Source organism: Carcharhinus amblyrhynchos, unplaced genomic scaffold (assembly GCF_965287045.1).
Source record: "Carcharhinus amblyrhynchos unplaced genomic scaffold, sCarAmb.v2.hapA chromosome_332, whole genome shotgun sequence".
In the NCBI taxonomy this organism is placed as follows: Eukaryota; Metazoa; Chordata; class Chondrichthyes; order Carcharhiniformes; family Carcharhinidae; genus Carcharhinus; species Carcharhinus amblyrhynchos.
In genome coordinates, this window is record NW_027650072.1 from 117,359 (window position 1) to 182,980 (window position 65,622).

At 42.9% G+C, this 65,622-nt stretch overlaps 1 protein-coding gene across 1 annotated transcript; it reads right to left on the reverse strand.

The window, feature by feature from the left end:
• Positions 1-3,019: 3,019 nt before the first annotated feature.
• rbl1 (retinoblastoma-like 1 (p107)) lies at positions 3,020-58,998 on the reverse strand. Its single transcript, XM_080183562.1, has 21 exons — positions 58,869-58,998; positions 58,300-58,500; positions 56,880-56,944; positions 49,920-50,048; positions 45,842-46,002; positions 44,689-44,753; positions 40,161-40,347; positions 39,567-39,733; positions 37,830-37,942; positions 36,216-36,319; positions 35,976-36,113; positions 32,528-32,692; positions 29,839-29,974; positions 27,411-27,677; positions 27,042-27,253; positions 24,350-24,526; positions 18,681-18,752; positions 18,179-18,272; positions 16,820-17,028; positions 10,255-10,419; positions 3,020-7,621 (listed from the first exon to the last, which is right to left on the reverse strand). The coding sequence occupies exons 1-21, from the start codon at positions 58,922-58,924 to the stop codon at positions 7,451-7,453; spliced, it is 3,054 nt and encodes a 1,017-aa protein (XP_080039688.1). The 5' UTR covers positions 58,925-58,998; the 3' UTR covers positions 3,020-7,450.
• Between the last annotated feature and the right edge of the window lie 6,624 nt (positions 58,999-65,622).

Here is a 65,622-nt window from a genome sequence, read left to right on the forward strand (position 1 = left end):
TTGCCCAGATAACTGAAGGATTATTGTTCTCCAACACCACCACCACCCCCCCCTCCCAAACAATATGTGACTGATCCCTCTTGTGGCACATCAACAACACCCCAATACTGCCCCTCCCCAGTCTTTCTCATTGGGAGTCTACATGCATCTCCTCCCACATGCTGGTTTCAGAACACTCAGGCCTGTCTGCATACCGCTGCTGTGGCCGGGTGGCCAATGGCAACTGCAACAATAACAATGAGGATGATTATGAGCCACAATCAAGCACCCTGGGAATTTTGGTCAATTTGAGTTAAACACTGATGCAGGTCAGAGAAAGTTGAAGCAAATTGTGGCCTGTCCTGTGAGACGTGATCTGACACTCTGTTGACCAAATAAGTATGGTTGTTTGGATGGGTATCAAGATTCCCACCTTATTCCATATATGTTGAGGCTATGTGATTTACATGCAACTTGGTATAAACATCTGAGTTGTTTAGGAGCAACTCCATTGGCTATAATTGAACATTGCAATTGGTTTCTGGTGGTATCATTGGTTGAGTGTCAGAGAACTTTCTGGAAGGATGTGCAAAGTTGAAGATAAAAAGAGAGAAACTGAATCATTTTATTTGTGGAAACTTGAGAATCACATTCGCAATGTGTTCCCTGAAGATCAGCTTCAGAGAAGAACAAAGAACCATAAGGAAGACCCATACTGCAGGCAGACCTGAACAGTTCACTCAAGTGGGTAGTATTTGTTTTCAGTCAAACTTAAAATTAAACTAGAGTCAGAGCTGAAGTTAAATGAATTAAATCCATTAAGTTAAACTAACAGTTGCAAATAATATATATTTATGTTAAATATTGGGACGTGAAACATTCAACAGAATTTTGTTCAAGTGAAATCTAAGTTGATTCTTTATCTTTTATTAGTTACACAAAGGGAAAATATCCAGAGAAAAATGCTTTAGATAGTCCAGTTGAATAACACTGCACAATGGTGTCCTTCTGAACAAGTGTCATCCACAAGTAGTGGACCAACCATAATCCCCTGCCCCAGTCACAGTATTGGTTAGTGTCTGGAAGTGGAACACTGCCTGAGGACTGCTGCACAATGGTTCCATTGTGACAGCCCCTACAGCGCAGTGTTCTGCAGCATCTGAGACAGATGCACAGCACTATTGGAAGCACACTATTTGTGCTACATTCATCTTAAAAGTTTTCAACAAGTGAAATCCAAGGTGTGCACACCACTCTGAGCATGTTCAGTTATTACTTATTGGTGCTGTGAGTTGGGGGTTTGATATTATCCAGAGTAACCTACTCTTCTTTGAATAGTATCAGGGACTCCATTACCTCTCATTGTTTGTGGGACCTTGTTGCGTGCAAAATGTCTGCCACTTTTCATAGAATCATAGAACCCTCCAGTGCAGAAAGAGGCCCTTCGGCCCATTGAGTCTGCACCGACCACAATCCCACCCAGGCCCTAACCCCATATCCCCTTTGCCTGCAAACAAATGGCTACAATTCTTAGGAAAGGATATGTCATTGTTGTAAAGCACAACAAATGCAAGGTGTCACTTTTGCATTCTTGAATAGTTTTTGAAAAAATCTTTATGGTTATGATCACTTTCCTTGGGGATTATTTGTAATTGTGTTTTAATGTGTGTTAATTTGGAGACCAGATATTTTGTATTCTAACAGCAGTTGTACATTTGTGCTTAATTATTAAAAAAATGTCCTTCAGAGGACGCTGCCTCTGATAGGCTTCTTAAATTTAACTGAAATTTCATTAGACATTTTGTATTCCTGACAAGTATCATTCTCAGTTCAGTCGGTGCCACTTTCTCCAGTGTTAGAAGAATCTTCATTCGAGGGTACATTGTTTTAATGATGTTGTTTGAGGGACACAAATTGGCCAGAGACACTTTCCCTGCTCTTCTAAAAATCATTGTGGGATATTTTACACCCACTTGTGGGGGATTAGAAAGGACCACAGTGCATCATAAAGGCTTAACTTTACAAGAGGCTAATGTTTTAAAATGTCTTATTTAACGCAAGATGAAACGCCACATTCTGAAAGGAGACGGTGGAGTTATAATAAACACCCCAGTTTGGACACTTTCATGTGTACGGGGAGAGAAACTCGAGCCAGAATTACTGAAACGCAAGTGACAATCTTAACATATTTCAACAAGCTTGCACAGAAAAGGGACAGCTGCTTTTTGAGAAATAGAGACACAAAGAAACTTTAACTGCGGGGACGCAAGTGGACTGTTTTATGTTACTGACCAAACAAGGTGCCTTTATGAGTTTGTTTTCTGTTCAAAAGGAAGGCAATAGACAGAGTTTAGAGAGATTTAGGGACTAGGGAGTTGCCAAAGTGATCTTGTTGGTGAAAATTGGGTCCAGAGTGTGTGGTCTGAGTGGAATGGTTTTTAAAGGACACAAAGTTTCAAACTGGTGTGGCAGGGAGAAGCAAAGCTGCTGGAGAGCTGGGAGATACACCTGGAACTGCATACCTGCCAAAGCTGTTGTGTATAGAGAAAAGAAAAGCCATATTTCAATTACATCAGTTAGTCAGTCCAGAAGTTCAACATATTAGTTGCTTGGTAAGTAATATTTGATCCAAGTTGATTTTGTGTTTGTTACAGTAAGAAGTCTTAAAATGTGAAAGTGTGTTCACCAGGCTGTTGGTCTGAGAAATTCATTTTTTTTTAAAGAAATTATTTGTCTATAAAGGGATCATAGAAAATGTAATACCTCTTCCAAAAAATGCCAGTTCTGAGAGTACAGCCCTCTTCAAAACTGTTATGACGGTCTGACATTGGCAGGAACGTTACCCACTGAACCACCACTGAAATCATCAGTGGAATAGTACATTTCACACAAATATTTAAAAAAACGTTAACTATGTAGAACATCAGTAAAACGATTCAACAGAAATCTAACAGAACATAAGAAATTTGTCTGCAAATAAAGATCCTGAGCAGTCTATCTTTAAAGAAACTGTCAGAAATTCATTTGATTGGTGGTAAATATTTTCTGTTTTATTAAAACCAAGTCCCAAAAATAGAAGATATATTTAAACTGGCAGAGTCACTTCTGCCACATATGGGTAAAAAGTGCACTTTACACAAATGGAAATCTTGGAAAGCTTTAGGACTCAACAAGAAACAGACTGCCCACTTCTGCTCATTGTCTGACCATTTTTCTCATCAGAAGCCTACTACACCACTACAATTGCTGGTGGGCAGAGGAGGAGGAACTGGGCAAATTCCCAAGCTCACCGTTTGTTACAGAAAGAGAACAGTTCTTCTGGCAACTATATATTGGCAACAGCGTAAGCATAATAGCAAGAATTTGTCTGATAGCTCTCTGGAAATCAGGAGGTAGAATTTCAATGGGAATTTCTCCTAGTTGCCTGCAAATGTTGACAGAAATCTTGGTGAAACAGTGCAAATGGCAATTCATGCTGTTCTCTGGGATTTCTGCCCCATTCATAACAATTGGGAAAACTGGGAGAAATTCCATCCCTAGATATTTAGGACCTTGGAAACATATGATCACCCTCAAAAATATTTCTCCATTGCCAATCTCTCGAATCCAGAAATAAAACTGATATAAGGAACTTCACTGCCAAACAAAGTGCTGCCTCATGAGAACTGAGTGTTTGAAGTGGAGTTGTGAGCAGTGGAGATTATCCTCTCAATAGAAGGGAGAAAGGACAGGAGTTCTTTACCTGTTTGTGCTCTCTTCCACATTCCCCTCTGACCTAGGGACATAGCTGGGAGTGATAAGCTAGCTGCTAATGTTCAGTGAGGATTTAAAAAAAACCTAAAATACTGGGCAATAAAAAAAGAAATTAGACTTGATAACATTCTTAACTTTTTTTTTCACAAAAGCTTAAATTGTCTCAGTTCCACACACAAAGCATTAGAAGTACAAATATTAATGCATAGGATAATCTAAAAGACCTATACAAATATACATGATAATTAATAACTCCCACCCTCTTTTTCACAACAGAAAATGTATGTAGAAAGGACAGAAAGGTGCGTGTAGATGCTACACAATATATATTAAAACACTGCAGCTTATCGCAATAGTGACAACAGACAGACCTTGCAGGAAGCACTCAAAAATACTGGGGGAATCTGCTGAATTGGAGCACTCAATGCCGCTGGTCAGAAAGCCAATGGAAAGCTCTAACACCTACAAATAAGAAGAAAATCAAGTATCTGCGGAAATACTGGGATAACACTGGTGTCTTGCCAAGGCTCAGGGAGCAAACAAAGCACCACTGATATATGAAGATCTACAATTGAACTGTTAATCTTTCACTTTCAGAAACTGACTGGCCTGCTGTGTATTTTTAGTACTATTGTCTTTAAATTATGAGTGGATTTCTTAAACTCTGCTAATAATCTGCTGTGGTCCAAAAGGTTACCCACTGTTTGAAAATAACACCAGCAAGGATCCTTATTGTTTCACACAGATTTAACATTTCTTATGAGTTTGTCTGTTCGTTAACATCAAGACCAGGTGGGTGTTCCAGGTCTGATAAAACTTTGGTTTGATACATAATAAAGCTCTCTCTATTCTGTCCAATATTATACCTCTGTACAACAAGTGTGACATCTATTATTTCCTAAACTTTGAGGTATGGGAGAAATAGCAATCTTAAAGAATCTGATCCAGCTGTGATGGATGTGCTGCATGGTGGCACAGTGGTTAGCACTGCTGCCTCACAGCATCACAGGCCTGGGTTTGATTCCCAGCTTGAGTCACTGTCTGCATTCTCCCCATGTCTGTGTGGGTTTCCTCCCACAGTCCAGAAGACATGATGGGTAGGTGCATTGGCCGTGCTAAATTCTCCCTCAGTGTACCCCAACGGGTGCCGGAGTATGGCGATTAGGGGATTTTCACAGTAACTTCATTGCAGTGTTAATGTAAGCCTATTTGTAACACTAATAAATAAACTTAAACTGAAGTTACTCCCAGGTGTCTGAGATTTCCAAAGGGCCTGAATATCTCTCAGGATGGCTGCTTGGGGATAAGGGACACCAACTGAAACACTGGTCTGTCGCCCTCAAAATCATCCTAATGAGAGTGACTAAATAAATAAACTTTTCTTTAGTAATAGGGCACTTCAGTACAGCAAAAAACCAGTAGAAATTCTATCCTATCGTGTATAACATTGGATGCCAGCCTGGCTCACTAATTGAATGTCAAGGATGAGACCCAAATAAATGCCTTAACAGTGTGACAGTGGATGCTGGAAGTCATTCAGCCTATCGAGCCTACACTCACTCTTTTGAAGAACAACCCAGTTAGTCCCATTTCTTGGCATTTTTTCTATATCCCTCCAGTTTCTTTTTTGATCCTTCAAGTATTCAACCAATTTCCCTTTAAAACTACAATTTTTCCACTACCCTATCGTTAATAGTTAATGACTGCCACATTTTTTGAACCTGGGTAAGTGGGGTGTCTCTCTACAAGGAGAGTTTGCATTCCGTATCGGACAAACATCCATGTTACTTATGGGCTTCCATGTTTAAAAAGAACTGTTTCATGGGACGTTGGCTTGATCAGCTTTTATTGCCCATTCCCAATTGCCCTTGAGAAGATGGGTAGAGCACCACTTTCTTGAATCACTGCAATCCATAAGATGGACACCTGGCTGGGCAAAGAGAAAGGTTATCTGTGAACTTTATGATCTGATCAAAACTATCAATTTGGAGCTGTGGTCTCACAGAATTGAAATTTCCCAAATTTGTGCAAAGCAGAAAACGGAATTTCCTTTCATCTATCTGATTTACATTCAAATACAAGTACTAGGCGTCAGAACAATGTTTAACCCCACTGCATCACTTAGATTTCCCAAGATATCACCTGATGCTCAATTAGCACAAAATCATCATCCATTGGGAGAAAGTGAGGCCACACCTATGAAATGACAAACATTAATGCTTTCTGCAAAATACACTTAGTACTCACAGGGCATGTGATGGTTTTGGCATCTATGGCGACAAAATTTTAAATTACTGAGGAGTGCAAACGCCAAAGGCCATATTAACAGAGCTGTGCATTTAAAATTGTTAAAGCAGATAGGAAAATGCACTGTTCTCATCAAGACAGAAGAAAAAGTGCAACAGCCTGACGTGAAAGCCCAGCAAAGCATGATGTTTATGGGAAAACTGTCCCTCATGATCCCTCTTCAGGTGAAACCCCTGAAAATTCTAAATACCACCTCCTAACTTCTCTATGAACTGTCAATGGTCTCACGTCAAGGTAAACTGGAACAAGTGCTTCGCTCATGCCCATCCACCTCAGCTAAAACTTAAAGGAATCGGGGAGTTCAGAGATGGCAATAAGGTAGTTGATATTTGATGTCACTGACTGGCACTAATACTGACCTTCACAGAGGCCACAGAATGGAGATTTTGTGAAATGAGAAACCTACACTGATGCAGTAAAGTGCTCTTAAGATTGGTGCTGTAGTAGATGGGACAAACAGGACAGACAGCAACTCTGTAATGGTGCTTTGCCTGATTCTGAAGATCGTTAATGCTGGAACAAGGTGTTCAAAATGGAAACTGCTCTGTTTCTCCATTAATAAGATCCCTCCATTAAACAAGCATAAGCTCACACAACAGATTCCAGATTCCATTAATCCACTGCTCTAAGGCACCTTATGGGCTACACATGGGAGATTACTGCAACTGTATTCATTGTAGGTGAACAGATGTCAGAATGGAGAGTGATTCAATTCCATAATAAGTGAATTGGAATACCGCAGCTATTCTAGGGGATAGGGATTAAAAAGTGCGTTCCATGCTATAAGAATTCCATAGCATCAGATGCTGGCAAATTATAGCGGTTTGCCAAGAAGCTGCTAAACTGTCTCAGTTTGGTTGAGTTTTTATTTACTTGATTCCCCCCCATATCCTCACAAAAAAATCATAAAATTTTAGCTTTCTGAAAGTTCTTTGTACCTATAACAACTGCTGGCAACCTAACTCCAAGCCAATCATTGAAAGCACACTTGCCAACCTAAGCTGCAGATGTCCCAAAGGCTGTCTCTGACGTCTGAATCTATTATTTAACTGCATACAAGGTCAAAACATACCTCAGGCAACCGTGAAACTGGCACTGGTATGAAATGCTGTTTCCTTGCTCTTCATTAACAGTTGCACGCACAGCATGCCCAGAGAGATTTCTGATTAGGAGATGGTTCAGGAGACATTTTAGTAGCTTATGACCCTTGTAGTCAAATGAATAGGTAATTAGTTTAAAGGAAAAGGAATACATAAGGGTCTGGTGGCAATACCACAACCTTATGGCTGAATGTGGGAGAATTCTAGCATTTCCACACATAATATTCTATACTCTGATACAAGTCTGATTCTAGGAACTCTACATAATAAACCCTAAAACAGAACAAGTGTTATGTTGCATGGCATTGCTTTCAGCGGTTTGCTCGCTCACTGACGACATCCTGCAGCCGCTTCAACAAAATGTCGTCGTTATCTTGGCAGAGACATTTTGCTGGAGACTCGCCATCACTTTCCATGGTGAACGCCCTCTTCCTGCTCAGCCGCTCCCCCTGTTTGATCATGCAGTTGATATCCCTGAGATTCTGTGAAAATTTCAGAACATGAAAAGTGCACAACTAATCAGGAATTAAATTATAACTAGCATGTTTATAATGCAGACTTCTAACAGGTAGATATTTTATCCCCCACACTCCCCTGCTCTCTCGAATTTTGTTGCCTTATTCCTCCTCCTAAGTACTGAGCTACAGATCCACAGGGGAACTGAGTGCTCTAATAAATGACCTGAATAGTCATTCTCCACGTGTGATCCAGAGGTGGGTAAACCATCACAGCTGACTTTAACTGCAGCCAATATCTGCATCCTAAGATATGCACTCAGAGACACATAGGGAGACCCATACATAAAACAGCAATCAGAATGGGAACTGCATTTGAATTTTCCTTTCTCTGCCTAAAACATTCTGAAGCCAACTATAGTGCCGCCACAGCCTCCTCACCAGAGATGAAATGATGCAGCAGAGGCCTTGGATCACAAAATAATTATAGACAATGAAAGCCATTGGCTCATCTTCATTCATCCAAAAAATTCCCACAGTTCCCCGACTGCAGCATTTAGTTGTCTCTTAAATGATTCAACACAACAACTTGTATTTATATAGCAACTTTAATGTCATAATACATTTCAAAACACTTCACAGAAACATTTTAAACAAAATCTGACTCTAAGCCACATAAAGGTGATATTATGTCAAGTGACCAACAGTTTAGCCAAAGAGCTACGTTTTAAGGAGTGTGCCTGTAGAGATTTGGAGAAGGCCCAGAGCTGAAGGCACGGCCTTTCATGTCCCTGCAATTAAGGTCGGGCACAAGAGGTCATAATCAGAGGGGGGGGGGGCAATTTTCCAGCATTTTCTGCTTTTGTTTCAGATCCCAGCATTCGCAATATTTTGCCTTTATTTTCCTATTTTCTACTTGGTCAAACTTTGTGTCTCCTTGCCTGATTCGGCAATTTACTTTGCACTGAAGTACCACAGCTATCATTTTGTTAACTCTCCAATTGAGGATCATATCTCACATACTTTTCAAGGCAAGGCGCTCAAGTTACTCCTGTATTTTCTTACAATAAGTATTTTCTTACAAAGGGTCTTTATAAGACCCTTGTCAGACCCCACTTGGAGTACTGTGCGCAGTTCTGGTCGCCTCACTACAGGAAGGATGTGGAAGCTATTGAGAGGGTGCGGAGGAGATTTACAAGGATGTTGCCTGGATTGGGAGGCATGCCTTATGAAGATAGGTTGAGGGAGCTAGGTCTCTTCTCCCTGGAGAGACGAAGGTCGAGAGGCGACCTGATAGAGGTTTATAAAATGTTGAGAGGTATAGATAGGGTGGATTCTCGGAAGCTATTTCCCAGGGCTGAAATGGTCACTATGAGAGGACACAGGTTTAAGGTGCTGGGGAGCAGGTACGGAGATGTCAGGGGTAAGTTTTTCATTCAGAGGGTGGTGCGTGAGTGGAATCAGCTGCCGTTGGTGGTGGTAGAGGCGAACTCGCTGAAGTCTTTCAAAAGGCTTCTGGATGAGTACATGGGATTTAATGGGATTGGGAGTTATAGATAGTTCTATGGCCTGGTAGGTATGGATATGATCGGCGCAACTTGTGGGCCGAAGGGCCTGTTTGTGCTGTAGTGTTCTATGTTCTATGTAACACTCCTCACACTGGGGGTGAGGCTTGTAGCGCTTTACAGCACTTTGGGCTTCTGTGTTTTGGTGATCACAACAATTCCCAAAATGTACCAAATGGAATTCTATACAGGCTGATCACCACTTCCTTGGACTTGTATTCTAGCAATTTGGCTACACAGTTCAATATCCTATTAGCTCCGGTGAGCTCTTCTCTGAATCCCTTGCATCTTAAACATTTTTTGTTGTTTGGTAAATTCAGCATAATTTACCAAGCATATCTTTTGTCAATTTTGTAACATAATGTGTTTATTCACATTAAATTTCATCACACATATTTTATCTGTTTTTTAAAAAAAGAAATGTTGACCTGCGACCTTTAATCTTGGGACCTTCCTGGCCTGCAAGGTTCAGTACAATTCGATCCAGGTTTTTACTGATCACTAGTTACTCATGTTTCCAATAAGGCAAGGTTTCCCAAACATTTCTAGCTGTGGAATCCCTAGTGATCTCCCAAGAACATCAGGGAATCCCAAACATTCTCATAATGCTGAGGCCTCTTTCTTTGCCATGAAATAGGTGCGAACACAGAAATCACATGTAAATAAGTCTTTTCTAGCTATAGATAAAAGCAAAATACTGTGGTTGCTGGAATCTGAAACAGCTCTGACAAAGAGTCATTCAGACTCGAAACGTTAGTTCTATTCTCTCTCCACAAAGGCAGTCAGGCGTTCTGAGATCTTCCAGCAGTTTCTGTTTTTGTTTCTTTTCTAGCTATACCTCTGCATACATTAGGAATTAGGAAGATGTCATTGATACATTTGCCAGCTACACGATCTCCGCACATTAGAAAGGTTTCTGAAAATGTTACTTGAAATGCTGTGTTTTAAAGGATAGAGCATTACTGCAAAGTGTAACCTGAAATATTACATAATTAAGATGCCATAGATTTAATTTTGTTAGAAAACTGGTGTTAAATCTGTTAAACAAACCTGGAACAGAAATCACAAATATGACAAATGCAAGCAAGAACTCACCTTTGATGGGCTCCGGTTAAATCTGTACATCATGGCTGTGCGTGGTGTGAGGGAGGTGCCGTTCTTGTGAGGGGAGATATAGACTGCATGTCGCTGTGATATCCGCCGTGGAGATACAGGGTGGGATTTAACATTTGGAAAAGGAGACAGTGGCGGAGCTTCCACCTGTTAAGGTAAAAGTCAAAGCTGTAGTTTGATGCTGATACACCAGAATTACATACCATATAACCTGTATTAAAAAAGTTATTGATCAATCTCAAAACTGATTACAAAATCATGTCTCTGTCTATTCCACACACCATGGTACATACAGGCTTCCCTTTACATTAGGTCTCTTTGTCCCACTAGTAGCCAAACTAGCCTTTCCCAAGCACCACCTCACTGGACACAAGGTGGTATAATTGATTACAGCAGAGCAGAGAGCATTTTCCAACAACTTTTTCACAACCACTGGTAACCCTATTGCACTTCTTCATTGTACTGTTACAAATACAACAGGACACTGCAGATGACTGGGTTTTGCTGGCTTCAATAACCTTGGCAATCATCTACATTCTCACCAGGACCCTACCAAACATCTCATGATGAACATCATGGTAGCAAAATTGCAATGGATGTCCAGCAGTGTGAAAAGACAGCTCTGGGCCATCACATTGCTGGTGCGTCAGTGTACTGCAATGTGATATCACTAGCCACAATTCCGTAAAAATAAATACCTTCGGTTAACTTTCTAGATTTTTTGGATAATTTTTCCAGAGGAAAGATTTAGAAAATGTTATTTTCAATTTTAAATAATACTTTTAAGGAAAAAACAGAATTTGTGATAGTAGACAGTTAAGAATAGGAGTTTGGATAAATTGTAACTTACACATGGACTAGTCAAGGATAGTCAGCATGGCTTTAAGGGAAGGTCATGCCTTTCCAATTTGATTGAATTCTTTGAGGAAGTGATAAGGATGATCATTGAGGGCAATGCAGTAGATGTTATCTACATGGATTTATAAGGTATTTCACGAAGTCCCACATGACAGACTGGTCAAAAAGTAAAAGCCCATGGGATACAGGGTAATGTGGTGAATTGGATCCAAACTTGGCTTAGTAACAGAAAACAAAGGGTAATGGTCAATGGCTGCTCTTGCGAATGGAGAGCTGTTTATTGTGGTGTTCTGCAGGGGTCCGGTTGTTGGGATCCCTGCTGTTTGTTTTACATATTTATCTAACTATACCTTCTGCACTGTAGGGATTCTTTGATTCCAATCAACTCCCCTTGACATTCAGTGGCACGACCATCACTGAATCCCCCCACTATCGACATCCTGGGGGTTACAACTGACCAGAAACTGAACTGGACCAGCCATATAAATACTGTGGCTACCGGAGCAGGTCAAAGATTAGGAATCTTGCAGCACGTAATTCAGCCTACCTCCCCAAAGCCTGCCATCATCTACAAAGCACAAGTCATAAGAACATAAGAAATAGGAGCAGGAGTAGGCCATCTAGCCCTTCGAGCCTGCCCCGCCATTCAATAAGATCACGGCTGATCTGTCGTGTCTCAGTTCCACATTCCCACCCTCTCCCCATAACCCTTAATCCCCTTGCCTATCAAAAACCTATCAACCCCCGTCTTAAATATATTTAGCGAGGCAGCCTCCACCACATCAACAGGCAGAGAATTCCAGAGATTCACCACCCTTTGAGTGAAGAAGTTCCTCCTCAACTCCGTTCTAAACCGACCCCCCTTTATCTTGAGGCTATGCCCTCTAGTCCTACTGTCCCTCCTGAGCGGGAAGAGCCTCTCCACCTCTATCCTATCCATCCCATTCATCATCTTATATGTCTCAATGAGATCTCCCCTCATTCTTCTAAACCCTAACGAGTACAAGCCTAGTTTATTCAGCCTCTCCTCATAGCTCATCCCCCTCAACTCCGGTATCAGCCTAGTGAACCTCCTCTGCACTCCCTCCAAGGCCAAAATATCCTTGTGTAAGTGCGGCGACCAAAACTGCACACAGTACTCCAGCTGTAGCCTCACCAGTGCCCTATACAGCTGCAGCAAGACCTCCCTACTTTTATATTCAATCCCCCTCGCTATGAAGGCCAGCACCCCATTCGCCTTCCTAACCACCTGCTGCACCTGCAGGCTGGGTTTTTGTGACCCCGAGGTCCCTCTGCACCGTCGCATGCTGCAGTTTTTCGCCATGTAAGTAATAGTCCTTCCTACCAAAGTGGACAACTTCACATTTGCCAACATTAAATTCCATTTGCCAGTTCCTGGCCCAGCCTATCTAGATCCTTCTGCAGACTCTCCACACCCTCCGCACAATTTGCCGTTCCACCAATCTTGGTGTCATCAGCAAATTTCGACACCATACACTCGGTTCCCTCCTCCAGATCATCTATATAAATGGTAAATAGCTGAGGCCCCAGCACCGACTCCTGGGGCACTCCCCTAGTCACCAACCGCCAATCCGAATAGCACCCACTGACCCCCACTCTCTGCCTCCTATTTGACAGCCAATTCCCTATCCACGCTAACACCCTACCCCCAACTCCATGCCCCCTGACCTTCTGTAATAACCTCTTGTGCGGCACCTTATCAAACACCTTCTGAAAATCCAGAAACACCATATCTACCGGCTCTCCTCTATCCACTGCCCTAGACACATCCTCGTAGAGCTCCAATAAATTTGTCAGACATGACTTCCCCTTAACGAAACCGTGCTGCATCTGCTCTATCAAACAATTCTCCTCAAGATGCCTCGCTATTTTCTCCTTGATCACGGATTCTAACATTTTACCTACAACAGACGTTAAACTAACCGGCCTATAATTCCCCACCTTTTGCCTGCCACCCTTCTTAAACAACGGCGTAACATTAGTCGTTTTCCAATCTTCTGGCACTTCCCCGGAATCCAGCGAGGTTTGGAAAATAATCACCAAGGGGTCCATTATCACCTCCGCCATTTCTTTCAGAACCCTTGGATGCATTCCATCCGGTCCTGGGGACTTGTCCATAATCAGTCCCTCCAGTCTGTCGAGCACTGCCTCTCTAGTAACAATAATGTCATTCAGGCCCTCCACTCCTACCATCGCTAACACCCGGCAAATTATTCACGTCCTCCTCTGTGAAGACCGAAACAAAAAAGTTATTCAAGGCCTCAGCCATTTCCCCATCCCCCACACTAAGTCCCCCCTCTCATCCTCTAAGGATCCAACGTTCACCCTAGTCAGCCTCTTCTTTTTTATATATTTATAAAAACACTTGCTATCCTTTTTTATATTAAGCACTAGCCTAGCTTCATAGTTTATCCTACCCTTCTTTATCAACTTCTTTGTCAATCTTTGTTGACATTTAAACCTCTCCCAATCCTCTTCTCGCCCACTATTCTTAACTACGCTAAACGCATCCGCTTTTAATTTAACACTTTCCTTTACCTCCTTCTTTATCCACGCCTGATTATCTCTCCTCCTACGATCCTTTTTAACCATCGGAATAAATTTCTGCTGAGCACCAAGAAAGATCTCCTTAAAGATCCTCCACTGTTCCTCAGCAGACCTACCTTCCAATGCGCTCCCCCAATCAACATTCATCAATTCCTCTCTCATCCTACCATACTCCCCTCTGTTCAAACAAAGGACACATGTCCGGGAACCTACTTTCTCCTCCTCCATCTGCATCAGAAACTCCACCATACAATGATCACTCTTCCCAAGAGGATCCTTCACCACAAGGTCCCTAATTCTACCCGCCTCATTACATAACACCAGATCCAAGACAGCTCGCTCCCTCGTCGGCTCCAACACACACCGTTCAAGGAAACTATCCCGGCAGCATTCCAAGAACTCTTCCTCAATCCCACTGTGTCCAACATGGGTCGACCAATCAATATGTAGATTGAAATCCCCCATAATTATCGCCATTCCATTCCTGCACGCCGCATTTATTTGCACGTTAACAGCACGCTCCACCTCCAGATCATTATTTGGGGGCCTATAAACGACACCCACCAGTGTCTTCCTCCCTTTGCTGTTCCTAATCTCCACTCACAACGATTCCACTTTCTGCTCTTTGGCTCCTATATCATCCCTTACTACCACCCTGATGCTATCCTTAATCAGCAGAGCTACACCCCCCCTTTTTCCTCCCGCCTATCCTTCCTAAACACTTGATACCCCTGGCCATTCAGCTCCCAGTCCCTGTCACCTTGCAGCCCCGTCTCTGTAATGGCCACCAGATCATATCCATTTGTGCTGATCTGCGCCACCAGCTCATTCACTTTATTCTGAATGCTTCGTGCATTCAGATAAAGTGCCTTCACCCCAGCCTTCACCTGTACCCTATTTGCCAGAACGCCACCAACCATCCTCACGCCCCCTACTCCTTTTATTATTGGGACATCCTCGGCCTCTTCCCTTACCTGTACCCGCTCCTTTACTTTAGACCCCGTAATTTCACCTACCCTCGCACCCTCCAACCCCCCCCCCCACCCCCAATTAGTTTAAAGCCCTAACTACAGTCCTATCTACATGATTCGCCAGGACTCTGGTCCCAGCACGGTTCAGACCAACCCCATCCCACCTGAACAGGTCCCACCTACCCCAATGCTGGTGCCAATGCCCCATAAATTCAAACCCATTCCTCCCACACCAATCCCTGAGCCACCCATTCACTTCCTTAATCTTATCAACCCTACGCCCATCTGGACACGGTTCAGGCAGTAGTCTGGAGATAACCACCTTGTTGGTTCTACTTTTTAATTCCACTCCCAGCTTTTCATACTCCCTCCCCAGATCCTCAGTTCGCATTTTGCCTACGTCGTTGGCACCCACGTGTACTACAACAACCGGATTCTCACCCTCCCACTCCAGGTTCCTCTGCAGCCCAGATGCGACATCCTGGACCCGAGCACCAGGCAGACAACACACCCTTCTGTGCACTTTGTCACTGTGACAGAGGACAGTGTCAATCCCCTTAACCACACTATCCCCAATTATACTATGTTCCTTTTCACCTTCTCTTTGCCTATGCTCTGTGTCTGCATCACTGTACCGTGTGCAGTTTGCTCACCAACCTCACAGCCCTCGTTCTTGTCCACACTGGAAGCAAGAAAGTCAAGCGGGTGATGGAATATTCTCAATTTGCCTGGATGGGTGCAGCTCCAACAACACTCAAGGAGCTCGACACATTCCAGTATAAAGCAGCCCACTTAATTACTATTCCTTCCACAAACATTCACTACCCCCACCACCAATGCAGTGGCAGCAGTGAGAACCATCTACAAGCTACACTGCACTCATCAAGTTTCCTTAGGCAGCACCTTCCAAATGACCACAACCCATCTAGAACGGCAAGGGCAGCCGACACTTGGGAACACCACCAACTGGAGGTCCCCCTCCAAGTCACTTATCATCCTGATTCAGAAATATATCGCAGTTCCTTTACTGGCTCCTTAACAGTACAGCGGGTGTACCTACACCTCAGGGACTACAGCTCACCACCATCTTCTCAAGGGCAACTAGGGATGGACAATAAATGCTGGCCTAATCAGCTATGCCTACATCCTGTAAATGTATTTTTAAAAAATCCTGTATGGGGAACTTTGCCATGTACAAACTAGCTGCTATATTTCCTACATTTCAATTCTACAAAAATAGATCACTAGTGACAAAGCACTTTAAGTGTTATATAAATGCAAGTTTTTTCTTTACTGTATGCGCTAAGATTAGTTACCTCAGCATGAAGAAAGAATTAGACATTCTCAATGGAAAATCTAGTTGAGCTACTGGGGAAGCTTAGCGCGTGTTTGAATCTGTGTTTAAAAGTTCAGCTTCCTAGATGGCCATCTTAGATCTGAAACGGCAGTTTAAGACACCAGATCACTGGGATTGGACACAGTCCTGGTTTTAGAGTGCCCAATTTGTTGTCTACTTAAGTTAATGTTTAAAAATTCCTTCATGGAATTGGGCATCCTTGGTTAGGCCCGCATTTATTGCCCATCTCTAACTGCCCTTGAGGAAGTGGTACTGAAGGATCCTTGGTGAGTTGTGTCCTCAAAGCCACAATTTCCAAAGTATACTATACTAAAGGGAGAGATCTGAACTCTGCTCCACATCCAAAGCCAATAGGATGTTTTTGCAGGATGGAAGACATAATACACTTGTAAAAATCTTAAATAGGGTGCAATAAAATGGAATTTAACTTACTCAGCCACAGAAAACTATGGCTCAGGTAATGAGGAAATTGCAGACTCTTAGGGCAGAATGTGATGGCTATTCACGCTGCCAGGATTTTCCCCTCTTAGTGCAGTGAGACTTGGAGAATGAATGGAGATTTGGCTGGGCATCAAATTTTCCAATTTCACTGCAGTGGGAGCATGGCGTGAATGGTGGGTAAGATTGCACCCATTCTCTTTGACAAAGACAATGATTTCCTGCATGCTTTATAATACAATGCAGGAAATCCATTAATAAGAATGGAATTGGACTTACAAAATCATTGTGCACATGGAGCACTTCTATAACGTAGAAATGTTGGTTAGTAGTTCAAACACTAATGCTTACTTACCCCACACTCCAGTTTTACATTGGAGTACTTCAGTGCAAACTCTTTAATCCTGTTCACATAGATACTGTTATAAAACTTAATTAGGTCACCCCGCTCTTCCTCCGTAGCTACAATGTTGGATAATCTATTGGGAGACATGGAAGGGTTGCTTGCCTCACCAGGACCAAGTGTATTGTTACTTTTTGAATTAGAATCATCATCACTGGACACTAGAAGTGGGACAAAAAATATTTAATGGTTATTCTCAAGTTTTAAGATGGACCTCCTAAAATAATAGATCATGCCATACAGAAAATATCTTTTCTAATTACATTATCAGTAAAATCAAAATAGGAATGTGTTAGGAGTGTAATTATAATTAATTTTAGTTATTGAAGAAACAGGAAATTAGTGCTGTGAAATATAACACTGCCATTTTCAGAGCTCTCAGATCAGAATGGTAAAGAATAAAGCACTCTTGATTCTGCCACAGCAACGCACTTCAATCATAGAACAGCACTCCTTTAAACGGTTCAATTTCTCACACCATCCATCTATTCTCCTTGTAGAATAATATGTAGTACGAGGACATTGAAAGAGGGAGAGAACCAACATTCAGATTGTGTGCAGGTGTTTATTTATAATTAAATCGTGTCACTTAAAGGTGAGAAGAAGCGGTACATGTAGAGCTTATGTTTCTAATCTAGCGCAATAACAACATGCATTAATAAAGCCCCATTAACATAAACATACGAATTAGAAGCAGCGGGAGGCCATTCAGCCCCTTGAGCCTGCTCCACCATTTAATAAGACAATGGCTGATCTAATTGCAACCTCAAATTTGCATGCCACCCACTCCTGATAACCTACCATCCCCTTGTTTAACAAAAGCCTATCCACCGCTGCTTTAAGAATATTCTAAGACACTGCTTCCACTGCCTTTTCAAAAGAATTCCGAAGACTCCTGATTCCTTGAGAACATTTTTTGTCTAATCTTCATTTTAAATAGGTGACCCATTATTTTTAAAACAGCGACCCCTTATTCTAGATTCACCCACAGTGGAAATATCCACTCCACATCCACCCTATCTAGTCCGCTCAGGATCTTCTATGTTCTAAAATAAGGAGAAAAGGGGTTTTCATAAAGTTGTAGAATCACAGGTGGTTACCTTTTGCCCTATATGTTTGTGCTGATCAGAAAGATGGGATTTAAGTAAGATTTTGAGAGAGAAGTGGGGAGATTTAGGGAGAGAATTCAAACATGATGAAAAGAAATCAGTCTTTCGAAACAGAACTTTTCTCTTTTGCAACATATTATCCATGTTAATCTGAATCAGTTGCTAAGCATATTGGAAGTCTCAGTAGTGCAATATGACTCACCCTCTTCTTCCATGTTTACATCTTCTTCCATACGCTCATCAATACCAGTCACCCTCAACTTTCGCCCTCCTTTAAGAAGAACACTTCTGTACACCTGAAGAAAATAATTCAAAATAATTACACAAAGTAAACATTTGTGTGTTCTCCCCATGACTGAATGGCTTTCCTCCAGGTGCTCCAGTTTCCTCCCACGGCCCAAAGACATGCAGGTTAGGTGGATTGCCCATACTAAATTGCCCGTAGTGTCTAAAAGGTGTGTAGGTTACGGGGATTAGCCATGGTAAATACGTGGGACCGCAGGGACTGGGTGCGGAAGCTGTCTTTCAGGGAGTCTGTGCAGACGCGACAGGCCGAATGGCCTCCTTTGCACTGTAGGGATTCTATGGTTTTAAGCTGCTTGCAGGAAATGAGCTAGTGACACTTTTTTATATATTCTTGTCAAAAGGACAAAACAACCAAGCATGAAGAAGGAATAACATTGATTTAAGGAATGGAAACTCACGTGGCTGTTGGCTTGGGGTTGGCTTCTGTAACATTTCATTATATCAGTGAAAGACCTGTCCTCCTTAGTAACCTGTAAAAAAAAGTATTAATGATAACATGAAAACAGCCAACCAATTTCCTGGGGCATTGCGAACAGAGGATGTTTAAAAAAAATGCAATGTGCGTTCTGGAATTCCCTCATCCAACTCTGCAATTCTTTCTTCCCATTCTCTGCTTTCAGTTTGTATTCCAGTGTCACAAGGCCACTTTCTTTGCCTGTCATATTTTGTCAGGTTCCCATATTTTTCTGTTAATCATCTGTTCTTTCACATGTTCAGTACCAGCAGTGGCTTCCAGCACAACTTAACAGTGATGGGGTATACTGGTTATGATGCTGTTGGACCAATAACAGATGTGGACTAATAATCGTAATTGTATTTAGTTTTGAAAAAGCTGGAAATCAAAAGCTGGCATCTGTAAATAACTATAACAGATTGCTATAAAAGCCAATGGATCACTAATGTCCTTTAAGGATAGAAACTTTCTATTCTTTTCAGGTCTGAGTTGTATGTGAATCCAGTTTGGCACCATGTGGCTACTTCTGAGGTCCCAAAAGACAAGCCTTAGAGGGGGTGCAGGGACAGGAAACGGTCCCAGTTCAATTTAAAGGAAAGGAGCAGTGAAACAGGAAAAGGGTGAATAAGAGACAAAAGTTTAAAAGTTTAGGAGAAGCACTGAAGATCCAAGGTTGGTGACTCAGTGCTGCAGGCCTTTGGTAGTGTGGGGTGGGGGATAGTGGTGATTGAGGGCTAAGGTATCCCTATGGATCAGTGGTGTTATTCTCAGCCCAGCTCAGAATCTGAAGTTGTGCTTGTGAGTTTGTACTCGAGTACTTGGGAGTCCAGGGAAATGGAATCTCACCAGAAGAGACTGAAATCCTGCAAAATGTGCTGTTGTTGATGCTGTTTGAGTCAGAGTGACTTTTGGTGAGCATTCCAATTGAAAAAGACGAATTTCAGTGAGATTGGCCAACACAAACATCAGGGTGAGTTTTTGAAAAATGAAATCTATTTTGGTCGCTTTTGGCATTTACAGCACAGCATGGTGTGCTTGACTAGTTTTTCCAATAAATTATATGTAGCACATATTAATGCTGAATGTTAAGAGTGTAAGAAAAGTATTGTAAATCTTTCTGATCTTGTATAGTAAATCTTATTTTCCTGATCACAACCTGTGGATTCTTGTAGTTTTACTCACTGAGCAAGTATCTTTGTATCTCAAACTGTCTTCACAAAACAAAATGGTATCGCCTCCCACCAGATCTTACCAAAATCACAAGTGTTGTATGGCCTATGATCATAAAACATTATTACCTCAGGAATAAGTGTTTTCCTTTAAGCTTTGTATTCCAATGTTTTCAGATTGCTCCAAATTTCAATGAAATTATTCACATTTACATGCTAAAATTTTTTTTGCTTCATTCTCTCCCTCACTGGGGTACAGTTTCTTGAGGCCCCACTAGTACCACTATTGATACCTAAAGTTCGATGCTGGCTGAGGATAGATCATCAGAATAAAGAGAGCAAAGAAAACCTTGTTTCTGTGTGTAACTACTGCCCATACATTGATAATTTAGTGGGAATCATATTCGCTGTGATTGAGGGCTTTAGCCTTGGTTAACAACACCTTTAGTAACCCAGAGATGTTGCATACTTTCCCAAAAGCAATTAAATACCATGGAACCACTGTCAATTGTCAGAAGAAAACACAGTGGGCAGTCATTTTCTATAAGCAGATATATATCAATAAATTTTCCTCATTTGCATCTTTAGTAAAGTGGGACAGAAGGACATTGATGGGTTAGCATAAAAAAGCTTGAAAATTAGAAGACTGATCACATAACCCAACCACCTGTAGAACTATCAATTAGATTGCTAAAACTGCCAAAAAAAGGACAGCCATATTTAAAACATATTTCTGAGAAAGATCTTCAACCCTGCAAGCCCACTAATTTTGTAGACGCTGAGACTCAGGGGTGATCATAGCGGGGGTTTATACAACAACAGTGGGAAAGGTGTGAATACCTGTCAGGGTTTCCACAGGCTGTTCACTCTCTTGCGTGCATGATTGGGGACACCATCCATGCCATGATAGTTTGAGTGAGTGGGCAGGAACCTGGCAGATGGATTATAACGCTGGCAAATGTGAGGTTATCCACTTTGGTAGAAGTGATAGTAGGATGGAATATTATTTAAATGGTGAAAAGTTGCAGCATGCTGCTGTGCAGAGGGACCTGGGGGTCCTTGCGCACGAATCGCAAAAACTCAGTCTGCAGGTGCAGCAGGTGATCAAGAAGGCACATAAGAACATAAGAAATAGCAGGGCATCTAGCCCTTCGAGCCTGCCCCGCCATTCAATAAGATCATGGCTGATCTGTCATGGCTCAGTTCCACATTCCCGCCCTCTCCCCATAACCCTTAATCCCCTCTCTTATCAAAAACCCATCAACCCGCGTCTTAAAAATATTTAGCGAGGCAGCCTCCACCACTTCAATGGGCAGAGAATTCCAGAGATTCACCAGCCTTTGAGTGAAGAAGTTCCTCCTCAACTCCGTTCTAAACCACCCCCCCTTTATCTTGAGGCTGTGCCCCCTAGTCCTACTATCCTTTCTGAGTGCGAAGAGTCTCTCCACCTCTATCCTATCCATCCCATTCATCATCTTATACGCCTCAATGAGATCTCCCCTCATTCTTCTAAACTCTAACGAGTACAAGCCTAATTTATTCAGCCTCTCCTCATAGCTCAACCCCCTCAACTCTGGTATCAGCCTAGTAAACCTCCTCTGCACTCCCTCTAAGGCCAAAATATCCTTGCGTAAGTACGGTGCCCAAAACTGCACACAGTACTCCAGCTGCGGCCTCACCAATGCCCTATACAGCCACAGCAAGACTTCCCCCCCTTTTATATTCAATCCCCCTCGCTATGAAGGCTAGCATCCCATTCGCCTTCCTGACCACCTGCTAGCTGGGTTTTTGCGACTCATGCACAAGTGAATGGAATGTTGGCCTTTATAGCGAGGGGGATAGAATATAAAAGCAGGGAGGTTTTGCTGCAACTGTACAGGGTACAGATAGGGTTGAGGTAGAGAGATTCTTTCCACTTAGAAAGGAAGCCAGATCTAGAGGGCACAGCCTCAAAATAAGGGGGGGACAGTTTAGAACAGAGTTGAGGAGGAACTTCTTCTCTGAGGGTGGTGAATCTCTGGAAGTCTCTGCCCATTGAAGTGGTGGAGGCTACCTCGTTGAATATGTTTAAGTCACGGGTAGATAGATTTCTGATAGATAAGGGAATTAAGGGCTATGGGGAGCAGGCGGGAAAGTGGAACTGATCCACTTCAGATCAGCCATGACCTTGTTGAATGGCGGGGCAGGCTCGAAGGGCTAGATGGCCTACTCCTGCTCCCATTTCTTACGTTCTTATGAACAATCCCATCTTTCTGGATTATGAGCAATGGCCTCCTCCGCTGAGAATAGCGAACTTACATGCAGGAGGCGCACACTGCACTCCAAAGTATCGTGTAAACCTTGAGCAGTGTTGCTTACAATCTTGAGATCATGACTACATTTGAGGACATGGAAATGGAGCCCATGAAAGGGGTGCCAGTGACTGAAGTGCAGGGATGGATGATGAACATGGACTGGGCTCTTCATAAGCTGGTGACAATATGATGGCATGCCACTGCACATCACTAGGGCAAGCACGGGGAGGAGACCGGCTCTAGTCTAGTGGCAGAATGGGAGCTTCAACAGTTCAACTTCTCTTTGCTGTGCTAGGTTGGGCTGTGCTAGGTTGGGCAGAGTACAGCAAACCACCATGAAATGAGGCCCATGAGGGTGGATTTGGAAGGCTTCCCTGAGAGCAATCTAAACAACTAAAGCTCATTTTCAGTAATCCAACTGTCAGCCCTGTACTATGAATCACCTGCCTCAGCACTGAAGTGAGCAGCCAAGTTCTCAGTGGATACTTATGACCCAGGATCCTTCCACAAAGGCTTTCTGGTGCACTGAATGATTAAAATATCTGGGACTAAGAAAGAAACTACCCATGTAGCTAGCGTGACTCTTTCATTCTTAGTCCCAGATGTTTTAAAGAGGAACTTAGCTGGATCCTTTTTGCAGTGGTCGCAATGATCTGCACATTGAGGGAACGGAATTTCTTCTTGTTGATAAAGGGACCCTCTCTACTGTAAAGGTGCCTCGATGGGCATATGTGCAGCACATGACCCCTCCCCGCAAAGACAATGGCCCCTTGGCCTGAATTGTATTATTGGTCTCGAACCTTGTACGGCAAACTTCAGCAGATTGTGAGATCCCACGAATGATCACAACTGATCCTTAGAACGACTCTGTTGTGAAAATGGTCAACTTCACCATCAGAGGCAATGGGTGCCCACCACATCCCAGTGACCGTAACTCCTCCTTTAGCATGTCACATGGGTTAGCAACCACCTATCTTGACAGATGATGTCTTCAGAGGTATTGATGGTCCAAAAGCTCTAAACTGAGCCATTGTTGTAGATCTTGTTTGTTGGGTATTATCATCTTATCATCTAATATCATCATGTTATCATCTTGGAGCATTTGTCTGCCTTAATGCATCCTTCACATGCACATTCCAGCACAGCACCATTTTGCTCACACACCTCTGCCCACTTCAGCTCGTTGCCATGTGGCTGCTGAAGTTCCTCACTCAATCCCTTGATTGGAGGAGCCAACCTCTTGAGTGCAGGTCATCAAATTCCGTCTGTCAACCCCTTTTCCATGCCTTCCCTCACTGGAAGGGTTCTTGCTTTGAGAAGAAAGCTTCTAGTTACTGGCTTTCACAGCAGTTCTTCTTTAAATGGAAGCCATGAGCTTCACATTTCTCTACACTTCTTACTGGTCGTCAATTAGAGGCAATAATCTCTGGTGAGTTGCAAAGTCTTTTACAAAATTGCAGCAACTGTACTAGCATCACCATTAATGGCTCCCTTAACAACTTCAACTGCCAGCCAGCGGGCTACCATTTCTGCTCCCCGGACAGTCTTGGGAAATTTGACCAGTGCCTGGCAACTGACCTGACAATTTCTCTCACTATTTTCCCAGATGCCCCTCACCAATCCAACATCCAAGGAGTTGGAAAAATTCTGCCCTTTGTCTCTGACTCACTGGTTCAGCTTCATGTTGAAAATCTTTCTAAGATAACAAATGAAAAGTCATTCCACCATGTCATCACGAAGTTTTGAAAGAAACCCAAGTATTAAACAACAAGATTCAAAGAAAACAATGTTTTGGTGCACTCCATTTCATTTTTAAATTGACACCCTTTTTAAAAAATGGAATAGGTTGGAAAATGAAATAGTACAGCCAAAGGCAAATATAAGCTTTGTCTGGATAGTGAAAGAAACAATATTTTTCACTGTACACTAATACATGTAACAATAACAAATCAAATCAAAAACATAACAGGATGGATGGCTGAGCAACTGGTCTATGGTGACTGCATGGAACAAATCACTTGAGTACCAACAGCCAAGACAAATATTTTCCAAAGCCTCAGATAAACTCCAACAATATTGGTTCAACTATTGATTAGTTCAGCATTTCAGCAAGAGGACAGCTATACAAGTTGGAAAGGCAAAGACTGTACCTTTGCCATTATGTAGACAGCACAGAGGAGGAGTTGATCAAGGTGTCTGTCTGTCATCAGATCTGTGCAATGCACCAAAGAATACTCAAAGCAAGTCCAGATCTTCCTACGAAGTTCTGCAGACACATCCAGTTTTAGGCACAAGTCACGCAGACGGACACTGGCCAGATGGTATACCTAAAAGGAAAACATGCTTATACTTCTATACATTAGAAAAATGAGAAATGAAAGAAGAGAAACAGAAAAATCCGTCCCTGCAAAAACAATACTGATATGAAGGCTGTCAGTCAGGAAGACCGTAAAACACTTTAGAAAGCAATTTTCAGTATTCCAGCAACCATTGCACTCTGGGGTAGAGAATTCCATGGATTCCTGACCTTTCGAGCAAAATAATTCCTCCTCATTTCTGTTTTAAATCTGTCATCCATTACCCTAAAACTATGACCTCTTGTTCTAGAAGGTCCAACAATTTAGCTCAGTAAGATTCAAACCAAAATGCATGTTGTTTTAATTTGTTTCGTCCATTAAGAAATAATTCCAAAAATGACAAATATTTACTCCAAAACATGTGCCAGATATCTTCGTGGAATGTGTACTGTCATATTATTAATTGGATTTGAGGTGTTGAGCAATTACTTCCTAGATTCAAATGTACATATACAATCAAATTATGTTGCAAATATAGTTTAATTTTGTCAAGATACTGACACATTCTGAACAATATCTCAGTAAGTGACTGCCAATTCTGCATGCAGCAGTATTAGCCTGGTTAATAGAATCAATTCCATTCTCCGATGGGTAGCCAGGTATGTTTGTATCTCATGAAATGGTAAAATGTTGACAGAACACAGCTGAACTGTAAGCATCTGAAAATAGAAAGAACAGGCTAAAGTAGGACAGTACTGCACACCAGGGTTTCAATTTTGTGATCCTGCAATCCTGGTGGGACTGCTGACTCAAAAGCAGAGTGGCGAATTGATGGGGCCATGACACTGAAGCCATGATATTCAGACCTACTCTCTCTCCAGCCAGGCTTACTGTTTCCAGCAAGAAGTCAAGAAATTAATTTGTATGTGTGTCAGCTTGGTTCAGTGGGAGCTCAGAAATCATAAGGATCAAATTCCAATGAGAAACATCCACTCTACATCTAGCCTGTCAATCCCCTTAAACATCTTATAAACCTCAATCAGATTTCCTCTCATCCCTCTGAGTATAGGCCTAAACTGCTCAACCTCCCTCCATAAGTCCTTCAGCCCTGGAATCAATCCAGTGAACCTCCTCTAATGCATTTACATCCTTCCTCAAGTGAGGGCACCCAAACTGTGTGCAGCATTCCAGATGCGCTGACACTGATGCCCTATACAGTTGCAAAAGAACTTCCCTACTTCTGTATTCTATTCCATTAGCAGTAAACTTAAAATTCGGTTTGTCTTCCCTATTACCTGCTGCATCTGCATACTAACTTTCTGCAATTTGTGCAAAGACACCCAGATGTTTTTGCATCAAAGCATTTTGAAGAAGCCTTTTTATTCCTCTAACCAATATGGATAACCTCACACTTACCCATATTAAATTCCACCTGCCAAATTTTGGCCCATTTGTCTAACCTATCCATATCTTCTTGTAAATTTCTCATTTCAACTTGTTTTCCACTTATTTTAGTGTCATCTGCAAATGTGGCTGTAGTACATTCTATCCCTGCATTCCAGTCATTAATATAGATTGTAAACAGTTGGGGCCCAAGGACTGAACCCAGTGGCACCCCATTAATTATAGCTTGCCAACCAGGAAAGGACCCATTTATCAACGCTCTTTGCTTTCTGTCAGTTAGCCCATCCTCTATGCAAGCGAATATATTACTCCCAACACCATGAGATCTTACTTTGTGTATTAAGCTTTTGTGCGGCATCTTATCAAATTATAGAATCTCTACAGTGTAGGAGGCAGCCATTTGGCCCATCAAGCCTGCACCGACAACAATTCCAACCAGGCCCTACCCTATAACCCCACGTATTTACCCTTCTGGAAGTCCTGATACATTACATCAACAGGACTCCCATTAGCCACTTTGCCTCCACTAATTTGTTAGAGTTCTTCAAAGAACTCTAACAAATTAGTCAATTTATCAAAAGGTCATATTGACATGATGACAACTGCTCCTGGTCTCGTACATCCTTGTGGCAATGAAGTACCCTGACACTGAACTCTCCAACAGACTCATGGAAAGTGTATTCCAGAAACCCCCGAGTGGCCAACAACAACTTGCATTCATATAGCACCATTAATGCATAAAACGCTCCAGTGCAATAGACAGAAGTATTTGGACACAACAATAATCCGTACAGTGTAACCTTGCGTATTGGGATAGATGGGGGAAGAGGGTGGGTGGAGATGGTGAAGTTAGTAAGCTGAAGACTGTAAAAGGTACATAAACAGTTCTTCAATACACACCCAATGGCTCTCTGGACCTCAGCTGCACTTTCTTCCACTTGCATCTGCCATCACAGGGTTATCCTGGGTGAAAGCCTGTGGTACAGGAGCATCCAGGCACAAATAACAGTTTAGGACTAGAAATTCAGGGGCACCTAGGCAGATTCATGCTCCAATCCAGTGCTGGTGATCTGGAAACCCACTTATCTAGAATCCCATCAGTATAGTAAATAGCATTGGATTTGAGTGCTTGGAAACTCACCTTTCTGAAGAATAATGCCAGTGAGCCAGTCTTCTTTGGTTTATTGACTGGAGATTCCTGCATTGCTCCAATTTCCATTTGTTTGGGAGATGAATTGAGTAAAGTCTGGGCAGAGAGGGGGACTTGAACAGTTTCTTCTACAACGTGTGCTTGCTGGGATACATTCATTTGGACTGGGATAAAGGTGATCCCCACAGTCTCACTTGCAATTCCTGAAAAATAAATATTAAACAAAATTCCACTTCAATAGCAGGGTCACCGAGGAAGCTTCCATTATAAACAGAATAATTTGAAATGGTGCACTCAAGAGCCTGATGATGTGCTCAAAATTACCCTTCAACGAGAAAAAGTGCAGACACACAAACTAACCTTGCACAGGTATAGTTAGCATTTGGCCATTGGTTGCTGTTGGTATGGTTACTACAGTCTGCCCAGGAGAGAGGGTAATGTTTTCATTGGCTATACTTTGAATAATCCTCAGACCAGCTGACTGAGTGACATTGATCTTATTCTGTGCAATATTGACATGAGTATCCATTGAATTGTCATCGCCAAAGAGTCTTCTTTTAGCACTTCCCGCAGAGGGAGAGGTGAACCGATCGTGGACAGATAGCGGTGACGCCGGAGGAGGAATATCTGTAAGAATTTGAATTGGCAAAAAATAAGCAATGATATTCAAACCATTAATGTCTCCCCAGCCCCTACCAAGGTCACATGTCAGACATCAGTTCTGCCTACAGATGCTTGCAGTTTTCGGTTCACTTTTAAAAAAAGACAGATGCTTCTAATGCTGCACTGAGGAGACTTAGGTGTACTCAGGCAAGGAACATAAAATTCATGCACAAGCGCAGGAGGCAATTAGGAAGGCAAATGGTATGTTAGCCTTTACTGCAAAGACTTGAGTAGAAGAATAAGGAATTTTTGCCACAATTGCAGAGGTTCATGGCAAGGCCACACCTGTAGTACAATATGCAGCCCTGGTCGCTCAATTTAGGGAACTGCATTAATTGTATTGGGGACGGTACAGCAAAGGTTCACTGATTGATCCATGGATAAGGGGATGATCCAATGATGAGAGACATAGTAAACTGGGTTTATAATCTTTGGCGTTTAGAAGAATGAGAGAGGATTTCATTGAAACATAAAGCATTGTAGGAACAGAAGTAGACCATTTGGCCTGTTGAACTTGCTCTGCCATTCAACACAATCATGGCTGATCTTGGGCTTCAACTCAACTTTCTTGCCTGATCCTCATATCTCTCAATTCCCAAAAATTTGTCTACCCGATTCTTAAATGTATTCAACGATGAAGCATCCACAACACTGTGGTAGAGAATTCCCGAGATTCATAGCCTTATAGGTGAAGTAACTTTTCCTCACCTCAGTTCTAAATGAAGCTAGATTTGCCAGGTTCCAGTGGATGTGTATATGAGATGGAGTGCTGCTAGGAGGCAGGAACAGGACAGTCCTCCTGAAACTGGTCCTGAAATGCAAAACTCCTTAACAAAGCCAAGAATAACCTGTACCATACCATCAACGCATGAGGTAAATATTCTTCACCGAGAAACCATTTTAAACTGAGGTTTGGTTAAATATTTGTGGCTTGTGTAATTTTTTTTTACCTTGAGAAGTTAAAACCTTTGGTAGTCAACAATAATAATTGTCCAATGCTTGCACCTCTAAGAAGTATATTTTTTAATCGTGACATTTAAAGTTACACCAATATTTTAGAAGCAACTACAAGGCTAACCATTATAGGTCAAAAGGCAGTAAACACAGCTGCTACCTGCCTACCATTTGCAACCACAGATCAGATGGAATCTAGTTATACTCCATTAAATTCATTAACAAAATATGTTGATTAAGCATCTGAACCTACAACACCAACAATTTACATTCGTACTCCACAATTAACAGACAAAAACATCCTAATATACTTCAAAGGTGCAAAGAAAAACAATTGTAGTGTGAAAAAAAGATGCCAGTTGGAATGAACAAAAGCTGGTTCAGAAAGGTGGGGTTTGAGAAAGGCCTTAATGGAGGAGGTTTAAACCAAGAGGCAGAGAAATGTACAAAGTGAATTGAAGAACATGGGGCCAAGGCACCTAAAACCACCCCCTCCCCCTGCCCCCCACCCACACACACACACACAATGGTGAAATAAAGAGAGAGAGAATACACATGGGGGCTGCCAAGAATAGATCTCAGACAAGTAGTCTGACAGCAGGGTGTATGGATAACCCTGTGTGGTGGTGAAGAGATACAGCCAGATGTCATTAGCTTAGATATGGAATCTAACCCCTATGGATGCTGTCATTAATTTAGCTGAGGAAGAAGAACCAAGCAAGGATAGATTCCCCCAGTCTCCTGGAATGATGAGGCAAAGATTGGAAAGAAGCAACTGAACAAAGAACAAAGAAAATGACAGCACAGGAACAGACCTCCACGCCTGCACCGATCATGATGTCTGACTGAACTAAAATCCCCTGGTCGAGATGTTGTGGCAACAATCTGAGGGGCTAAAGCAGACACGAGCAAAGCCACTGAGCTGAAAAATAGAGGAGATGCACTGATAGAGGATGGTGTGATCAACCACGTCAAAGACTGCAGGGTCAGTCACAAACAATGGTTGAAATGGGTACGAATCTAGAAAGAAAGATCATCTTCAATGACGGGACAGGAAAGAGAGACTGACATTACATATTGGTTTTCATGTCACATGGGTTGAATATGTTTTTACTTGAGCTAGAACTAATGACAGCAGTTTTGAAAGATAGTGCCTGAGGTGCAAACTTACCACGTTTGTTACTGAACGTCCCAGCAATGTCTGTCCGGACTTCCTTTACCCGAGGGTGTATTATAGGAGACATTGGCATCATTGGCAGGTAGGTGGGACCTCCATTACCAGTTTCAAAATTGGAAGGAAAGGTCACCTGCAAACATAATTATTAATTTTATTTGTGTCACAAGTAAGCTTACATTAATATTGCAATGAAGTTACCGTGAAAATCCCTTAATCACCACACTCCAGCGCCTGTCTGGATACAGTGAGGGAGAATTTAGAACGGCCATTGCACCTAACCAGTGTGTTTTTTGGACTGTGGGAGGAAACTGGAGCACCCAGAGGAAACCCATGCAAACACCGGAGAACATGCGAACTCCACACAGTGGAGTTTCACTCAGAGGGTGGTGGGTGAGTGGAATCAGCTGCCGTCGGTGGTGCTGGAGGCGAACTCATTGGGGTCTTTTAAGAGACTTCTGGATGAGTACATGGGATTTAATGGGATTGAGGGTTATAGGTAGGCCTAGTAGGTAGGGATATGATCAGTGCAACTTGTGGGCCGAAGGGCCTGTTTGTGCTGTGGTTTTTCTATGTTCTATGTGACCTAAGTCAAGAATCGAACCAGGATCCCTGGTACTGTGAGGCAGCAGTGCAAACCATTGTGCCACCATGACGTTAACTAGTTTAAGGATTCCTCTTGATAATCAATGATTATTAAATGAAATAATGCATTTCCACTCTATGTCATAATTGCAACATAATTCAAAACTCTGAACAGGGAGAAAGGAGGGAGAGACAAAGATAGAAACAAATAACAACAGTGCAAGAGGTAAAACTAGAACGCAGATAAGCAAGGGCAAAAAACAAATGGGGCCATTATGCAAAAGATAGGAAGATACAAGTTGAAAGGTTTTTGTCTTAATGCACAGAGCATTCGCAATAAAGTAGATAAATTACCTACACAAATATATACTACGAGTTATGATATAGTTGCAATTATAGATGTGACTGCAGAGTTACCAAGGATGGGAACAGAACATCCAGGGGTATCCACTATTTAGGAAGGGAAAGAAAGTGGTTAGCATTGTTGACAAATGAGGAAATCAATGCAACAGTGAGGAAGGACATTGGCTCAGAAAACCGTGATCTGGAACCTGTGTAGGTGGAGAAAAGAAACACCAAAAGGGCAAAAAATGTTGTTGGGGCTTGTTTATAAGGCCCCAAACAGTAGCAGAGATGTAAGAGACAAGAAATCAGAGATGCCTGCTATAAGGGAACAACTGCAATCATGGGTGATTTTAATTTACACACAGGTTGGGCAAACTATATTATCAATGGTATAATGGAAGAGTTGTTAAGTGTGTATGTGATGATTTTTTTGGACCAATACATTAAGCATGAAACCAGAGAAAAGGCTACTCTAGTCCGGGTACTATGCAATGTGAAAGGATTAATTAACAATCTTGTGTGGATTCTTAGGGGGAAGAATGACAATAGTATAATAACATTCTTCATTAAGATGGAGAGTGAAGTGGTCGAATCTAAAACTAAGGCCCTGAATCTAAATAAAGGAAGTTATGAGGCATGAATTGGGGAATCTTACTAAAGGGGTTGATGGTGGGTAGGCAATAGATCACACATTTAAGGGAAATGTGCATGAATTACAATAATTATTCATTTCTGTCTGGCACAAAAATAACAGGAAAGATGGCTCAACCATGGATTACAGAAGAAATTAGGGATAACATTAAACTCAAAGAGGTGACAAACAAAATTGCCAGAAAAAGCTAAACTGTGGGAGGAAACCTTAATCAACTTCACAGTCATCCATAATTAATACTAAAGTTAGATGCTTTATCTATTAGGCTGCGTCACTGAGTCATAGTAGCACAGAAAGAAGTCATTTGGGCTGTCTGTAGGTCAAGCCAGTCAGTCTCATTCGCTCGCTCTACACCTTTGGTCCTATTTTCCTCAAATGTGCATCTAATTTTCTTTCAAATTCATTGATCACCTCTGATTCCACAGATCTTGTTGGTAGCGAGTTCCAGGTCATTACATTTGCTGTATAAGAAATAATTCCTCCATCATCCCCTCCATCTAGTACATCCTCTTTGCTTCTCTGCATTGAACTCCAACTGTCATGCCCCTGCCCATCTAACTATTCCATCTGGAGCTTACTAACCTCACGGTTAATGAGAATTTTGTCAAGTTTTCTGTCAATTACAGAATAATAATGATACTCCTTATATAGAATAACAGAGCAATACAGCATGGAAACAGGTCCTTCAGCCCAACTGGTCCTTGCTGACCATGCTTACATCCGAGTTTAGGTTGTTTATAACAATTGAAAAAGGGTATTGGATCCAAAACTGTTCTTTGGGAAACATGTTATAAACTACACCCTCAAAACCACTATATTTTGCTTCCAACTGTTGAGTGAATTTGTATTCAACCTCCCACTTTATCCTTAATTCCATATGCTTCCACATCTTAATAAACCTTAATCACTTTTCATTCTTATGAAAATGTAAAATTTACACAGTGGAGTGTCAATGTCAGTAAGTGCAGACAAGTAAAACTGGCTGATCACTTGGCCACACAGCCTGTGCTCCAGAAAGTTACAGAACTTCGTCCTATGTCACAATGATCATTATAAATCAATGAATATACACCACTTAAAACAGTGTCATATATCAGCACTCACCTCCTCACACGTTGGAACCTTACTATCTGCTCCAACTAAAGCTTTCCAAAGAGCTGAGTCATAGCTCCAAGCTCGACTTTCCAAAATCTGCTCTTCAATATTGTTGAGGTGTTTCACCATATCACGGGAAAGACCTTCCTCTGCCCGAATCAACACCTCGATCACCTAATGGAACAGTTATCACCATAATTAATGTCACTTCACCAGCTTTTATAAAACCCAGTTTCCAAGGCATGGTATTCTTTCTAAAACCATGAATTACCATTTGACTCTATAGAACATAGAACATTACAGCGCAGAACAGGCCCTTCGGCCCACCATGTTGCGCCGACCAGTTAAAAAGCAATGACCCTCTAACCTAAACCAATCCCTTTCCATCCATAAACCTATCCACGGATCTCTTAAACGCCCCCAAACTAGGCGCATTTACAACTGCAGCAGGCAGGGCATTCCAATCCCTCACCACCCTCTGGGTAAAGAACCTACCTCTGACATCCGTCCTATAACTACCATCCCTTAATTTAAAGCTATGCCCCCTCGTGCTAGCTTTCTCCATCCAAGGAAAAAGGCTACCACTGTCCACCCTATCTAAACCTCTAATCATCTTATATGTTTCAATAAGGTCCCCTCGCAGCCGCCTTCTTTCTAACGAAAACAACCTCAAATCCCTCAGTCTCTCCTCATAGGACCTCCCCTCCATACCAGGCAACATCCTGGTAAACCTCCTCTGCTCCCTCTCCAAAGCCTCCACATCCTTCCTATAATGTGGGGACCAGAACTGCACACAATACTCCAAGTGCGGCCGCACCAGAGTTTTGTACAGTTGCAACATGACGCTGCGGCTCCTAAATTCAATCCCCCTACCAATAAACGCCAAGACACCGTATGCCTTCTTAACAACCTTATCTACTTGATTCCCAACTTTCAGGGATCTATGTACACATGCACCTAGATCCCTTTGTTCATCCACACTATTCAGAGTCCTACCGTTAGCCCTATACTCTACACATCTGTTATTCCTGCCAAAGTGAATTACCTCGCACTTTTCCTCATTAAACTCCATCTGCCACCCCTCGGCCCAGCTCTGCAACTTGTCCAAGTCTCCCTGTAAACTATGACACCCCTCCTCACTATCTACCACACCTCTGACTTTGGTGTCATCAGCAAATTTACTTATCCACCCAACTATACCCTCATCCAGATCATTTATAAAAATTACAAACAGCAGTGGCCCCAAAACAGATCCCTGAGGCACACCACTTGTAACAGAACTCCATGACGAATACTTATCATCAACCACCACCCTCTGTCTCCTATCTGCTAGCCAATTCCTGATCCAATTACCTAAATCACCCTCAATCCCATACATCTGCATTTTCTGCAGAAGCCTTCCATGGTGAACCTTATCAAACGCCTTACTAAAGTCTATATATACCACAATAGTAAACGGTCCACCAGGATTAAATGTTTCCAGCTTCTTTAGAACTACTCAACTATTTTTCTTGTAAAGTGTTGTCTCTTCCAGGAACAGAAGCCACAAGAGCTTGCCATCTGACTTACAATGCAGGTAAACTCTTTCCAGGTCAAGTGCAAGAAGATACCAAACTAAACTGCTCCTCTCCATTCTCCACTTTGAAACTGTTGGAACTGGAATCAAAGTGCAAGTACACAGCCTGTTGTTATGAAATGAGCCGATAGAATTTGAAGAGCTTTAGCAGACAGCCAATTTTCTTCAGAACGTTGTAAAGTCCTGCCCTGCTGACGGTATCAAATACTTTAAAGTGACCTACAAAAGTAGAGGTATATCCTATTCCCAATACTACTTCTGCAACTGGCACATGACTAATGTAGATGAGCAAACACTGTATTACCGGATATACTTGGTTTGCAAGATCTTTTCAGCTTGACCCAAATGATGCTAAGGAATATGCTCTACAGGAATGTGTTATGTATGATAGGAATAGGGTACGACATTCAATTTTGAGACCCTATTCAAATTGACACATTTGAGTCCCAATATCAAGTGTGGGCCTGCTATACAGTACAGGCCTGGTTTTAACTCCAGCTGTGCTCAGTAGTGAGGTTACCTGGGCGGCTTCTTCTCTGTCCTCTCATGCTCATGCCACATTTAGCCAAGGATCGTGATTATGTAAATCAGGACCTGACATGCTTAGATAACAAGGGACCTCACTGCCTTTGGCTGCTTTTCCTTGCCACCTGCTCAGGCAAGCAGGTTAAAAATAAGACTGAGGGATTCTACAGCCTCCAGGGCAGCTATGTAACTCAGTATTTTAAATGCTTTCTTATGTGGGAAGGATTAAAAATCGCCCTTCTCCTCTCACCAACATATGACTTTAGCAGAGCAACATCCTCCTGAATCAGTGATATGTAACTTTCTGCTGCCAACCAATTCTATGGCCTCCCTGGGACATTGAATACAGGAGTTGGGACATCTTGTTGAAGTTGTACAAGACATTGGTATGGCTGCCCTTGAAATACTGTGTACAGTTCTGGTCACCCTATATAGAAAAGATATCATTAAATTAGAAAGTGTGCAGAGAAGATTTACTGGGATACTACCAGGATTTGATGGTTTTGAGTTATAAGGAGAGGCTGGGTAGATTGGGACTTTTCTTCTCCTGAAGCGCAGGAGGCTTAGTAGTGATCTTACAGTGGTCTATAAAATAGATCAGCCAGATAGTCAACATCTTTTCCCAAAGATAGGGGAGTCTAAAATTAGAGGCATATGGTTAAGGTGCGATGGAGAGATGCAAAGGGGCAATTTTTTCACACAGAGGGTGGTGTCTGGAATGAGCTGCTAGAGGTAGTAGTAGAGGTGGGTACAATTTGGTCTTTTAGCAAGCATTTAGATAGTTACATGGATAAGATGAGTATAGAGAAATATGGGCCAAATGTGGGCATTTGGGACTAGCTTAACGGTTAAAAACTGGGTGGTATGAACAAGTTGCGCTGAAGGGCCTGTTTCCAGGCTGTAAATCATTATGACTCTATGCCCTGAAACATTAACTCTGGTTCTCTCTCCAGATGTTGCCAGACTTGCGGAGTATTTTGCTTTACATAAAAAATTCTTGTTATTTTTTGCGTAACTCCTCCATCTTCATTTAAGTGTGTGATGGCAAATTAGATTACATGGAAGTCTGCAGAAAGAACTCAAATTCAATGCCATCGCTTGGTTCACTGGTGGTCCATGACGGAAGTAATAAATACCAAGGTTGTGGAGAGAATGGAGTTAAAAATTAAACAAAGCCAAAATATGACGGAGTAATAGTGACACAGGAGTAGGATAAATTAAACAAACACCGATCGACATGTCAGATGGATCATCGTAAAGAAGTGGGAGCAAGAACTCTGACGGTTCAAAGATCTGAAGTTGGCAGAATAAACACCTTAAGTACATCTATCTTAGGATCATAAATATTTGACCTACCTTGTAGAAGTAAAAGGGGCTAAGATTCAGGATGTCAATAATCCATGGGAAGGTCCGTTGGGAACTATAGGAGGACAGAACTATCTCCAGGCAGCAAGCCATCAGAGATCGATGGAAAATATCTTGCTCCAGTAACACCTAGCAAATTAAAAATAATTTAAATTACAACAGTTCTCACAAATTACTGAAGTACAGAATAGTAGTTGATCTCCAACATGCAAAGTTGTTCCAGCTACTCACAGTCATGTCTTTTCCATGGTTTCGACGGCTTTCCTGCATCATCACTGTCTCCAGGATTTTCCAATACAAAATTTCAGCAAGCCGCAACCTTTTGATGGCAAAATCTGTTTCAAATGATCCAACATAAGATTTCCGTAAATTCCTCTAGTTTTATTGGGAGAACATGGTCACAGTATGCTATCATTGTATGCTATCAGAATATTATGGGATGAGAAACATTTAAATTAATAGCTAAGCAGCAATGAATAATATCTGGACAATTATTTAATAGAAGTAGGAAGAAAGTTATTTAGGATTATATGATACCATATCATAGCCAAACATCTCAAAACACTTCAGATAATTCCTTTCTTCTGATATGGCAATTGCTGATGTACTATGTACTTTTCAGTCGGTTTCTGGCTGGTGCAGGCATCATACAGGGAGTAGGCACTGAACAATGTATGTCCTGTGATTTCCTGGACTGGTCTCTATTGGCAAGATACCAGACTTTTCCTGTCATATGGTGCTTTTGAATCTGGGTGCAATTCTGTGCTATCACCAAGAGAACTGCCTACTCTGAAACTGACCATGGGATTCTTTTATAAATTCAATTTTTGTTATTATTTATTATTATTACGTTAGTTCTAGGAATTAAAACATTTTATATTTCAGGTACCTAGTACCTGTATTAAAAACTGATTCAGATCAGGGACAGCACCAGAAACAAAATATTGAAGATGTTGGAAATTTGAAATAAAAACAGAAAAAGGAACTCAAATTGTCATGATTACTTAAATGCAATTAGAGTTTGTAGTACAGGAGGATATCATTCAGGCTATGGCCTAGTGGTATTACTGATAGACAATTAACCAGAAACTCAGCCAACATTCTGGGGATCCAGGTTTGAATCCCACCATGGCAGATGATGAAATTTGAATTTAATAACAACAAAACGGAATTAACAATCTACTGATGACCATGAAACCATTGTCAATTGTTGGAAAAACTCATCCCGTTCACTGATGTTCTTTAGAAAAGGAAGTGTGGCGTTCTTACCAGGTCTGGCCTACATGTGACGTCAGATCCACAGCAATATGGGTTGACTCTCAACTGCCTCGGGCAATAAATGCTGGTCAGCCAGCAATGCCCACGTCCCACAAATAAATAAAGAAAGTCCAACAGGTCCATGCCAGTGTTTACAATCCACATGAGCCTCCTCTTGTGGGGTAATCTAGAACTAAGGGGTACACTTTAATAACATGGAGGTTTCCCATTTAAGACAGAGGTGGGATGGTCATATGGAATTTCACTGTTATCCAGCGAGATTTGTATCCTTGACAGACCAAAGCTTTTGGAGTTTTAAATCGACTTATGTTCAAGCTGTAATGAGGAGATCTGCCTTCCAAGTAGGCAGACTTGGAGTGATGTTAAGCAATTATACCTTTGCTTATCATACAGTACGAGAACCATTTTGTAACTAGTTTACAAGCAGCGCTGATAGTGGTTTCAAGGCTTGTACATTGTGGATGGTGTGTGGTACAATTGTACTCAGTAGAGGAAAAGCGGTACAAATTTATTCCTCTTTGACTGAAGGCAGAATATCAAAGCTGTCGGTTTTGCTGAGATTCTCACCTATATGAGAACCGGCTTGGTTTGCCATAGGCTGGGTATAGCACTGGCAGAAAGTCTCGCCCATCTCTTTCATCCTTGCCATAATAGCTTCAACTGGGTTCCGCGAACAGGAGCTGAAACCAACGAATAAAGTTTATAACTGTAAACTGGAGAACTTGGAAATAAAAGATTCTGTATTTACTCTTCCTGCTCTGAATCCTTGTGAAGGTTCCCATCCCCCTGCCATATTAGTTTAAATGTTCCTCAACCACTCTTGCAAGGATTTTTCCCCCAACTGCCCCCCAAAACATCAGTCCCATTCCTGACCAGGTGTAACTAACCTGTCCAGTTTGTAAAGGTCACACCTCACAAATGGTCCCAATGCCTCTGGAAACTGAGACCCTCCCCATCACAGCATCTTTTCAGCCACATATTCATCCTACGTATCCTGCTGTTTCTACTCTGACTAGCACGTGGCACAGGTAGTAATCCTGAGTTCACTACCTTTGATGCCCTACTTTTCAGCTTGCTTCTTAGATCCCTAAATTCTGCTTTTAGGACCTCATCCATTTTTTTAACCCGTCACTTGTACGAAAGTGTACTACAATTGCTGGCTGTTTGCCCTCCCTTTTCAGGATATCCTGCAGTTGCTCCAAGACATCCTTGACCATTTCAAGTCTACATATATTGGACCTATGTCAGCTAAGATAAGAGCCACACCAGGGAATGACCAGAAGCTACATAGTTAGGATTTGAAAGTGCAGCTCTAAATGATTTTGGGCATAGCTTTTCCCAGGGATGGATAGAGATGGGCGGTGAGCAATACAAGGAATTGATTAGAGATTGAAACTATGGCAATGGTGTAGCAATGTGAGATGGCAAGGTTAAGGGGGTGAGTGTGAACACACGTCAGGAGTGTTTATATGGGGGAAAAGATTTTGTGAGGATAAACTCAAGCTGAGAAATGGTATGATGAGATGTAATTTGAAATCACTGAGGATAGAAAGTGCAGAGGCTGAGAGGAAAGCAGTGAAGGAACCTTGGTGCAAAAATTTCAGACCTTGGAGGGCTTACAAAGTGAACATTTTGAAAGAAAGGTGCAGGGGTGGAGTAAGATCAAATGCTCCAAAGAGAAGGAAGTGTGACAAGATGTGATGGGTCTTGGTGGGTGAGCAGTGGAAGATGGCGCAAGGAGGGGAAGTTTCATTAAAGAGGAAGATGTCATCATCCCTCAGCCAATTTTCAATTAATCATCCATGGACAGCAGGGCCTTGCCTATGAATGGATATTGTGGAGGGAGATACATGGAGGGGAGCTAAGAGGTGATCTACTGGAACAGTCATTATCAGCATTTGGGACAGGAAAATGATTAGCAAAGTTAACCCCCAGTGGGCGCAATTAAAGGAAGGTCAACAAGAAAGTGGGATTTTGGGTTAGTACTCTTTAAACAGCCAGCACTAGCGCCTTGGTGAGGCCATCGAAGGATATCAAGGAAGGCTCAGAGTCGCTGCAGGCTTATCTAACAGGGTTCCAAGCTTGGAATATTATTCAGAAACTGACTATTACAGTAGTTTGACGCTGACTTTCCTCAGTGTTCTTTCCTCTCTAACTCTGGGAAAGTACTAGACTCTACATGGCAACTTCTAATAGCTGAGATCATTAAATCAAAAATGGAGGAAAACAGAATGCACCTTGTCTGTATGTAATTTGGTGACAAATTCACAAAGCCACTAATACTGTGAAAGATGCTTTGCTCACTTGAAAATCTGCAGCAGATGTTCACTGGGAGTGTTCTTTAATCCCATTACCATGGATTGTAAACGACTCACACTCTGTGTGGCTGAGGATACTGGTGTCACAACGGATTCTTTCTCTTTCAGATACCGCCTTCCTGTCAATGGTGTTGAAGGTGCTAAAGACTTTGTCTGGGAAAACATCACAACGGAAGTTTTAAATATTTAATCTACCTCACCTAATGAACTTGGATATATGCTAATTCTGAAAACAATATCTCAAAGCATCAGCCCAAAGGTTATAGCTGGAATTGAGGCTTTGTGACTTGAACCTCAGATGCTTACAAGCAGATATGGGGCTCAGTTTAACATCCCATTCATCTTATTCACCAATGCTGGACTCTTTCAGTAATACACTGAAATGATTGCCTAGATTATAAGATCACATTTTTGGAGTTGGACATGAAGTTCCAGCTCAGAGCATTATTAGAAAGTCGAGATCAAGAAGAGAAAGGACAGACCAGTGGTGACTAGCTAGGAACAAAGGAAGGTTGAGGATATCAGCAACCATAAACCAGGACGGTGCAGACAATTACTGTGCATTAAAACGGTGAATTACTTTTTCAAAGTGCTGCTGCAGGTTGCACTCTACTTGCATTCTTGCCGATAGTTTGCCAACTGGAATGCCTGTTGTAGATTTTCGAGGTGTCCCAATTTCCTCATCAGCATCTTCTCCCAGAAATATCCGCTCGTCAAAATCCCCCACTGTCAGAACATACTCCTCATATTCTTTGTTTATTGCTTTGCTGCACCAAATAAGAATATTAAAAATAATCAGCACATAAAGAGACTGCACTCATTTCGAAGTAGCACCTTATTTAGAAGGGAGAAAGAGATGCAAAATGGGGAGAAGAATGGACATTCCTTGTCTTGAGTTTGAATTCTAGCTTAAAAGAACGTAACATAAATCTCTCACAGCTGGAATGATGTTACATAAAATGCATTTGGGATAGCATCAACCCGGTTCCTACGAGTCTGAAAGCACACTCACCAATCTGTCTTGACAGCTGACAGCTTGTGCAAGGAAGCAAAAAAAAACTGTACAGTGGGAAAGTACTCATCAATGTGAGATAACCTGTGTGCCTGACAGTGCTACACCTAAAGGTATTGGAAGCCCTAAGTAGAACATTCTCGCACTCCAGATAGCCTTAACTTTCATCAGCACAAAATGTACCTCTTAAAATGTGCTAAGAATTTCAGTGATGGTTCAGCAGCTTTATTCAGCGATTGCTGTGTCATACAAACCAAGGCCCAGATACAATGTTCAATCTCTGCTGAGTTACTGATCTTAATCAGGTAGTGGCATTACCATTAACACCGATTCTTCAGACTATACTGAGATACATCAACTTGCCATTCCTCTCATGATTGTGAGGACTGATGGTGCAGAGTGTCACCCATTTTGCCCACATTACAACAAATGCACATCTCTATATGAAGCATTTCAAACAAACATTGATAACACACTACATGTCACTGTTGTTTATATGCATACATGGTGTTAAAAATCCTCTTGCTGCACATTTCCTGTCCAGAAACTTCAATTCTGTTATCATGCAATATTTTATTCGTACATGTTATCTTTCTACATTTAAAGCATTGCAGCCAGAGATTAAGTCCTCATTAACATGCCTACTTAAAGGTAAAAATATTTTGGTCTGTCCACTCTACTGGTGCTGCATGGCACACATCATTGTCACCTCAGCAAGTGGTTTACCCCAGGGTCAAATCCTGGGAAGTACACCAGAGGTCACAGATTGACAAGTTTAACACATCATCTTTATTTCTTATTTCCTGCCTCCCTTCTCTGATAGTTTATTCACAATTGGCAGTGCTCCTAAATCCCCAGGTGAGGCAGCAGTTCACCATCAGAAGAGCTTTAGACCCACATTCCACAACTTGAGAACCGAGCAGTTTGGAAGATCATAAAATACTTCCCTCGCTGATATGAAGTGAGTGATTGCAGATTGAACAGCACGTCATTTGCCCAACATTTTTAAAACGATCGAACATGGGAATACAGCTTGGTTCAGCCAAAGTCAGACTAAGTGCATAAAAAAAGGAACCAACCACCTTAAGCTGAGGAGGGGGGAGGGAAAATAGGGCCTGTGCGATTTTTAAACCTGAAACTCTATCATGGGTTTGGTAACAAAGTTAGAATATTGCAGATGCACGACACATTGTGCAAACAGTGTTTAGATGTTCATTCAACATGTTAATATGCTCTTGGCCGAACCAAAAGTCCACTTCCATAGGCAAGCTCCCTTGGGGCAAAATGTGATATTGAACAGGAGATGAACTGAAACAATGCTGATGAACCCACTTATTGTTATCAGATCACACACTGAAGGTAGGCAGATCTATAGCTGTATTGGTGAGAAATTTAGACAGTGCAATACAACACTCTAAAGTCAAGTTACAGCAAAATAGGCAAACCCATCAGATGGGATCTTTAGCATGAAATTGTATTTGCAAGATAAATACCAACTAAATTTGCCACAGAAAGCCAAGCTTTGCCTAAGTTTAATCCAAGTTCCTCTTCAGTTAATATTGCTCCTTATTATGTATGTAGAGAGAATGGACCCAATGTTTCGAATCTGGATGACCCTTCTTCTGAGCTAAGGGCAAAGAGTGGGGCAGCACAGTGCCACAGTGTCAGGGACCTGGGTTTGATTCCTAACTTGGGTCACTGTCTGTGTGGAGTCTACACGTTCTCCATGTCTCTGCGCAGATTTCCTCCCACAGTCCAAAAGAGGTGCATTGGCCATGCCAAATTCTCTCTGTGTACACAAACAGGCACTGAAGTGTGGCGACTAGGGGATTTTCACAGTAACTTCATCGTAGTGTTAACACAAGCCTACTTGTGACAGTAAAGTTGGTGGATAGTGATTCTTTAAATGCAGAGGCTGCTGGGGTGAAAATTGAGGACAAGGGGGACCCTACCCTGGTTTTGGGAGGGAGCAGAAGGGTTGAGAACAGTGGCCCGGGGGATGGTTGAGAGCCTTACAACCAGTGCGTGGAAAACTAGGACCGAGGAAGAAGGAAGACATATCTGTGGCGTTATTCTGGAATGTAGCATCATCAGAACAGATGCAGCGGAGGCAAAGGAACTGAGAGAATGGGATGCTGTCCTTACAGGATGTGGGGTGTGAAGAGTTGTGGTCATGGGCGTTGTGGGTTTGTAATGGAGACTGGTGGATAGTTTATTTCCAGAAATGGAGACAGAGGTCAAGGACGGGAACAGAAGCGTCAGAAATGGGCCATGTGAAGGTGATAGAGGGATGGAAATTGGAAGCAAATTTTTCAAGGTCCAGATGAGAGCATGAAGCAGCACTGAAATAACAGTCAATGTACCGATAAAGAAGTTGTGGGAGGGGGCCGGAGTAGGGTATTTCTCTCCTCCATTTTTCCACTCATACGTTCCAGTCACACATTCTGATCTCTTAATGGACACCTTAAGCACTCTCTCAGCTGTTTATCCTCATTTATATTCCCTTTGTCCTCTTACAGTCCCTACCTTCAGAGCATAAATATTCTGATTCTCTTTGCCCTGAGAGGGGTCATCCAGACGCGAAACACTGGCTATATTCACTCTCCACAGATGCAGTCAGGCCTGAGATTTTCCAGCATTTTCTCTTTTTGTTTCAGATTCCAGCATCCACAATATTTGTTTTTAGAACATAGAACATTACAGCGCAGTAGAGGCCCTTCATCCCTCAATGTTGCACCGACCTGTGAAACCAATCTAAAGCCCATCTAACCTACACTATTCCAATATCATCTGTATGTTTATCCAATGACCATTTAAATGTCCTTAATGTTGGCAAATGCACTACTGTTACAGACAGGGCAGTACACGCTCTTACTACTCTGTCCTATATCTATCGCCCCTCAATTTAAAGCTATGTTCGCTCGTGCTAGCCATCTCGATTCGAGGAAAAAGGCTCTCACTGTCCACTCTATCTAATCCTCTGATCATCTTATATGCCTCTATTAAATCACCTCTTAACCTTCTTCTCTCTAATGAAAACAGCCTCAAGTCCCTCAGCCCATCCCACCATATCAGGCAACATCGTGGTGAATCTCCTCTGCACCCTTTCCAATGCTTCCACACCCTTCCTATAATGCGGTGACCAGAACTGTGCACAATACTCCCAAGTGTGACCACACCAGAGTTTTGTACAGCTGCAGCATGACTTCATGGCTCCTAAACTCTATCCCTCTACCAGTAAAAGCTAACACACCGTACGCCTTCTTAACAACGCTATCAACCTGGGTGCCAACTTTCAGGGATCTATGCACATGGACACCAAGATCTCTCTGCTCATCCACATTACCAAGTAACTTACCATTAGCCCAGTACTCTGTATTCCTGTTACTTCTTCCAAAGTGAATCACTTCACACTTTTCCACATTAAACTCCATTTGCTACCTCTCAGCCCAGCTCTGCAGCTTATCTATGTCCCCCGTAACCTGCAACATCCTTCCACACTGTCCACAACTCCACCAACTTTAGTGTCATCTGCAAACTTACTAACCCATCCTTCTACGCCCTCATCCAGGTCATTTATAAAAATGACAAACAGCAGTGGCCCCAAAACAAGTCCTTGCAGTACACCACTAGTAACTGAACTCCAGGATGAACATTTCCCATCAATCACCACCCTCTGTCTTCTCACAGCTAGCCAATTTCTGATCCAAACTGCTAAATCACCCTCAATCCCATGCCTCCATATCTTCAGAGATAGCTTACCGTAGGGGACCTTATCAAAAGTTTACTTAAATCCATGTACACCATACCAACTGCTTTACCCTCATCCATCTTTTTGGTCACTTTCTCAAAGAACTCAAAGTTTGTGAGGTACAACCTACCCTTCACAAAACTGTGCTGACTATCCCTAATCAAATTATTCCATATCCTATTTTGTTTAGATCTTTATCGTGTCAGCTGCAAATTGTGCCAACTATTCCTAAATCCAGATTGTTACGTATAGAGAAGAGCAACAGTTCGAACACAGACCCCTCGGCACACCACTCTTTACATCTCAGTCCGCTAAATATTTATAAGCAACAAACTTTAAACTCACTTGTTGTCTGTAAAATTGTTGATATCCAGAAGTCCTATGAGGAGCTCACTGTTTCCTTTTAGAATCTGAAATTAAAACCTCAATGTCAGAGGTCATAAGACTGATTCAAAGTTTATTGTAAGGGTGCACACTCCTGATAACTGTGCTACTGAAACTGAAATTAAATCCCGGTTTTCTTCTTAGTAGCTGATGTCAATAATTAGGTATACTATTGAAAATTGCCCCAGCATCCCAGGTTAAAAAGGAAAATGGGGAGGGGCTGAATAAATAGGAAACCCATGAAAACAAATAGAGGCCAACTGTTATCCAAAAAGCCACAGCCATTTATCACCTGCACAAAGATCAGTATGCCAGCAAATGGCTTCCCATATTCAAATAAAATTACAACATTATGGGCATTTTGGAAATGATACAGAGGGACAGGTAAATAAACACAAAAGGGACAGACACTTGAGCTGTAGGGGGTATTTAAAATGGAGAAAAGAAATGGCACAGGCATTCTCTTGAAATATTTGAGGTATAGATAAAATAATCCATTATAAATTGTCAGACAAAGATGAGGTGTGGCATTGTGTAATGTCACAGGACTTGTAATTCAGAGGCCCAAGCTAACACTGTAGGGCCATGAGCTCAAATCGTAGCACCACAGCTGGCGACATTTAAATTGAATTAATGAAATCTGGAACTGAAACTAATCTCAGTAGTAGTGACTTGTTCATCTTTTAGGAAAAGAAATCTGCCTGGCCTGGTCCACACGTGATTCCAGATACAAAATAATGTGTTGATGCCTAATCACTCTGAAATGGCCATTCAGATCAAGGACATTTACAGATGTAACATCCAATATCTATGAAAGAACTAAAAACTAACACTCAGAACATTGAATAAATAGTTCACTTAATTACAAGTAGCAGTAGTACAACGACCATGAAGGCCAATAGTATCAGAAAATGCAAGATGGAGCACCCAGCTTTTATTTTGGATGAGAGAATCAGTTATGGGCATAAAATTCGAAGTACAGTATGGTATGTTTCAAATTGTCAGACGAGGCTTTTTTCTGGTTTTACATGCACTTAAACAGTCCTGAATCTAAATGTTAGCACTGAAGTGAATGTGTAGCAATAGTACTTGTTTCACTAACAGCTTGGCTTACCTTTCTCTCAAACAGCCTCTTAATGTAAGGTTTCCAGTAGTGCTCCTTGATGCCTTTTGCTTCAACTGTGAGCCCATCATGCAATTCACATAGTTTGTCAATGATACATGGAGGTTGCAATGGGGGCTTATAATCCTGACTGCTAAACTCTGGTGGCAAACCTGCAAAGGCACAAATATAACACACTTTAGAAAATGTAACTTATCCAGAAAGTCAGTCTGTTTCAAAATGAAACCTACTTCAAAATTTATCAGAACAAAAAAAGCAATCAGTTGACAAACAGAACTGATGAAGAATGAAATATAGGAATTGGTGTAGGCCAGTTAGATCCTTGAACATGTTCCATCATTCTGTCAGTTTGTGGTGCATTTGTATTACAACTCCATTCAGCCGCCATTTCCCCATACCCCTTGAAAAATTTACAGGAGAGTTCTAGCTTTCAGAAAGTTGTATCTTCTTAGTCTTTCATGGGATGTGAGCATCACTGGCAAGGTTAACCATCTTTACCTACCTTGAGGTGATGGTGTGCATATGAAACAATGCTTCTGAATTTGCTCTTAAAATGCTCGCTCTAACTTTAACTGAAAAGTCTCTACATATCGATCCTATTGATTCCCTTTATAGTTTTACACACCTCAATTAGATCATGCCTCAAGCAACACAGCCAGCATTCATAATTTAACTAATTAATTTAATAATTTAATTAATATAATTTAACAGGGGTTAGTACTGCTGCCTCACAGCGACAGGAACCCGGGTTCGATGCCCGGCTTGGGTCACTGTCTGTGTGGAATTTGCACGTTCTCCCTGTCTGCATGGGTTTCCTTCGGCTTCTCAGGCTTCCCCCCACAATCCAAAGATGTGTGGGTTAGGTGCATTGGCCCTGCCAAATTGACCCTGGGTTGCAGGATTGGCAGGGTAAATGTGCAGGGTCGTGGGGATGGGGCTTGGGTGGGATTATTGCCAGTGCAGGCTCAATGGGCTGAATGGCCTCCTTCTGCACAATAGGCATTCAAAAAACTCTTAAGTCATTGTAACATAAGAAATAGGAGCAGGAGTAGGCCATCTAGCCCCTCGAGCCTGCCCCGCCATTCAATAAGATCACGGCTGATCTGTCGTGTCTCAGTTCCACATTCCCGCCCTCTCCCCATAACCCTTAATCCCCTTGCCTATCAAAAACCCATCAACCCCCGTCTTAAAAATATTTAGCGAGGCAGCCTCCACCACTTCAACGGGCAGAGAATTCCAGAGATTCACCACCCTCTGAGTGAAGAAGTTCCTCCTCAACTCCGTTCTAAACCCCCCCCCCCCCCCCCCCCCCCTTATCTTGAGGCTGTGCCCTTTAGTCCTACTGTCCTTTCTGAGCGGGAAGAGCCTCTCCACCTCTATCCTATCCATCCCATTCATCATCTTATATGTCTCAATGAGATCTCCCCTCATTCTTCTAAACTCTAACGAGTACAAGCCTAGTTTATTCAGCCTCTCCTCATAGCTCAACCCCCTCAACTCCGGCATCAGCCTAGTAAACCTCCTCTGCACTCCCTCCAAGGCCAAAATATCCTTGCGTAAGTGCGGCGCCCAAAACTGCACACAGTACTCCAGCTGCGGCCTCACCAGTGCCCTATACAGCTGCAGCAAGACCTCCCTACTTTTATATTCAATCCCCCTCGCTATGAGCATCCCATTTGCCTTCCTGACCACCTGCTGCACCTGTAGGCTGGGCTTTTGCGACTCATGCACAAGGACCCCGAGGTCCCTCTGCACCATCGCCTGCTGCAGTTTTTCGCCATGTAAGTAATAGTCCTTCCTACCATTATTCCTACCAAAGTGGAATTGTGTCATTCTGGCAAAGCTCTACTGTAACCCTTTCAAAATATATCACTTCAATGGGACTGCAATGGATTACTGCCTGAGCCACATGTGAACTGGCATAGAAGTAGACAAATCAGGAAATTTAGCCACAGCTCAACAGCTAACATGGGAAAGAGTAGTGCCTTTTCACAGAGGACTGGGATCAGTTCTGGGACAGGAAGGAGCTGTATACCAATGGGATGGGCTCCACCTGAACTGGGATGGGACCCATGTCCTAGCAGAAAGGGTATATAGGGAGAAAAGATGGAGAGGGAAAAGGGAGGTGAAGTAGTCCAATACAGCATCCCATCCAGTCCTATCACTGTAACCCCAAGTATTTAGCTCTCTAATCCCCCTAACCTACAGATATCAGGACACTAAGGGGCAAGTTGGCATTGTCAACTTGCACATCTTTGGACTGTGGAAGAAAACTGGAGCACCCAGAGGAAATCCACACAGAAACTGGGAAAACATGCAAATTCTACTCAGACAGTTACCCAAGGCCAGAATATTTGGAATTAAAAGTCTATTGATGACCACGAAACCACCACCATTTTAAAAATACAATATATGCTGGTAACATTGAAACTTTATCCTTGCTATCGCAAGATAAGGTACAGTTGCCAATACCAGACATTTGGCTGATGAGTTTTAAAAGATTTAAAATGCTATAATTTAGAATGGGAAATGGATGTACAAAGTCCCACTTAAGAGGTAATTTTCTGACATTTAATTAATAGCAGAAAACCTTGCCCAGAAGGAATAGAACCATAGAAAATTACAGCTCAGAAACAGGCCTTTTGGCCCTTCTTGTCTGTGCCAAACCATTTTTTGTCTAGTCCCAGTGACCTGCACTTGGACCATGTCCCTCCACACCCCTCTCATCCATGAGCCCATCCAAGTTTTTCTTAAATGTTAAAAGTGACCCCGCATTTACCACTCTATCGGGCAGCTCATTCCACACTCCCACCACTTTCTGCGTGAAGAATTTCCCCCCTAATATTCCCTTTAAGCTTTTCTCCTTTCACCCTTAACCCATGCCCTCTGGTTTTTTTCTCCTCTAGTCTCAGTGGAAAAAGCCTGCTCGCATTCACTCTATCTATACCCATCAAAATCTTGTAGAACATAGAACACTACAGCACAAACAGGCCCTTCGGCCCACGAGTTGTGCCAATCACATCAACTCCTATCTATAACCCCCAATCCCATAAAACCCCATATACTCATCCAGAAGTCTTTTAAAAGACCCCAGCGAGTTCGCCTCCACCACCACTGACGGCAGCCGATTCCATTCACTCACCACCCTCTGAGTGAAAAACTTACCCCTAACATCACTTCTGTACTTTCCTCCCCGCACCTTAAACCTGTGTCCTCTCGTAGCGACCATTTCAACCCGGGGAAATAGCCTCTGAGAATCCACCCTATCTATTCCTCTCAACATTGTACACCTCTATCAAATATCCCCTCATTCTTCTACGCTCCAGACAATAAAGTCCTAACCTATTCAATCTCTCTCTGTAACTCAGTTTCTCAAGACCCGGCAACATCCTTGTGAACCTTCTCTGCACTCTTTCAACCTTACTTACATCCTTCCTGTAACTAGGTGACCAAAACTGTACACAATAGTCTAAATTCAGCTTCACCAATGCCTTATACAACCTTACCATAACATTCCAACCTTTATACTCAATACTCCGATTTATAAAGGCCAATGTACCAAAAGCACTCTTTACGGCCCTATCCACCTGTGACGTCACTTTTAGGGAACTCTGTACCTGTACTTCCAGATCCCTCTGTTCAATTGCACTCTTCAGAGTCCTACTATTTACCCTGTACGTCTACTTTGGTTTGTCCTTCCAAAGTGCAATACCTCACACTTGTCTGCGTTAAATTCCATTTGCCATTTTTCTAGTTGGTCCAAATCCCTCTGCAAGCTTTGAAAACCTTCCTCACCGTCCACTACACCTCCAATCATTCTATCATCAGCAAATTTGCTGATCCAATTTACCACATTATCATCCAGATCACTGATATAGATGACAAACAACAACGGACCCAACACCGAGCCCTGCGGCACTCCACTCGTCACAGGCCTCACAATGAAACCTTAAAAATTTTCCAGAAATCCTAAGACTTGCAAGCCCTAAAAAATTGCATTTTTTGCAGGCTCTGAATTAGATATATTGCCACATTTTATTTTACACTGATCAAAAGTATCAGATTTTACCTTCGAAACTTGAGTTAAGCAGGTCTTTTCTATTTGGACACAGTAAAGCATTTCCAAACACAAGATCCAGGCAGCAGAGCAAGAGGTGGTAAGAATTCACTAGGTCATCTCCAATCATACGGAAGTTGCCTGCAAAGCAAAACAATGAAAAGTAATTGACCTGGAATTAAAGCACAATGTTTCTTCCTCTGCAGGTGCTGCCTGGCCTGCTGCGTATTTCCAGCATTTTCCATTTTTATGAAGAATTTAAATATCTGAGCTCATTCTTTTAGCAGAAAAACAGTTACAGAAGTAGTAATCCCTGCAACATGAAATCATTTAGTCATTCTGAGTTGAGTAAGTTTTAAAGACTCGACTGATTGGATGGATAAGGAGAATTCAGTAAATGTACAAGATTTGGATGTTCAGAAGATACTGGATAAAATGTGCAGTTTATTAGACAAATTCGGACATACGGTATAAGAGGAAATGCAGCAAAATTAATAGAAACTTCACTGATCAGTCGTGGCTAGTGGATTCTCCTTTCTTTTGGAGAAGAATTGAATCTTCCTTTAAGAACTCTTGGTTTACAGAAATAAGATCTTCTCATTAGCTTGGCTTTAATGAGAACAGTTTCATAAGAAAGGATGGGTAAGGTTCTTGCCCTTTCTATCTCTGTGACCGACGATCTCTGACTGTTAGTTCAAACCCAGTATATTTCGCACTCAAGAGCTAGGTCATGCAGTCTCTTCTTGGTTCTGAGTTGTCTTAGTCACTGTCTATGAGAGCTCAGTAGACTCTGTTTCTATAAAATAACATATGTCCTTTGCAAATGTAATATAGAAGTTGCTGCAGGCCAGTGTCCTTTGCATAGCAGAAGTGTTCTTTCCAAAACGTTCAGCTGATGACATTATAAATGAGTATTCCGCATAAGGCAGCTCACCACCACCTTCTCAAGAGCAACTAGGGATGAGCAATAAATGCTGGCCCAGCCAGTGATGCCCATGTTCCATGATTGAATTTAAAGAAGTAACACATTTTTATAATACTTCTAACTATTTTCAATTACCACCTGTGAAGATAATTTGGACTTAACATAAGAAACACAGAATGAAACGTGAAGATATAATTGTGTGAATGACAGAAATTTAGCTTAGATACATAATTCTCAGAATGTGCAATTATAAGCAGATAAAACTATATGAAAGGTCAAACAAATTATATCATTTAGATATGGGGCATAGAGTAGAAGAGAAGAAATAATGATGTATTTATAAAGAGCACTAGTTAGGTCACAGTCATTATAGAAAATCATTGAAGCTTTAAAACATTAAACACTGTAGTGTATTTTCACATGAATGATGCCAGAGTTGAGAGGCTAGAGTTATGAAGGGAGACTCGAGGTACTGGAATGGTCTCCACTGAAACAGAGCAATTGAAAGGAAATTTTTGAAGTAATAGAGAACAATTATTTCTCATTCAGTGATAAGCACACACCGAGAAGATAGATTAGGAAAAACCTCTGCAAAGGAAACAGTGAAACAGGGACTGAGAACTGTTAATAGAAAATTGGATAAATATTTGAAATAGAAGATGGTACAGCATTGAGTAGAAAGAGGGCAGAGGGTGAAATTACTTGCTCATTGTTTTAATGAAGCAGCAGATACAATGGGCCAAATAGAACATAGAACATTACAGCGCAGAACAGGCCCTTCGGCCCACGATGTTGCGCCGACCAGTTAAAAAGCAATGACCCTCTAACCTAAACCAAACCCTTTCCATCCATAAACCTATCCACGGATCTCTTAACCGCCCCCAAACTAGGCGCATTTACAACTGCAGCAGGCAGGGCATTCCAATCCCTCACCACCCTCTGGGTAAAGAACCTACCCCTGACATCCGTCCTATAACTACCACCCCTTAATTTAAAGCTATGCCCCCTCGTGCTAGCTTTCTCCATCTGAGGAAAAAGGCTATCACTGTCCACCCTATCTAAACCTCTAATCATCTTATATGTTTCAATAAGGTCCCCTCGCAACGCCTTCTTTCTAACGAAAACAACCTCAAATCCCTCAGTCTCTCCTCATAGGACCTCCCCTCCATACCAGGCAACATCCTGGTAAACCTCCTCTGCACCCTCTTCAAAGCCTCCACATCCTTCCTATAATGTGGGGACCAGAACTGCACACAATACTCCAAGTGCGGCCGCACCAGAGTTTTGTACAGTTGCAACATGACGCTGCGGCTCCTAAATTCAATCCCCCTACCAATAAACGCCAAGACACCGTATGCCTTCCTAACAACCTTATCTACTTGATTCCCAACTTTCAGGGATCTATGTACACATACACCTAGATCCCTCTGTTCATCTACACTATTCAGAGTCCTACCGTTAGCCCTATACTCTACACACCTGTTATTCCTGCCAAAGTGAATTACCTCACACTTTTCCATATTAAACTCCATCTGCCACCTCTCGGCCCAGCTCTGCAACTTGTCCAAGTCCCCCTGTAAACTAAGACACCCTTCCTCACTATCTACCACACCTCCGACTTTGGTGTCATCAGCAAATTTACTAATCCACCCAACTATACCCTCATCCAGATCATTTATAAAAATTACAAACAGCAGTGGCCCCAAAACAGATCCCTGAGGCACACCACTCGTAACTGAACTCCATGTCGAATACTTTCCATCAACCACCACCCTCTGTCTCCTATCCGCCAGCCAATTCCTGATCCAATTACCTAAATCACCCTCAATCCCATACATTTGCATTTTCTGCAGAAGCCTTCCAAGGTGTACCTTATCAAATGCCTTACTAAAGTCCATATATACTACGTCAACTGCCTTACCCCCATCCACCTCTTTGGTCACTTTCTCAAAAAACTCAATAAGGTTAGTAAGGCACGACCTACCCTCCACAAAACCATGCTGACTATCTCCAATCAATTCATTACTCTCCAAATAACTATAAATCCTATCCCTAATAATTTTTTCTAAAACCTTACCCACAACAGAAGTAAGACTCACCGGTCTATAATTCCCAGGGAAGTCTCTGTTCCCCTTCTTAAACAATGGGACAACATTCGCCATCCTCCAATCCTCCGGCACTATACCTGTGACCAACGACGACCTGAAGATCAGAGCCAGAGGCTCTGCAATCGCCTCTCTTGCCTCCCAGAGAATCCTAGGGTAAATCCCCTCCGGCCCAGGGGACTTATCTATTTTCAAACCCTCAAGAATATCTAGCACATCCTCCTTATCAACTGCAATACTGTCCAGTTTACAACCCTGTAACCCAGTGTCCTCCACAGCTACATTTATGTCCCCCTGCGTGAACACCGAAGAGAAATATTGGTTCAATGCCTCTCCAATCTCTTCTGGCTCAACACACAAATTCCCACTGCTATCTCTAACTGGCCCCAATCTTGCCCTAACCAACCTTCTGTTCTTAACCTATCTATAGAACGCCTTAGGATTCTCCTTAATCCTATCAGCCAAAGTCTTCTCATGTCCTCTTTTAGCCCTTCTTAACTCACTCTTTAACTCCCTCCTAGCCAATCTAAAGCTTTCTAGTGCACTACCTGAGCCCTCAAGTCTCATCCGGACATAAGCCTCCTTTTTCTTTTTAACCAGCGAACCAACTTTCTTAGTGCACCACGGTTCCCTAGCTCAACCAATTCCTCCTTGCCTGACAGGGACATACATATCAAGGACTCGCAGTAGCTGCTCCTTGAAAAAACTCCACATTTCGGACGTTCCGAGACCTTGTAGTCTCCTAGTCCAACCTATGCTTCCTAATTCTCTCCTAATAGCCTCATAATTACCCTTCCCCCAGCTAAAACTACTGACCCGAGGTTCATGCCTATCCCTTTCCGTCACTAAGGTGAACGTAACCGAATTGTGGTCACTATCACCAAAATGCACACCAACTTCCAAGTCTAGCACCTGGTCTGGCTCATTTCCCAGCACCAAATCCAATATAGTCTCACCTCTAGTTGGCCTATCAACATACTGAGTCAAAAAACCTTCCCGCACACTTTGCACAAAAACTGACCCCTCTAATGAGCTAGAGCTATAGCTATTCCAATCAATATTAGTAAAGTCCCCCATAACAATTACCCTATTACTTTCACTCCTATCCAGGATCGTCTCCGCAATCCTTTCCTCAACCTCTCTAGAACTTTTAGGAGGTCTATAAAACTAGATACCGAAGGAGGTGAAGGAAAGTGTTAAACTAAAAGCGGAGGCGTTTAGAGTAGCAAAGGGTAGTGGGCGAGAAGAGGATTGGGAGAGGTTTAAATGTCAACAAAGATTGACAAAGAAGATGATAAAGAAGGGTAGGAGAAACTATGAAGCTGGGCTTGCGCTTAATATAAAAAAGGATAGCAAGAGTTTTTATAAATATATAAAAAGGAAGAGGCTGGCTAGGGTGAACGTTGGTCCCTTAGAGGATGAGAAGGGGGACTTAGCGGTAGGGGATGGGGATGGGGATATGGCTGAGGTCCTGAATAACTTTTTTGTTTCTGTCTTCACGGAGGAGGACGTGAATAATTTGCCGGGTGTTAGAGATGGAAAGGTGGTAGGACTGGAGGGTCTTAATGACATTACTGTTACTAGAGAGGAGGTGCTCGACAGACTGGAGGGACTGATTGTGGATAAGTCGCCAGGACCGGATGGAATGCATCCGAGGGTTCTGAAAGAAATGGTGGAGGTGATAGTGGATGCCTTGGTGGTTATTTTCCAGACGTCGCTGGATTCCGGGGAAGTGCCAGAAGATTGGAAAGCGGCTAATATTACGCCATTGTTTAAGAAGGGTGCCAGGCAAAAGGCAGGGAATTATAGGCCGGTTAGTTTAACGTCTGTTGTAGGTAAAATGTTAGAATCTGTCATCAAGGAGGAAATAGCGAGGCATCTTGAGAGGAATTGCTTGATAGAGCAGACGCAGCACGGTTTCGTTAAAGGGAAGTCGTGTCTGACAAATTTACTGGAGTTCTATGAGGATGTGTCTAGGGCGGTGGATAGAGGAGAGCCAGTGGATGTGGTCTTTCTGGATTTTCAGAAGGTGTTTGACAAGGTACCTCACAGGAGGTTATTGCAGAAGGTCAAGGGACAGGGAGTTGGGGGTAGGGTGTTAGCGTGGATAGAGGATTGGTTGTCAAATAGGGGCAGAGAGTGGGGGTCAACGGGTGCTATTCGGATTGGCGGATGGTGACTAGTGGAGTGCCTCAGGGGTCGGTGCTGGGGCCTCAGCTATTTACCATTTATATAGATGATCTGGAGGAGGGAACCGAGTGTAAGGTGTCGAAATTTGCTGATGACACCAAGATTGGAGGAAAGGCAAATTGTGCGGAGGGTGTGGAGAGTCTACAGAAGGATCTAGATAGGCTGGGCGAATGGGCCAGGAAATGGCAAATGGAATTTAATGTTGGCAAGGGCCAGGTGGTCCACTTTGGTAGGAATAATGGTAGGAAGGATTATCACTTGTGTGGCGAAAAACTGCAGCAGGCGACGGTGCAGAGGGACCTTGGGGTCCTTGTGCATGAGTCGCAAAAACCCAGCTTGCAGGTGCAGCAGGTGATCAGGGAGGCGAATGGGATGCTGGCCTTCATAGCGAGGGGGATTGAATATAAAAGTAGGGAGGTCTTGCTGCGGCTGTATAGGGCATTGGTGAGGCCACAGCTGGAGTACCGTGTGCAGTTTTGGGCGCCGTACTTACGCAAGGATATTTTGGCCTTGGAGGGAGTGCAGAGGAGGTTTACTAGGCTGATGCCGGAGTTGAGGGGGTTGAGCTATGAGGAGAGGCTGAATAAACTAGGCTTGTACTCATTAGAGTTTAGAAGAATGAGGGGAGATCTCATTGAGACGTATAAGATGATGAATGGGATGGATAGGATAGAGGTGGAGAGACTCTTCCCGCTCAGAAAGGACAGTAGGACTAGGGGACACAGCCTCAAGATAAAGGGGGGGCGGTTTAGAACGGAGTTGAGGAGGAACTTCTTCACTCAAAGGGTGGTGAATCTCTGGAATTCTCTGCCCGTTGAAGTGGTGGAGGCTGCCTCGCTAAATATTTTTAAGATGTGGGTTGATGGGTTTTTGTTAAGAGAGGGGATTAAGGGTTATGGGGAGAGGGCGGGAATGTGGAACTGAGCCACGACAGATCAGTCATGATCTTATTGAATGGCGGGGCAGGCTCGAAGGGCTAGATGGCCTACTCCTGCTCCTACTTATGTTCTTATAAAAGACTCCCAACAGGGTGACCTCCCCTCTCCTATTTCTAATCTCAGCCCATACTACCTCAACAGACAAGTCCTCATCAAACTTCCTCTCTGACACCGTGATACAATCCTTGACTAATAATGCTACCCCTCCCCCCCTTCCACCTCCTTCTCTGCTCCGACTGAAGCATTTGAACCCCGGAACCTGCAACAACCATTCCTGACTCTGCTCTATCCATGTCTCTGAAATGGCCACAACATCAAAGTCCCAGGTAGTGATCCACGCTGCAAGTTCATCCACTTTATTGCAAATACCCCTCGCATTAAAGTAAATGCATTTCAAACCCTGCTCCACTTCACCCCCACGATGCTGTGCATTGCAGTCCCCATCTATGCCCCCCTCAATTTCACCCCCGCTACTCAGGATCCCACCCCCCCTCTGAATGGCCTCCTCCTGCGCTGTAAGCCTTTATGGCTTATGCAACAGAAAAGCAGAGGGCCATGGTATAACATCTCCCTGAAAGAGGGAACCTCTGACAGTGCAATACTCTCCATGTGCTCAAGTCTCCAGAATGGGATTTAATCCCACAACCTTCCGATTTAGAAACTAGTACTAACATCTGAAACAAAGCCGACGGTGAAGTGATAATATGAAAATGAGAGTCAGGGATGCAGTACTGCTGTACATAGTTTAAACGTGTATATTGCAAGCCACCATCATAACTGGCAGAATGGATACCAGAAGAGAAATACCCCTTACCTTTCGTATATACAAACAAAGTCCAGCAAAAATTAAAAGCATCTGTCGCACTGCATGGAAGGCGCCTGTAAGACAAGGAACAAATCTACATTGCAAACAGAATACCTTTTATTTATTTGAATTTTGCCATAGTGATTTTTCTCAAGTCTTCCCTAAAAGTGTTAATTTATTTCTAGGGTAGGGTTTCACTGACACATTTCAGGCAATACCTCAGCCCTGTAGCCATTACTTGTGTGTGAAACTTGATAGTAACTACTATTTAACTAGAGGGGCATTATGCATAAATCTAGCAATGCTCTTCGCCAACTTCCATGTGCGCCGCAGACCAGCTATGGCAGTATGTGACTCATGTAGGTTAGCATTGCACAGATCAGAAGGTCAAAGCTGGGGCATGCTGATCTATATGATCTAATTATTCATATGTAATGCCACAGGGTCATCAGGAAAGTAGTTTGTCACCCCATTACTGGGAGCACCACTGTTGCAGTAAGGCTTTACACAAACATTCAAAGACTCGGGCTAATGCTCTGGGTACATGGTTCAAATTCACCACCACAGCTAGTGGAGTTCGAGTTCAATTCACCAAATCTGGAATACAAAACTAGTCTCAGTAATGGTGACCACGGAATCACCAATTGGTTCAGTCATGCCAGTAAGGGAAGGGAACTCTGGCATCCTTACCTGATCTGGCCTCCATGAGACTCCAGATCCACAGCTATGTGAGTTTTAACTGTCCTCTGAAATTGCTGAGCAAATCAGTCAGTTCAAGCGCAGTGAGTGATGGGAAACATTTGCTGACCTTGCCAGTGATGCCCACATCACAGGAAAGAATTATTTTTTTAAAGCACCTGTAACCTCTAAATGCTTGACTCCAGTAAATATTACTCATTTGAAAGCTAATGTTACTATCATTGAATCATCCCAGAATAAGCTGCTGCCTTCAAGATGAGATGAAATTGTGGGATAATTGAATGGATTGCCAGCTGGCTGGCTTTCTGCCTCAGTTTTTATAACAAAATGTTAAGTGCTGGAAAAACTCAGCAGGCCTGGCAGCATCCATGGCGAGAGAAATAGAATTAACATTTTGAGTCCAATGTGACTGTTCTTCTGCAGGGTTTTTCCAGTACTATTTTTATTTGCAATCTCCAACAAACACAGTATTTTGCTTTTATTCACATTTGTCACTGCCACTGAATAAACGCCTTCATACAATTTATTGCTTTGAAGCTTATACTGTTCATATACTATTCACCCAGAATTAGCTCTTCACATCAGCCGATTTCTCCAACAGGGAGCAACTAACTGCTGTACAACCTTTAGTAGGGGATTTACAGCTGTACGTCAGTAACCTAATCTCACAGCCAAAGTGTTAAAATTGCATCTGCGATTAAAACTACAATGATGAAATAGAGAAAAGTACCTCTGTTTTCTGCTTCTCTGAAGACGAGGTTGATCCTCATGACGGTTTTGAAACATGTCCAAAAATATAGGTTCAAATTTTTTGAAAATTACAGTTGAGACTTCAAAATTTCTTTCCAGCTGCTCCACTCGTTCCCTGAATTCTTGGGACAAGTTGGCCATTTCTGCCCATTTCTTCATCTTGCTGAAGAACTGAATTAGGCTGTAAAGAGTAAAAAGTATTCATTTTACAAAAACATGGTGACTATTCTATTCCCAACTATCATAGTATTCTATCTGAAGACATTCAATTTTAATGAGGCATGTATGCTACCAGGATGTCATACATTAGAAAAGCATAACTTTCTAAATTTAGAATGCAGGCAGAATTTCCACTGCAATATGAAAACCGAAGACATGGTATTTCTTTTTCAACAGTACATCCTACTTATCATCAGATCCCCCAGTTAGGTCTGCAGGAATTTCCAAAGAACATCAGCACAATTCTATGCCAGACAAAAGGAATTTGTACACAAGTAAAGAGGTCTATTGTTCTATGCACTCAACTTTGGAATAAAGGATGACTATTACCTTAACTTTGAAGAGCGGAGGATTCTTGTCAGTGAAACACCATTTCCTTCCATCATCCCCTTGCCGACTGTTGGTGTGATGCCTTTCCGACAGGCTACATACAGGGCACAAGCAAGCCAGTGCAGTGTTTCACCCTAAAAATGAAAAAGATGGTAAAGACCAAAAGAAATAGGGGCAGTAAATGACCATATAAGCCCATCAAGCCACTTATTAAAATATTCATTCACAGGATGGATCACTGGCCAGGTCTGCAATTACTGACCAACCCTAATGGCCACTTGCAAAGATGGTGACGAGCTGCCTTCCTGAACTGTTGCAATTCACGTGTATGTATACTCAGTAATGTCTGGGGAGAAGTTCCAGAATTTTGATCCAGCGACAGTGAAGGAACAGCAATATATCCTCAAGTCAAGATGGTGAGAGACTTGGGAGGGGAACTTCCAGGTGATTGTGCTCCCATGCCACTGCTGCCCTTGTCCTTCTAGATGGTAGAGATCATGGGTTCGGGATGTGCTGTCAAAGGAGACTTGTGCGTTGCTGCAGTGCATCATGGAGGTGGAAGATACTGCTGTGAATTTGCAGTGGTTGTGGAGAGAGCGAATATATAACATGATCAATGGTGCACCAATCAAGTGGACTGCTTTGTCCTGGAAAGCGTCAAGCTTCTCAAGTGTTGTTGAAATTGCAATCATCCAGGCAGTATTCCATCACACTCTTCACTTGTGTTTTGTAGATGGTGGACAGGTTCTATGAAGTCAGGTGGTGAGCAACTCGCGACAGGACTCTGTGCATTGACTGTAGTTTTCCGAGGGCTCCTTGATGCTATAATCAATCAAATGCTTAACGTCAAGGCCAGTCACTTTCACCTCTGGAGTTCAGCTTTTTTGTCCATGTTTGAACCAAGGCCGTAATGAGATCAGCAGCAAAGAGGCCCTGGTGGAACCTAAACTGAGTGTCAGTGAGAAGGTTATTGCAGAGTAAGTGTTGCTCAATACCACTGCTGATGACCCTGCCCGTTACTTTGTTGATAATCCAAGAGGAGATTGACTAATGGGGTGGTAAATCCCCGGGCATATTTGGGCTATTTTCCATATTGTTGGGTAGATACCAGTGCTGCAGTTACGCTGGAACAGCTTGATCAGGGGTGCGGCTAGTTCTGGAGCACAAAATCTTTAGTACTACTGCCTGAATGCTGTTAGGGACCTAGTCTTTGGAATATCTACTGCCTTCAGACATTTCTATCATATGGAGTGAATTGAATTAGCTGAAGACTGGCAACTGTGATGTTGTGGGCCTCAAGAGGGAGACCCGAAATGGATCAGCCATTCGGCCCTTCTCGCTGAAGATAAAAACATAGAAAATTGAAGCAGGAGTAGGCTATTCAGCACTTCGAGCCTGCTCCATCATTTATTCTGACCATGGCTGATCATCAAAGTCAATACCCTGATCCCACCTTCCCCCCATATCTCTTGATCCTTTTAGCCAAGGGATACATCTAATTTCTTCTGAAAAACATACAATGTTTTGTCTCAACTATTTTCTGTGGTAGTGAATTCCACACATTCACCACACTCCAGGCGAAGAAGCGTGTTTTTGTTTTTTTTTTGATTTATTATTGTCATATGTATTAACATACAGTGAAAGATATTGTTTCTTGCATGCTATACGGACAAAACATACCATTCATAGAGAAGGAAATGAGAGTGCAGAATGTAGTGTTACAATCATAGCTTGTGTGTAGAGATAGATCAAGGTAAGTTCATTCAAAAGTCTGACAGCAACTGGAAGTAGTTGTTCTTGAGTCGGTTGGTACATGACCTCAGACTTCTGTATCTTTATCCCGAAGGAAGGTGGAAGAGAGAATGTCCTGGGTGTGCGGGATCCTTAATTATGCTGGCTGCTTTGCCGAGGCAGCAGAAAGTGCAGACAGAATCAATGGATGGGAGGCTGGCTTGAGTACTGGATTGGGCTACGTTCACGACCTTTTATAGTTCTTTGCGGTCTTGAGCAGAGCAGGAGCCCATACCAAACTGTGATACAACCAGAAAGAATGCTTTCTATGGTGCATCTGTAAAAGTTTGAGAGTCGTAGCTGACATGCCAAATTTCCTTAGACTTCTGAGAAAGTAGAGGCGTTGGTAAACCTTAACTATAGTATCGGCATGGGGGAACCAGGACAGGTTGTTGGTGATCTGGACACCTAAAAACTTGAAGCTCTCGACCCTTTCTATTTCGTCCCCATTGATATAGACAGGGATATGTTTGCCTTTACGCTTCCTGAAGCTGATGACAATCTCCTTCGTTCTATTGACATTGAGGGAAATAATATTGTTGCCGCACCAGTTCACCAGATTCTCTATCACATTCCTGTACTCTGTCTTGTCATTGTTTGAGATCTGGCCTAACATGGTGTCGTTTTGTCAGCAAACTTAAAATCGAATTGGTGGGGAATTTGGCAGCACAGTCATAGGTGTATAACGAATATACTAGGGGGCTGAGAACACAGCCTTGTGGGGCACTGGTATTGAGGATGATAGTGGAGGAGGTGTTGTTACCTATCCTTACCAATTGTGGTCTGAGTGTTAAGAAGTTCAGGATCTAGTCGCTGAGGGAGGTGCCGAGGCCCAGGCCAAGGAGTTTGGAGATGAGTTTCGTGGGAATAATAGTTTTGAAGGCTGAACTGTAGTCAATAAATTTCACCTCACCTTGGTCCTAAAAGGTTTACCCTTTATCTTCAAACTATGACCTTCTGGACTCCCCCACCATGAATTTACCCTGTCAGAATTTTATACGTTTCAATGAGATCCCCTCTCACTCTTCTAAACTCCAGTGAATACAATCCTAACCGACTTAATCTCTCCTCATATAGTAGACCTTACATCCAAGGAATCAGTCTGGTAAGCCTTTGCTGCATTCCCTTGATGGCAAGGACATCCTTCCTCAGATATGGACACCAAAACAGCACAGAATACTCCAGGTGTGGCCTCACCAATGCCCTATACAATTGCATTAAAACATCCCTATTGCTATACTCAAATCCTCTTGCTTTGAAGGCCAAGATGGCACGGTAGCTAGCACTGCTCCCTCACAGCACCACGGTTTCATGTTCAATTCCCAGCTTGGGTCACTATCTGTGCAGAATTTGCACGTTCTGTCTGTGTGGGTTTCCTCCAGGTGCTCCAATTTTCTCCCACGGTTTGAAAGATGTGCTGGTTAGGTACATTGGCTATGCTAAATTCTTTTTATGTATCCGAACAAGCGTCGGTGTGTGGTGACTAGGAGATTTTCAGAATAACTTCACTGCAGTGTTAATGCAAGCCTACTTGTGACCAATAAACTATAACTTTATGTTTGCAAATGTCTGTTGTTCTGATATCCTGGACTTCCCCCATCATTGAAGATGGGGATATTTGTGGAGCCTTCTCCTTCAGTAAGTTTAGTTGTCTGCCACCTTTCATGACTAGATATGGCAGGGCTGCAGAGTTTAAATAAGACCCAGTGGTTGTGGGATCACTTAGTTCTTTGCCTCATAGTGTTTCTGCTGTTTAGCTTGCCAGCAGTCCTGTGTTGCAGCTTCACACCTCATTCTTAGGCATAATGTGGAGATGCCAGCTTTGAACTGGGATGGGCATAATAAGAAATCTCATACCAGATTAAAGTCCAACAGGTTTATTTGGTAACGCAAGCTTTCAGAGCGCTGCTCCTATCTGATACCAAATAAACCTGGTGGCCTTTAACCTGGTGTTGTGAGCCTTCTAACTTTGCACACTGCTAGGTATGCTTAGTGCTAGTCCTGGCATGCCCACTTTATTGATCCAGAGTTGATCCCCCACCTTGAAGGGAATGGAAGAATGGGGATATGCCAGAGATAACAGCTGCATACAGTTCTGTTGTTGTTGATGGCCCACAGTGCCTCAGGGATGCTGGATCTGATGAAAATGGGTATTGTGACAGTGGCATACAACATGGAGAGTATCCTTTATATGAAGATCGTCTCAGTTTTGAGTTGCCACATCTGTTCAAAATATATCCTGCCATTCAACATGATCACATCTAAACTTCAGATCTAAGGGCTACCAGAAATATTACTGAAACTGTGAAAAAACAGGTAATCCTGACTTCTTGCATCTCTAAAACAAACTGTTATTTTTTTTACAGTAATCACCTTCATTTATTGGAAGAAAGGAACAAAATGAAACATCCAGAATAACCAAATTTGAGAAAACAGCAAACCCCAGCAAGATCCACTACATCACGGGCATGAGCAGCTGCTGTCTCTATTTAAAAACTAACCAGTGCTCACGTCATTTCCTCTCTCATCAGAAGGGCATCAGGTATCACAATAATTAGCAGCTAATTGACCACAAGTGCTCCATTTTCCACTGTTTCATTTACTGGTTATAGTTATGCAGCAGCTATGTTACTGCAGAGTAATCCAGAGGCCTGGACTAATAATCCAGTGAATCTGCAGATACAAGAGTGTGTTTCAAGAGGTGTCTGGACAAATACATGAACAGGATGGGAATAGAGGGATATGGTCCCCGGAGTGGTTGGGGGTTTTAGTTCAGTCGGGCAGCATGGTCGATGCAGGCATGGAGGGTTGAAGGGCCTGTTCCTGCGCTGTAATTTTCTTTGTTCTTTGAATGAGTTCCCAGTTTGAAAATTTAAATTCTGGAGAATGAAAGTCTGAAAATACAATACTGGTAACAGCAAAATGGTGACCACGGAGCAGTTGTATGGATTGTCATAATTCAACTGGTTCACCAATATCCCTTGGGCAGACCAGACAGCCTTACCTGATCTCAGCCTCTACGAAACCTCAATCCCACACAAACATCGCTGACTTTCTCAGGCAGTTAGTTGCATTAAACAGCTACAAATTTAAACACCGGGAGTCCTGTATCCAACAACATTAATGGTGCACCTTCACCACAGCATCTCAAGACGGTGGCCGACCAGCACATACTTAACGCAATTAACGATGCACAATAAACACTGGTCTTGTCAGTGATACCAAATCCAAGAATTTTTTTTTAAATGTATTAGTCGCTTCAGATGCTACTTCATAGACGGCCATTCCAATTTTCTTCTTAAAATTTGTCGTTTCACCAGAATTGATAGCAAAAACAAAACTCCCCTTGGTTAGCAGATCCTGTGGTTTTTGCAAACAAGTTTCCACATTTCAACATAACAACCGAGTAGATTGATTCTGCCCTGAATTAAGATATAAACTTCTTCTGTGACAGTCACATAATGCATTATCCATCCTCAACTTTGACACTGAACCACACCATTTTCCAACATCTCTGCTCCATTATACATTGTGGGCATGGCCTTGCTTGGTTCTACTTTTCTCTAACCATTACAGCCATTGCATCTCTATCATTGGACCAGTTACGATCCATAATATGAGCAACATATTTTGTGAAATACGTTCTTTGTAAATAAAGAAAATATATTCAATCCTTGAGCCTTTTTTGAACCACTTGGAGCTTGGGAAGTCTACAATTCCTCACTGTTTTCTCCATGGCAACACCTCAGGCAGAGTTAATCTGCCAACCAATCAGCACTATTTTTTCCTGAGTATAGATCTTTGTCATTTTTAAAATCTTACATTCTTGCTGGGCAGGTGTGAGATGAAAAGCTTCATCAATTTGTCCTCTTTTCAGCAACATTCAAATTCTGTAAGACCAGTGACTATATGAATAAATGTTATATATTAAAAATTTTAATTTTAAAAAATGCAACCAATCACCAGGCCTGCCAGAATTTACCACCACTCAAGGCAAGATTATTCTGAGAACCACTAGCCAAATAGAACAGTCTGACAGTTGTGGTCACATTGGTTTACAACAACTTCTCACATTCATTAATGGATATATTAGGTGGGGAGTGGGGGGAGGTGGGGAGTGGGGGGAGGTGGGGAGTGGGGGGAGGTGGGGAGTGGGGGGGGAGTGGGGGGAGGTGGGAGGTGGGGGAGTGGCGGGGAGTGGGGGGAGGCGGGTGGCGGGGAGTGGGGGGAGGCGGGGAGTGGGGGGTGGGCGGGGGGGGGGGGGTGTGGGTGGGTGGGGTGGGGGTGTGCGGGGGTGTGCGGGGGGGGTGGGGGCGTGCGGGCGGGGTGGGGGCGTGCGGGCGGGGTGGGGGCGTGCGGGCGGGGTGGGGGCGTGCGGGCGGGGTGGGGGCGTGCGGGCGGGGTGGGGGTGTGCGGGGGGGGGGGTGGGGGTGTGCGGGGGGGGTGCGGGGGGGGTGGGGGTGTGCGGGGGTGGGGGTGTACGGGGCGTGCGGGCGGGGTGGGGGCGTGCGGGCGGGGTGGGGGCGCGCGGGCGGGGTGGTGGGGGTGTGCGGGGGGGGGGGGGGGGTGGGGGTGTGCGGGGGGGGGGGGGGGTGGGGGTGTGCGGGGGGGGGGGGGGTGTGCGGGGGGGGGGTGGGGGTGTGCGGGGGTGGGGTGGGGGTGGGGGTGTGCGGGGGTGGGGGTGGGGGTGTGCGGGGGTGGGGGTGGGGGTGTGCGGGGGTGGGGGTGTGCGGGGGTGGGGGTGTGCGGGGGTGGGGGTGGGGGTGTGCGGGGGGGGTGGGGGGGTGTGCGGGGGGGTGGGGGGGTGTGCGGGGGGGGGTGGGGGTGTGTGGGGGGTGGTGGGGGGTGTGTGGGGGGGTGTGGGGGTGTGTGGGGGGGGTGGGGGTGTGTGGGGGGGGTGTGTGGGGGGGGTGTGTGGTGGGGGGTGTGTGGGGGGTGTGGGGGGGGGTGGGGGTGTGTGGGG

What these genes read in the sequence shown, in the direction of transcription:
- rbl1 (XM_080183562.1), bottom strand. Translation starts at nt 58,924, where the DNA reads ATGATGGAAGGAAATGGTGTTTCACTGACAAGAATCCTCCGCTCTTCA. An exon ending in GCTTAACTCAAGTTTCGAAG is followed by an intron (nt 46,003 to 49,919) that starts GTAAAATCTGAT and finishes GTGCCTTTGCAG; the next exon opens with GTTTGCCACCAGAGTTTAGC. An exon ending in ACCATGGAAAAGACATGACT is followed by an intron (nt 36,114 to 36,215) that starts GTGAGTAGCTGG and finishes TTAATTTGCTAG; the next exon opens with GTGTTACTGGAGCAAGATAT.